Source organism: Apium graveolens, chromosome 10 (assembly GCF_009905375.1).
Source record: "Apium graveolens cultivar Ventura chromosome 10, ASM990537v1, whole genome shotgun sequence".
Lineage (NCBI taxonomy): Eukaryota > Viridiplantae > Streptophyta > Magnoliopsida > Apiales > Apiaceae > Apium > Apium graveolens.
Window position 1 is genome coordinate 140,271,564 of NC_133656.1, and position 72,089 is coordinate 140,343,652.

Genomic DNA, 72,089 nt, shown 5'->3' on the forward strand with positions numbered 1-72,089 from the left:
TTATGAATTGTAATAATGGCAAAGAAATGTAAATTTATTCAGAAACCTTTTTAAGGTGTATTGACATATAATTGTGGAATAAAAGGACTTGTGATTATTTTGGATATTCATCTCTGAGACTATAACGTGTGGTGTGTGTGTTTATTGTGGGGTCACAGTACAGGGTAGTTGAGTAATTATTAAGATTGGGTGTTATTAAGGGAAATGGAACTCGTGACAACCCGGATCCCCGACCCCGGATTTGGGGGTGTTACATAGAACAACCAGTGCGAATTTTGGATCGAAAAGAAAGGACGCTTAGAAATAAAGTTGTACCTCTAGTTAGAGTGTTGTGGAGAAATCCACTAGTCGAGGAATCGACTTGGGAATTAGAAAGCGAAATGAAAGAAAAGTATCCCCATCTATTTGCTTAGATTAGATTTTGGGGACAGAATCCTTTAAGGAGGGTAGATTGTAACAACCGAGAATTTTGCGTCGTAATTAAGAAAGTAAAGTATGTGTTATGTGATGAGATTATGTGATTAAGCGGTGATTATTTGTCTTATCTGTATACTAGAGTTAAGGAGCGTGGATAAAAATGTTCCAATTTAAAGAGTCAGCTTAGAAGTTAAGCTGTGTTGTCGGGCCGTCAGGTAGAACGGAACCCGTTCCATTAAAGAGTTAAAGAATATATAAAAGGGGAATTATGTGTGACTGAATGAAATGAATGTGTCAGTAAAGTGTTTTGTCCTAAGTGACGTGTCAGTCGATAATGATAATGAGAAGCGTAATCGAAATGCTGAGCGTCGGGCCGTCAGGCTGAACGTGACCCGGTACGCGTAAAAGAGGATAAAGATTTAAGAGTGATATATTCTATGATCAGACCTGAGTCGTTATGTGACTATATGCGTGTGATTGCTTGACTGTGTGCATGATTATATGTTCTGTGTCAATTTTTGTTAATTTTAAAGGAATTATGTGATTTAAGTAAAGGTTTAACTAACCTTCGTGCATTTTTATAAAATCATCTGAGATGGATAAAAATATGGGATTTGTTCTGTTATCTTCGTAGAGGTCTTAGAGACTTTTTAAAAATGATAAGTGAATTTAATTGTTGATCTTTGCATTTTTAAATTGATTTTATGTGGAAAAGGTATTTATTAAAGCGAGTTTGTGAAATTCATATAAAATCAACCGCTCGCTCAAATTCTTATTATGAGTAATGGATAAAAAGCTAATTTCGAGGCCTACGCGTTAAAAATGTCATTTTCAATAATTCTTGACTTTTCGAGAGAGAAATATTTTTATTTTGAATTTCGTTGCAATTAATTAAAAAGAGAAAGAAAATGCAAACTAAAAAGGGAGTTATTAGATTACTATTTTGCCCTTAATCTTGGTGGAGTATAAATACTCCCTTCCTTCCTCATTTTCTTCTTCTTGCCGAACACTCACTCTTTTCTCTCTTCTTTTTCTCTTCTCTCTCTCTCTCGGACACTCTCTCTCTCGGCTCTCTCGGCTCTCTCCCCATCTCTTTTCTCTCTCTTGCATGCAATAACAAATACTCATCCAAATTCAAAGATATAACCATCTATAGCTTCCATTTTCGGTATACTTCTTAGATTTCACTTGCATGTAAGTGTTTGTATAAGTGTTTATGGTTCCATCTCTATGGTTATGTTCAAGGAAATATAATTTCTTGATATATGATCGTAAGAGTAGAATTCAAGTGATTTTATGGTTTAAAACTCAAGAGGAGACCCGTTATGGGCACTCTCAAGTTCGACCACCACCGGCCATGATCCAAAGGAGAGCCGGTGGGTTTTCCATGATGTGATTGTTGGATTTTAATGTTGCATGTTATGGTTTCTTGAAAGCTTGAAAAAGGGTTTTGTTTCTTTTATTGAAAATTGAGTATGTGATTGGTAAAATGATTTCCTTGATTGTAAAATGAATGTGTGCATGTGATTGTTGCTTAGAAAATCAAAATTGATAATTTGCATGTGAGTTTTTGCTTCGGCTTTATGCTAATAAAAAGGGAAATTGAATTTTGTGACTTGATCTTGGTATGATCTAAGCTTAATTAGTAGGAAATAGAGTTGCATGTTGATTTAAAAGAGGAGTTAGTGATGCATGTCAATGTTTGGTTCTTGGATTGTGAATTTTGAATGTTTGCCGAATGGAAAATGGGTTTAAAAGAGATTGATTTGTGATTAAGTGAATGCATGCATTGAATAATTTGATTAAGGTTGAGTCATTAGGTGATGTTTGGCTTTGTGCTTCGGAAATCTTGATGAAAATGAGTTAAATGACTAAGTTAAGGCTTAAAACAAGTTAAAAATGTGATATAGGACTTTGCATGTCAAGATTGATCTTTGTATGTGTGTTTTCTTGATAAACCCGAATGGGTTGAATCTTTAAAGTGGTTTGTTGTGAGTAGACTTGATTAAAGTAATGATGGATGGTGATTAGATTAATAAGGAATGAATTATTGTTGCATGCTATGTTTAGGTTCGAATTTTTGAGTTAATAAGAAAGTAAATTGAATTTGGTGAGATAATCTTGGTAAACACTAAGTTTGTATGATTTAAAAGCAATTGCATGATAGTTTTAAAGGAGATCAATGAGTGCATGCTAGTAATTAGTCTTTGAGTTGAAAATTATGTTCTTGCCGAATGAAAACAAGATAAAAAGGGGATAACTTGGTGATTAAGTGTATGCATGTTGATTTGATGGATTGATTAAGTTGAAATCACTAAGTAGTGCATGGTTTGGTGACTTAATGAATGTAATGATTTAATAGGGGATTAAAACAAGAAAGAAATGTGGTATATAACCTTGCATGTCAAAATCTATTTTTGCATGTTTGATTCTTGATTGTGATACGTGTTAAGGCCGAATAGGCCATAAGAAATAAAGGTCAAAACTTGATTGAAAGAATGATTGAGTGTTATATGTGAAAATCTTTGATTTTGGTTGATTGGATTGTTGTTTTGGTTTGAATTAAGGAATAAAAGAAAAGGGAATTAAGTCGATTGATATAAGTGATAGTATGCACGTAAATGTTTGGTTGTAAATGGGTCTAGTACTCGTAAAAGAGTCGTGTTAGTTTGATTTGAGAAATAGCCAAGGTCAAGCGAGTACGCTTTGATTGCTAGGTATATAAGGATATAAAAACTTTGAGAAAGGATTGTGCTATGTGCTATGTGCCGTGTGCTTATTTGTATAAGCTATATTCGTATGCTCGAGTCAAAGATATAATCGAGTTATCGTATAGAGAGATCGTTCCGGGAACGAGAGTTGGGAATCTAATTAAGATTTTTGGTTTTTATTGTAAATTCGGAACGTGAGGGCATTCGGGCTAGGAAAGGGAAAAGTATACTAGGTGGCAGTAGTTCAACCCTCAGGAAAGCAATTTCAGGCAAGTAACTCTGATTACTTGTGTAAATGATTATAAAGGAAATATTATTCATACCATGTAGAGTATGGAACTGTTAAAGTATAAAACCCTTGCTTTATGAAACCCTGATATTAATTTGATGTACCCTTTGTTCTTGATAACCTGTTATTGATAATCCTATTGATTTCACCCGTTGATAATCTGCCTTTCTGTTTAAGATTCCTATAATGCCATAAATCATATTGAACCTTTAAATTATCTTGGATAACTCTGTTAATGATACCCTGTTTCTCTTGATCGCCCTAATGATCCCTAAGTTATTTCTGATCCTTCAAATTTAGTGCCTTATTATCCTTGATACAGAATTCTTGAAAATTGTTCTTTGCGTATCTTTGATTCACTCCCTGAACTTTGTTTCTTTAAAATCTGAATTAAGAATGAGTTTCGACTTGAAAGAGTCCGAATGATTTCAAAGGCTTGGTAATGATAAAATGAATTTTAGAAAACCTATTGTTTTCCAACTCAAGGTTTTCCAAATGAATTCCTGATGGATTGGATTGAGACTTAAGAGGCTAGTGGGACTAGTCCAGTCATGGTAAGAGGCTAGTGGGACTAGTCCAATTTAAGGCTGAAATTATGCCGAATGGTACCTTAAAGACCGGAATGGAGGTCGATACGGGCTGATCACCCGTATATAATGAAATGGAAAGATAAGTGATCCAATCAAGGGTTCTAAATGATTATTTAAGAAAGGGAACTGAAACTTTTATTCAGTAAATTGATTTTTGGAAATGAAAATGGTTTATACTGTTTTGAAAAGAGTTAATTATGTTATTGTGGAGTTTAAAGCTCAGAACCCTATCCCTGAAATTGTTGATCATATGAATGATTCTATATCTTGCATACTGTTGCTTTCCTCTATCGAAAGATCTATTTTGATCCTATAATAAATTGTGATGAATGTCGGCTTTTGTCCTGTTTCGAGCTTTGTTTCCTTGAAAGCCCAACTATTCTTCGGATACCCTTTCCTTATCTCAAAGAAAACAAAAAAATAAATATATGGAAATCTGCCACCTAGATTAGCTAAAATAGAATGCCCTAGTTTGTTCAAAGTATATTGAGAATTGATATTGTAGAACTGCTATATAGTTACTTGCTGAGTTTTCTACTCACTTGTTTTGTCTTTATCTAACCATGGCAGTTAAGCAAGAAGATGGCCAGCCTTAGGCGCACTGCTCGTAAGAGCGTACCTGGCGGTCCCTACCGTATTGAGGGCTTCCAGTTGCCAGAGCAGGTAGTACAGGTTATGAGTGAGCTCGCGCCTAGAAAGTGGTGTTTAAAGATACAATGGGTTATCTGTCGGTTCCCAGCCGGAATCGATATTGATTATTTAATAATATTTTGGGTTTATAAGTTATATTCTGTGATTGGTAGTTGTAATCTTGTCTCATACTTTATCCTGTTGATCCTGTTAGTAGTTAATCGGGGTTTATGCATATTTAATTAGTAGATTAGAGGTGTGTGAGTCCTCATTTCCTAACCCCGAGATTGAGGTCGTCACAGAAGGCCCGACACATAATAGCGTCATTCACGAGTTGCAGCAGCAGTGCATTAGAGAACGTCCTAACATGATTTGCGGGATCTCCCGTGCCATCATAGGCTTTGATAGTTGGCATCTTGAACTTTCTTGAGATATGGGCATTCATTATCTCTTCAGTGAAGGGCGGAGTAGGATCATCAGGATCTCCAAGGGGAAGAAGATTGCTTGGATCAGTTCTTGGGACAACAGCCCTTCTCCGTACCGGACCATCCAGGTCTACGACAGGAGGAGGATTTCTCCCCCTAGGAGGTATCTGGGGTCTGGTGGCTGGTGCGCCTCCAAGTCGCGCCTCAGCCTTTGGATCTCAGCCTCATGAGCCCTGATTCTTTCCTGCACTTCTTGGGGATTCGCCCCTTGGGTGCTTTGAGGACGTTGGCCTCCATCAGCCATCGGCTCTTTGCCAGCACGCCTCCTTCTTGGGGCTACTTCATCGTCCGAAGATTTGGAGTCTCTCTCAGTGTATGGACCAGAAAATTCCCGATCCTCGGGGATAGGAGCCAAACCTCGTATGTAGGGGGTGATTGCCCTCGTGCTTCACTTCGCCCAGAATGTCCACTTCCTCCAACCTCGGGGTAAAGGGGCATCCCATAAGGGGGTTAGTAGTAACAACAGTTGAATATTCATACCCGATGGGTCAAGAATTCACAGGTACATGTACTTGTTGAACTTGAGGATTCGTACCTTGAATAGTCGGGGGAGTCGTCCCTTGTGGCTGAGGTTGAGTTGCCCCTATCTGGGCTTCCCCTTGAGTAGATGCATAAGTTGAGTGGGGAGGAATCTCCACGGTTGACGAAATCACCTGGGTTGTCCCCGATGGTGTTCCTTCCTCTAGAGCTCTAATTGTTCTCCGTGTTCTCGCCATGGTTGTTGTTGTGCTTTCCCACAGACGGTGCCAAATGTTATGGATTAAAAACTAATATATATAATTGCTGTATTTAGTACTAAGGAACGTGAGCTTCAAGGCTCGATTTGACTGCTCTTGTGTTTTGTGACTCAATCTGCCTTAACAAGATGCCTACGTACCTTGCTGATTGCCAAGGATCAAGTCAAAAAAGTAGTTCTGATTTGTGGGGTGAGGCCCCTTAGGCCAATCTACAAGGATTTATATCCCCACTAGGACTTATCTTAATAGCTGTTTTTCTCCCTTATTTATAAATTACGAAATTAATAAATAATCAGGGCTTTTGGGCCTTCTTTGTTCCATCAGGCCTGATCTGGTCCATCAGGCCTGATCAACGTGTTAACCTTTCAGGTCTGAATATCATACATCTTCTTATTGGGCTTCACAGCCCAATCTTGTATAATTAATGTAATATCAGGATTTATTTATCCCTATCATAGGGGAAGTGAGACTATCTAAAAAACTGATTCTTTATGATGTCCTATATATTGAAGAGTTCAATCATAATTTGCTTTCGGTTAGTAAATTAATTGAAACTAGAAAAATTAATGTGATGTTTGATACAAAGGCTTGAATCTTACATGACCGTTCAACTAAGGAGATAATTGGGAGAGGAAAAGAAGAGAATGGGCTTTATAGACTGGAAGTGGAAAGAGGAGAGGAGGATGAAGTTGAAGCTAAGAGATTTTGGAGACAGAGTAATAATGTAACTATGTGCAATGAAGCTGTAAAACTTAATATTTTACATGCCAGATTAGGACATAGCTTAGTATCCAAAATGAGACATATTGAATTCTGTAATTTATATGGTTTAAAGAATTTCTTTTGTGATGCATGCTGTGTTGGAAAGTTTCATAAACTTCCTTTTAAAGCTATTTATGCTATTGCAAGAATTATATTTGATCTTATTCACGTTGATTTATGGGGGCCGTATAAGGTTCCTATAATTACAGGAGAACAGTATTTTTTTACGATATTAGATGACTATAGCATAGCAACTTGGACACACATGTTATCTAGTAAAGAACAAGTAAAAGATATCCTCTTTATTTTTCTTAGTTATGTAGAAAATCATTTCATGGTCAAGGTTAAGATCTTAAGAAGTGATAATTGGACTGAAGTGGTGCAAACAGAATGTATAAAAGTATTTAATGAAAGAGGTATAGTTCATCAGATAATCATTGCAGGTGTGCTGCAACGGAACGAAAGAGTTGAAAGAAAGCACATACACTTAATAGAGACCGCAAGAACCTTAAGAATATACGCTGGATTACCAAGATACTTGTGGGGAGAATGCGTGAAGGCAGCAACACACTTGATTAATTTAATGCCTAGTGCAGTGATATGATGGGAAACACCTTATGAAAGGTTATTAAAGAAACATCTAGAGTATAAACATCTAAGAATTATAGGTTCTTTATGCTATAATTCTAATACAGATAGGAAGTTGGATAAGTTTGGAGAAAAGGGGGTAAGGTGCGTGATTGTCGGATATGCAGGTGAGCAGAAGGGATACAGAGTGTTTGATTTGGATAAAAGAAAAATATTTGTGACAAGAGATGTAGTTTTTTAGGAGGAAATATTTTCTTTCCTTATTTCAGATCAGAATAAGAAGGGAAAGAAGATGAATTTAGGAAATTTTAGTTGTGAAATAGAAGAAATAATTAGCAATCAAGATGATGATGAACTCCTATATAATGATCATGGTGTGAGTGAAGAACAAGAAGAAGCAATGCATGAAGAAGTTTTAGAAGGCAACTCAGATATTGTTATTAAATATATTGAGCAAGGGGATGAAATATTAATTGAAAATGAAAAAATACAGGAGCAGGTTGTTATTGAAATACCACCTGAATAACAAAATAAAGGAAGGAGGAGCACTAGAGTATCATTCATCCCAGACAAGTTCAAGGATTTTGTTTACAAAATCCCAGGAAAAGAAAGATCGTCAATGTTGGGCTTAGATTATACAGGACATGACTACATGGGCGGGCCCAATAATGAAGTAGGATGCAAGAAGAGAAATGGGCTTGGTACATAGAGAAAATGGAGACCCAACAAACTAGGTCAATAATATGTTGCATGAGGATAACTCATGAGAACGTATATTCAAAATGGGAGATAACGAAATGGATGGGTGGGAGGAGAAAAAGGAGGAGCAGTTGGTAGATGATGAGGATCAAAATAAGCCTATAAATTCAAGAAAAAAGAGAGAAGAAATACACAACAAAAATCACAAAAATAGTTTGGCGCCGTTTGTGGGAAACTTGCTAAAAACTTGAACGGATCAAAAAATGACAGCCGACGACATAATTCAACGAACGGAAGCCTCGCAAGGAGCTGACAATGGGAAACTGATAGCGACTATGAAGAAACTACAAGCCGACATGGAAAGTCTATGATTAGAAAATGAGAATTAAAAAAAGGAGTTAACCACGGCGAAGTCAACTAGCAGAGCCAAGAGCAGTAAGACCGCGAAGAGTGTAGCAAGACGACTGTTCGATGATGGAGAAGATGAAGACAATGAGGAAATCCCTCATACGAATGACGATGATGTAATCCTCATGGTTAAAGAGAGAAGAATCGTGGGAAAACAAACAAATGTGGAGAAAACATGCAATGAGGGGCACAGTGACCAAAGCCAAGACAACAAAAAGACAAAGCACCAAAAATCTCGATCACGCAACGGCATACCAGAATCTGTCAGGAAGGAGTTGCAAGAAATTAAGGATATGATACAAAGAATCCAAGGATTACCCAAACCGCTGGAAAAAGCTACACCCATGAGCTATGCTGACTCCCCTTTTATGGACGAGATAGCACAGGTTGAGATCCCCAAACGATTTATAATACCAATGATGAAGTCATATGATGGGTCGACGGATCCACTAGAGCATATTGCACAATATAAATAACAGATGTTTACCGTGCCAATCACCATGGATCTTAAGGAGCTATGCATGTGCAAAGGGTTTGACTGGACCTGCACTACCGTGGTTTGTGAACTTGTCCAATGGCAGCATAGGCACATTCACGAACTTGGTGGACGCCTTCAACCTGGAGTTTGCAAGCAGTCGACGCTTTGAGAAGACAACAAGTGATCTATACAAGATATGCCAAAAATACTGAGAACCTCTTATAGATAACTTGACAAGATTCAACAAAGAGAAGGTGAGCATCATAAATTGTGACACCCCCACGACCATAGAAGCCTTTAGAAGATGATTAGAAAGGGATTCGCCACTATATGACGAGTTGACGAAATATCCATGCAAAATAATGGATGACGTTCAGGCCAAAGCCTTGGCTCAAATGTGATTGGAAGAAGACAAACGAGGAGATGAATAGAAGTATTACCATCCAAATAGGAAGACCAACACTCAGAAGCAAAGAGACTACAAACCAGAATATAAACCATACACTCGAAGTTTATAAGATGACCATTATATCAACACATCGCAAGGAAGGAGTGATTGGAAAAAAGACCCCAACCTGCCACTTACGTACAACGGATATGGCTTTAGCATAACTCCAACAGTGATGGGCAAAAAATTTGAAAATCTAGGCAACACAATCAGATGGCCACCTAAGACCATGAAACCTAAATTTAACCCAGATTCGAGATTGTGGTGTGAATTCTATGCAGATTATTGGCATAAGATCAACGACTGCATAGCATTAAGAAGGAAAAATGAAGCATTAGTAAAGAAAGGTTATCTAACCGAGTACATGCCAACTCAAAAAAACAATCATGTAAGAAATGACAAAACGACATCAACACTGCCAACTCTCCCACTACATCATAATGTGATCAACTTTATAGAAGGGGGCTCAGAAATATGTGGAACCATATACTCTCAAGCTAAAAGGAGGGCTAGAGGAAACGGAGTTCAGGTTTCAAGAGCAGACGTCTTAATTGATGCAGGCTAAGTACTACAATTTGATGATTCAGACATGGAACATGTTAGAGCACCCCAACATTATATTCTGGTCATATCCTTGCCCATTGGAAATTGTCTCATCAAAAGAATACTCATAGACAATGGCAGCGCAGTGAATATCATGATGATTGACACCCTGAAGTAAATGGGACTGACGGAAGCTGACATTGAAAAAAGATTCACGACACTAGTAGGATTCAGTGGGGAGACGAAAATAACAATAGGAGAAATCCACTTACCCACGTATGTTGGAGGCATCAATTTACTACATAGGTTTTTAGTAATTGATGGTGGATCTACTTATAATATCATCCCGGGGAGAGCTTGGATTCATGACATGAAGGCAGTTCCGTCCACGTTACACCAAGTAGTCAAGTTCCCAACATCACGGGGATTATAAAAAATATGAGGGGACCAAAACATGGTGAAAGAATGCTACAAGACATGCTTGAAGCCCACAATACAACATACACAAAAAGAAGCTCATGATGTTCTGCTAAGTGGTCCGGAAAAGTTAACTGAGATAAACTTGATGAGGAAAGTCTTGGTAGGCGAGGATGTGTCACCACAGATTGAAGCCAACCTCATGGAAGTTAAACTTGATGAGGAAAGTCTTGGTAGACTGAGATCAATCCTGACATCATAACACATAAGTTAAATATAGATCCCAAACATGTCCCAGTACAACAGAAAAGATGGAAGTTTGCTCCTGAGAGGAACAAAATTATCAATGAAGAGGTCAATAGACTACTCGAAGCAGGAATGATACAAGAAGTAGACTTTCCTGAATGGCTTGCCAATGTTGTCATTGTGCAAAAGGAGAATGGAAAGTGGAGAGTATGTGTAGATTATACAGATTTGAACAAGGCCTGTCCAAGGGATCCGTATCCATTACCACACATTGACATTATGGTAGATTCAACAGTAGGACATGAACTGCTAACATTTCTGGATGCGTCAAGTGGATTCAACCAAATACAGATGGACCCCTTAGATGCTGAGAAGACAAGTTTCATAACTGAAAGAGGAATATATTGTTACCTAGCCATGCCTTTTGGTTTACGAAATGCAAGTGCAACATTCCAACGATTGGTTAACAAAATGTTCAAGGAGCAAATTGGGCACACGATGGAGGTGTACATAGACAACATGGTGGTAAAGTCAAAGAACGTAACAGATCATGTAAGAGATCTTGAAGAAGACTTTAACATATTACAAGCCTACAACATGAAACTAAACCCTTCAAAATGCAACTTTTCCGTATCCTCTGGAAAATTATTATTACACATGGTGACGAGAAGGGGCATAAAGGCCAGCCCAGAATAAGTTAAAGCCATCATGAATCTAACAAGTCCAACTACACTGAAGGATGTCCAAAAATTGACTGGGAGAGTAGTTGCACTCAATAGATTCATATCACGATCTTCTGACAGGTGAAGACTGTTCTATGACGTGTTAAGGAAGAATAAATGATTTGATTGGACAAAGAAACATGAAGCGGCACTTGACGAGTTGAAACAATATCTCACGTCATCGCCTTTATTGTCGAAACCTACTCTAGGTGAGATGCTCTACGTATATTTCTCAGTCACGGACCATGCTTTCAGTGGGGTCTTAGTTAGAGAAGAAGGAAGTGTGCAATTCCCAATCTACTACGTCATTAAAAGTTTACTTGATGCAGAAACAAGATATTTTACCCTCGAGAATTTAGTCCTAGAGCTAGCCATGACGTCGGTAAAACTATGTCACTACTTAGAGTTATACAAGGTGTGCGTCAGAACAAACTACCCCATGAAGACTGTCCAGAGCAAACCAGAACTGATAGGATGACTTTCCAAGTGGTCCATACGATTGAGCATGTACGACATTGTCTATGAGCCCAGGACGACCATCAAATCCCAATCCCTAGCTGATTTTGTGGCAGACTTCAGCCCAAATCTACTAAGCCAAACATGACAGGGACTTGTTCTAAAGTCGCCATAGGGGGACATCATGGTATACTCGATATGTTATAAATTCAAAGCCACAAACAATGAATTCGAGTATGAGGCATTGATAATTGGCTTAACTACTGTAATTGATCTCAAAATCATCAACATTTGTGTCTACTATGATTCACTCTTGATTGTTAACCATGTCAAGGGAATCTATGAGGCCGAAGATGAGAAGATGGACAAATATTTAGAGATTGTTAAGAATTTACAAGGAAGATTTGACGACTTCACCATTCAGCAAGCCCCAAGAGAATCGAATTCACAAGCTGACGTGTTAGCTGCCTTAGGAGCAGTATTTAGTCATCCGAACCTATCCTCAATACCAGTCATTCACATCCTAGACTCAGCAAAAATAAGATGGAAAAAAGAAAAAGAAGCCTTGAAAGTAGGAAATGTTGACACAAGTGAAAATTGGATGAAAAAATACGTAGACTATTTGACTCTCGACATTCAACCAGTCAACAACTATGAGGCATGATCATTTAGGATGAAGGCATCCAAATTCATCATCATTGATCACGTGTTGTTTAAGAAGTCTGTTACAAGACTACTGCAAAGATGCTTGAACAAAAATGAGGTTGAACATGTTCTACGCGACATACATGAAGGATATTGTGGAAATCATTCGGGAGGAAGAAGCCTGTCCTGCAAAGTTTTATGAATGGGATTTAATTGGCCAACGCTAAAACATGATGCAGTAGATTATGTCAAAAGGTGCGACGCATGCCAATGATACGCTCCATTTATACATGCACCTTCAGAGAAATTGCATCCAACACTCCCGTCTTGGCCATTCATGAGATGGGATATGGACATAGTGGGTAAAATGCCCCTAACTCCTAGACAAAAGGTCTACATGTTAGCTGTTACGAACTACTTCTCCAAATGGATAGAAGTAGAAGCATTCCGACATGTCAAGTCAAAAGCGGTTATCTCTTTTATCAAAAGGAACATAATTTGCAAATTTGGTGTCCCTGTAGAAATAGTTTGTGACAATGGCTCACAGTTCATAAGTGACGAAACAGAAGCCTTCTACCGTTAATGGAACATTAACTTGGTCAAATCAACACCCCACTATGCGCATGCAAATGGGCAAGCAGAATTGAGTAATAAAATAATCATCAACAACTTAAAGAAGGGACTTACATCGTGTAAGGGAAAGTGGGCTGAACAGCTTCCATGGGTCTTATGGTCAGATAGAACTACTCCAAAGACATCCACAGGGCAAACACCATATAGTTTAGTTTACGGAACTGAAGCCATCCTGCCTACAGAAGTCATGACGCCAACATCAAGGTATGGACTACTGACGGAAGATGCAAACGACAAAGAATGAGCACATATCTTAGACACGATAAATGAGCTACGTGATATGGCGAAGATAAGATTGGCATCCTACCAATAAAAAGTGGCTAACAACTACAAGAATGTGCATATCAAAATGTTTATAGTTGGAGACATGGTGTTGAGAAAGGCTTATCAAACACAATGGACACAAGTACAGGAAAATTCGCTGATTTCTGGGAAGGACCATATTTGATTGATGAAGTCGTGGGTAGGGGCGCATATCGTTTGTTAACATTAGATGGTGTACAAGTAGCAAGGAGCTGGAATGCATATAATCTCAAAAAATATCACATGTAACTCCCACAGGAATGCCATCTAGCATTTGAATATTAATAGTTGAGTAGTCGAATAAGTCATTAGGACGTGTAGTGATCTAGTTGCCAACGTAGGAGTTGAGTTTTCTTTGAAATTTCTTAAGTTTAATGTTCATTTTGAATACTGATTGATTTGAATGAACATATGTGGTGACACATTTTTAATTCTTACGTTTTAAACTTTGATACATGGTTAGCCAAGCAATTTTTCACATAATGAGAAGACAATAAACAGAAGGCTTAAACAGAGCCCAAAAATTTATGAAGGGGGCCGATCACCCCACTCTACAACAACATTGTATAATGGATACCACAAGATGACAATTCAAGCTGAATATCTTGAAGCTTACTTACATAACGAATATAGGCAAAAAACCTTAAAAATCACATTCAAATGAAAGATGCTTCAAGGAATATAATATTTCTTAGCAACTTCTTACAATGCATGCACCGACGAATTTCAATTATAAAAAACAAAAATAATAATAACATGACTCACAAGTCCAAGACGGAAACAAAGCATGAAGATACGACAAATAAAGAAACAACGAAGGTCTAGATTAAAATAGTCCAAAACATGAACATTTCCTCGCTTGAAAAGCGGAATAAGGAATTTAGCGCAGTCAAACAAAATAAAGAAGTTCAAAACACGATATAAGGAAATCCTAGAGAAATTAAGTACTCAAGGCCAACATGACAACATCAAATATCTCCTAGAGTAACACCATCTGCATATTTGGACATATCTTCCACATGATTTACGTCTTTTGGGGACTTGAGCTCTTGACCAACAAGAATTTCTACCTGGAAGGCATCATCAGGATAAGAGTCATTGTAGATCTTGAGAGTGTCAGCCACATCCCAGGATTTCCATTTACCGCGACTATACTCCAACATCATCTCAACGCGAGTATGCATGCTTTGTTGAGTAACAACTTTGGCAGCTTCATCACGCATCTCAGACTTTAGAGACTGGACCTTTATTGTAAAATCATCAAACTCATCTGTATTTCTTTAGCCATCTTTAGGTTTTCAGCAGCCCGCTCAAGCGCAGCACGAAACTTTTCAGAACAATCCTTGTGCTCCACTTCAATCTGACTAAGCCTTTTGAACTCATTTTCATAAAACTCGCGAACAACCATGGTATTTTGAAGAACCTACAAGACAACAATAAAAATAACACAATAAGATGAATCAAATGAAGACAAAGCAAAAAAAAGGAGAAAATCTTACATAAAAAGCATGTCCCGATGCCTTATCAAGAACACGACTTATTGTCTTAGCAGACTGGACTTCTAGAGTTTGAGGGAGTAACATGTCCCCAAGAAGGTGTCCAAATGAAGAGGCTTGGGCATCGACATCATATTTGTACGTGACAAGAGGCATGAAACAATCACCAAGAGTAGTAAAACTAGTAGGTTCAGTCCTAACCTTCTTAGAAAGAGTTCAAAATTGGGACTTAGCATGGTAGGGGTTTTAGACGACTCGGTTTCACTCGGCTTATCTTCACGAGCCCTTTTAAACAACTCTCTACTAGTAGTTAGCAATGGCTTGATCACGGGTGGTTTAAACACTATAACAAAAAAGAAAGGCTCAATGTATGTTAAGAGAATCGCAGTAAAATACACGGATAGAAATAGAAACATCAACAAACGAAGGATGGGGCGTATACCTTTGGCATAAATCCGCCCAGGACTCATTTCAATATCTTTTCCTCCATCATTGGGGCTCTCGCGTGACTTAGAAGACAAGCTTAAAATAGATGTTGCTGGATTAATAACTGGTTTGATCATAAGTCGACTCCTAGTTCGACTAACAGCGCTCTTTGGAATTGAAAGGAATATGTCCTAAGTCCAATCATGTATGAGGATTTAGGAATAACTTTTATGTAATCTGTTTTGATTTCGTTGATATTAATAAAAGACTTGTTTTGTTTTTATTACGGGCTTTATCTATTTAAGTGTTTAAATAAGATATACCATAGTTTAGAGTAAAGCTTTTTATGGATTATGATGAGATCATAATAGTGAGACCTAAAAAGATGATAACTCTAAACTTAAATAGTTCCTGGTCATAGGATTACTAACTGGTAATTAATAATCCGCAAAGATCGGTACATACTATGCTTGCTTCATTATGAAGGATGTCTGTTCTCATAGACATTTGTGTGGTGACACTATAGCTAGTATGTAGGTGCTTATTATAGAATAAGTTCACTGAACATGACTCGCACAGCTGAACAACTGATGGAGTTCACTCACGTGTCAGCAGTTGTTCACCTAGTGATAGTTGTACAAGTATCCTTAGACTTGAGGTCATCATAGTCATCTTGTGTACACTGAACTATGTTTTGGTTTAGTTCTTAGTCTCCAGGGACAATTATTAGGGCTCTTCTGGGTATAGGAATTTGTACACGAAGATAGTGTATGATCAATAAAGGATCTACCCCTTCCAGTGAAGGAAGTGAATGTTCAAGGCTGATCCACTTATGCTAGTTCAGGAATCTCTGGCCAGAGTAAATGAAATTAGAAAGGAGTTTCTAATTTGCATAGAACTACGCATAGAAAATGGTAAACAAAGTGATTGAATTAGATAGGCTTGACACGAGATCCATGCCTTCTATTTAATCGGGACATTGTAGGGTAGAAGGAGTTTATTGTACGGTAACTATTCACTGACAGGTTCTTGGTATTCTAAGCAGTAAATTCATATTATCCGGATAGTCGCGATATGTTGAGAAGCATCACTCACGATATAGAATAAATGTGATTAATTAATTAATCATATTTAATAAATTAGAGAATTTATATAAATAATGATAAAATAGTTTTATTATTATTTATTTCTACTACCGGCTTAATATTGAACCTACAAGGTCACACCATAAAAAGAGAATGATTTAATGGTGGAGGAATTAATTAATAATGGCTAATAATTATTTATTTATGAAATAAATAATTAATTGGAAAATTTAATAATTGATTAAATGAGATTTAATTGATTATAAATTAATTAAGAAAAGTTCTTAATATTATTAATTAAAGGATTTAATTTTTGGAAATTAAATCGAGAGAGAGAATTATTTCTAAAGTGTTTAGAAAAAGGATTAATGATTAAAAGGTGTTTTAATTATTAATGAGAATAATAAATGGGATAATAATAATAATATTTATGGGAAAATTTCAGTTGAAAATTTTGCCTATAAATACACTATTATAGACCCTATTTTATTCTAACCCACATCGAACCCGAAAACCCAAAAAGTTTGGAAAACTCAATTCTCTCCACCTCCTTCCTCCTCCTTAACATCGTTTTCTTGGTGGATACCGGTGGAGTGCTTCACACTTGAGGAGCAACTGCTAAGGATCTCTGATCGTTGTCTCCGAATTATTTTTAAAGGTTAGATTCGATCCCTCGAATTTTTATTCACGATTTATATGCTTTTATTTGGATTTTGTATGTGTAAAAGTGTTTTACCACGCCCCGCTGCGTTTAAAAATCCAGCAATGGTATCAGAGCATAGGTTGTATGCATATAGATCTGTGGTAAAAATTTCAGAATTTTATGTGCTTGTATGAATTAATTATGATTTTTACAAGTTATATCATGGATTATTTTTGTCTGATGAGAAATCGTTTCTCAGAATAATTTTGAATGTTGATCTGGGTTCTACAAGTGTTGTAGATCGTCTGGGTATTTTTTTCATAATTTTATGATGTATAGATTTTTTATTATGAATTTTTGAAGTTCTTGCAATTAAATTCGTAATTAAATAAATCATATATATATATATAATATAAAGTATGTATGTATATATCTGCTTGTCTGCTGTTTTTGTGTTGCTGCATGGAAAGAAAGGAGACAGCAAAGCACAGGTACAACTGTCAGTCAGGCGCACGGAATTTCGTGCGGGAGTGTCAGGCGGCTGTATAGAATAAATAAAAAAAATAGGGGTGTAACGCATTCCGGGAATGCGTTACACACCTGTGGCGCATTCACGGAATGCGTTACACCCTTTAATGGCTGAAAAGGGGTGTAACGCATCACCGGAATGCGTTACAGCCCTTCTGTTGATTTTAAAATTGATTTTCTGGGAGTTTCGTAACTCCGTTTTGGGCGTGCAATATACCGTTGGATTCGTTTTTTCAAGATGGATCTAATGGTGTGATCAATTTGAGTTTATATAAAAGTTTTGAACTGTTTATATTTCCATGAAGTGTTTTAAAGTTGTTTTTGACTGTTTTAATTGCTTTTAAATGCTTCATGTGATACATAGAGATGTATATTGCTTGTTCTAATGTGCTAGATGATGTAACATGCCTACCTTGATGTTTATTCATGTTGATATATGTGATATATGCTTAGTTTATCATGCGATGATAGATTTAGGTGAACTTGAATGAACATAAGGCGTTTGTTAGACAACCTAGTATAGTGAAATTGTTTCATAACCTTAATAACAATATTATGAATACAATCATGAGATTCTTGTGTTTATGAAACACGTAATTGAATATGAATTTTCGATATGAGAGAAAGGATGATTCTGTCAACAACAGATTTATATCTGTAAGAAAGGGTTATTAAGTGACGCCTCTTGACAATGTTCCACCCGATATGGGAATCATCTGATTATTGATTATTGATTTGAAATATTTAATTTAAAAGGAAGAATTTCTTTATAATATGATTATGATTGTAACGTAATATAATCCCTCTAAAATTAAATAATATCAAGTAGTAATTGGCCAATGACACAACGGGCTTGTGTCGGTCATAGCCTTCCAACATGATAGAAAAGTAGTTCTTATTTTTGAATCATTGTCGGTTCGTGCTACAGCCGAGGGCTTTGATTTCGAAATAAGAAATACTTGTCTATTACATAGAGATGTGTACATTGAATAAGAATCTAAAGGTCGGTAAGTGCTACAGCCGTGGGCCTTTGGGGACTGATTCAACTGTACGGAATGTTGGGTTAGACTTGACTTAGAATATTGAGTTTGTCGTGCTACAACCGAGACTCAATTATTCAAGAGGCTAAAGTTTGATTAGGGAATAACATGAGATGTAATTGACAAGAGTTGTCTGCCTATTGAACATTACATGGCGGTTCGTGCTACAGCCGGGGTCGTGTAATGGAATGTAGGATCCCTATTCCCACTAGCATTATGAATGCTTAATTTTTCACGTAGGGGATTGAATAAATTAGATAAACTAGTGGGAGCCACTTATGAATAAAGACCCGATTCATATAGTGTTTTGAAATGAAATCGAATATTTGCTAAGTGTTGTTATGTGTTTATCATTTACAGATTTACTTTGTACGTTATGACTTCTGCACTATCACTTAGGAGCATACTGGATGCTCACAAATTGACTGGTCCTAATTATGCTGACTGGCTTCGAAACTTGAGAATTGTTCTCAGGATTGAGAAGCTGGAATACGTGATTGACTCACCTAAGCCTACTGAACCTGCTAGTGATGCACATAATGATGAACATGTTGTGTATCGTAGGTGGATAGATGATGCAAATGTTGCTCAATACATCATGCTAGCTTCCATGAACATTGAGCTACAGAAGCAACATGAGCATATGGATGCTCACACTATCCTCATGCATCTACAAGAATTGTATGATGTGGCAGGGAGGACAGCTCGATATGAGATATCGAAGGAGTTGTTCGGTTGTAGGATGTCTGAGGGATCATCTGTGAATGACCATGTACTTAAGATGATCAATTTGATTGAACGTCTTGGACAACTTGGTTTTGCCATGGATGGGGAGCTGAGCCAAGACTTGGTCTTGCAATCGCTTCCGAGTTCGTTCTTGCAGTTTGTTGTGAACTTTCACATGAATAAGTTGGATGTCAGCCTGCCTGAACTCCACAACATGTTGAAGACTGCGGAATCAAATTTTCCCCCTAAGAAGAGTTCTGTTCTTCTAATTGGTGAAGGTTCCAATCCTAAGAAAAGGAAGAGGAACTCTTCCAAGAAGAAGAAAGTAGGTGAAGAAAAGCCGGTTCCACCAAAAGCTGAAGACCCCAAGAGGAAAGTTGTTTGCTTTCACTGTAACAAGGTGGGCACTGGAAGAGGAACTGCAAGGTTTACCTTGCAGAATTGAAGAAGAAGGGTAGTGAGACTACCGCTTCTGATTCAGGTATGTTCATGATAGAAGTGGATATGTCATTTCTACTTGGGTATTCGATACCGCCTGTGGTTCTCATATCTGCAATTTGTTGCAGGGACCAAGGAGAATTAGGACTCTTGAGGAAGAGGAGGTGATTCTACTGATGGGAAATGGAGCAAGAGTTGCTGCTGAAGATGTAGAATCATTTCATTTACATAGGCCTACGGGCAAGACTATTGTTTGAAATAATTGTTATTTTGTTCCCTCGATTGTGAGGAATATTATTCCCATGTTAGACTTGGTTGTATTTTCATTTATTATTGAGAATAATGAATGTTCTATTCTTAGAGATAATATTCTTTATGGACGTGGTACTTTAAATAATGGTCTGTATAAATGTGACATAATTTACTTCAGATTGAACAAACTAATAAAAGAAAAGGGATGATGAAAATCTCACTTTATAGTGTCGCTGCAGTCTCCATTTAGTAGACATGGAGAGAGGGCTGCAAATTTGCTAGGAATGGTACATACAGATGTATGTGGACCAATGTCTACGCATGCCATGGGTGGATTTTCATACTTCATTACTTTCATAGATGATAGATCTAGATGCGGATATGTGTTTAATGAAACACAAGTCTGAGGCCTTTGAAAAGTTCAAAGATTATAAGTATGAAGTGGAGAAACAACCAAACATAGTATTATAACTCTTCGATCAGATCGAGGTGGTGAATACTGTAATGGAGTGTTTCTAGATTATCTCAAAGTAAATGGTATAGTCTCCCAGTGGACTCCTCTAGATTGGTATCTGAAAGGAGAAATTGAACTTTGTTAGACATAGTTCAGTCCATGATGAGCTATGCAAATCTTCCAGTATTCCTATGGGGTTATGCATTGTAAACCTCAGCATATTTACTGAATATGGTGCCTTCCAAAATCTGTTCCTCAAACTTCGTATGAGATATGGAAAGAAAGGAAACCGAGTCTTAAACACGTTAAGATTTGGGGATGTCCAGCTTATGTCAAGAAAGTTGACCCAGATAAGCTGGAATATCGATCCTTAAAATGTAGTTTTGTGGGATATCCTAAAGAGACTTTAGGGTATTACTTTTACACCGATCATCGGGTGTTTGTCTCCAGACATGCTACCTTCTTGGAAAAGGAGTTTATCCTTGAAGGAAACAGTGGGAGCAAAATTGGACTTGATAAAGTTCAAAAAGCACAAACTACTACGGATCAAGTGGAAACACCTGTTCTGACTGAACAACCTTTTGTGGAACAGCCCATTCATAGGTCAGGGAGAGTGTCTCGCCAACCTGAGAGGTAATATGGCCTTGTCATTGAGAATGACAATGAGTTGTCGATCATTGATGATGACGACCCTGTGACCTATAATGAGGCTATGAGTAGTGTTGACTCAGAGAAATGGCATAGTGCCATGAAATCCAGAATGGAATCTATGTATATGGTATACAAAAGATAGATTATAGCAGATGACCAGGTGGAGACCTATAAGTCCAGGCTTGTGGTAAAAGAATTCAAACAAAGGCAATGGATTGACTTTGATGAAACTTTTTACCTGTAGCCCTGTTAAAATAAGTTCGGATTTTGCTTGCGAATGCTGCTTACTACGACTATGAAATTTGACAGATGGCCAGATGGTTTTCTTTCCAAAAGAAATGAAAACCTAGTGTGTAAGCTGCTGCGAACCATATGTGGTTTAAAGCAGGCTTCTCGAAAGATGGAACATTCGTTTTGATGAGACAATGAAAGAGTTTGATTTTATCAAAAACGTAGATGAACCATGCATCTACAAAAGGGTTAGTGGGAGCGCGGTAACATTTCTTGTATTGTATTGAATTAGAGTTGACACACATAACAACATAGCAGCCCCACTCACAAAGCTACTTTATGAAAGTCACTTTGATCGTCATAATGACAGGATGGGTATTAGATACCAGAGTGATTGGCTTTAGTACAAGTGGGAGATTGAAAGGAATATGTCCTAAGTCCAATCATGTATGAGGATTTAGGAATAACTTTTATGTAATCTGTTTTGATTTTATTGATATTAATAAAAGACTTGTTTTGTTTTTATTACGGGCTTTATCTATTTAAGTGTTTAAATAAGATATACCATAGTTTAGAGTAAAGCTTTTTATGGATTATGATGAGATCATAATAGTGAGACCTAAAAAGATGATAACTCTAAACTTAAATAGTTCCTGGTCATAGGATTACTAATTGGTAATTAATAATCCGCAAAGATCGGTACATACTATGCTTGCTTCATTATGAAGGATGTCTGTTCTCATAGACATTTGTGTGGTGACACTATAGCTAGTATGTAGGTGCTTATTATAGAATAATTTCACTGAACATGACTCGCACAGCTGAACAACTGATGGAGTTCACTCACGTGTCAGCAGTTGTTCACCTAGTGATAGTTGTACAAGTATCCTTAGACTTGAGGTCATCATAGTCATCTTGTGTACACTGAACTATGTTTTGGTTTAGTTCTTAGTCTCCAGGGACAATTATTAGGGCTCTTCTGGATATAGGAATTTGTACACGAAGATAGTGTATGATCAATAAAGGATCTACCCCTTCCAGTGAAGGAAGTGAATGTTCAAGGCTGATCCACTTATGCTAGTTCAGGAATCTCTGGCCAGAGTAAATGAAATTAGAAAGGAGTTTCTAATTTGCATAGAACTGCGCATAGAAAATGGTAAGCAAAGTGATTGAATTAGATAGGCTTGACACGAGATCCATGCCTTGTATTTAATCGGGACATTGTAGGGTAGAAGGAGTTTATTGTACGGTAACTATTCACTGACAGGTTCTTGGTATTCTAAGCAGTGAATTCATATTATCCGGATAGTCGCGATATGTTGAGAAGCATCACTCACGATGTAGAATAAATGTGATTAATTAATTAATCATATTTAAAAAATTAGAGAATTTATATAAATAATGATAAAATAGTTTTATTATTATTTATATCTACTACCGGCTTAATATTGAACCTACAGGGTCACACCATAAAAAGAGAATGATTTAATGGTGGAGGAATTAATTAATAATGGCTAATAATTATTTATTTATGAAATAAATAATTAATTGGCAAATTTAATAATTGATTAAATGAGATTTAATTGATTATAAATTAATTAAGAAAAGTTCTTAATATTAGTAATTAAAGGATTTAATTTTTGGAAATTAAATCGAGAGAGAGAATTATTTCTAAAGTGTTTAGAAAAAGGATTAATGATTAAAAGGTGTTTTAATTATTAATGAGAATAATAAATGGGATAATAATAATAATATTTATGGGAAAATTTCAGCTGAAAATTTTGCCTATAAATACACTATTATAGACCCTATTTTATTCTAACCCACATCGAACCCGAAAACCCAAAAAGTTTGGAAAACCCAATTCTCTCCACCTCCTTCCTCCTCCTTAACATCGTTTTCTTGGTGGATACCGGTGGAGTGCTTCACACTTGAGGAGCAACTGCTAAGGATCTCTGATCGTTGTCTCCGAATTATTTTTAAAGGTTAGATTCGATCCCTCGAATTTTTATTCACGATTTATATGCTTTTATTTGGATTTTGTATGTGTAAAAGTGTTTTGCCACGCCCCGCTGCGTTTAAAAATCCAGCAGGAATGACCTTATCACTATCATCAATTTCAACTTTTCCCTTAGACTTCTTCATCTTCAAAACAAAGTCATCAACATCTACAAGTCCCGCATTACGAATTGGCCTATGAAGGCAATTTGGCCACAATCTGTCAGCAATGGGCAGGGCAAGGATTTTTTCAACAATGAATTTTGTCTCAACATGCTTCTCGCCAAAGGTAAACTCGGGATCTGCATAAAGCAAATCCAACAGACTCATGAAAATGGAAAATAAAGCAATGCAAAGGCAAAAACAATATAATGCATGCAAATAAAAAAAATATCAAATCGCACGAACTATGAAATAAGGGAAGCAAAACAAAGATCAACAAGATGCTTTCGTTTGAGAATTAACGATATATGACAAATGATAAGATAGAATTAGAAACGAAAGATAGTAGATAGAGAGTTACCTTTGGTATTCCAATGCTCAAGGAGATAATCATCCTCTTCTCCCAATGAGGTCTTGTCGATAAAGAAATAGTCAAGCTTCCAGCCCCTGTCATTCACATTGTCATTATTCAAGACCAAGGGGTCTCCTTTCAAATCATTGGAGAAATAATAACGACATCCCCCATATTTCTTGAGACCATACAAATACTTGACAACATTAACATCGATCTTCAAGTTATGTTTGGTCTCGATAGCCTCCAAGTATGCAAGGGTCCTCCATGCAGATGGCATGAGCTGACCAGGCACAATCTCGAGGATAACAAGAACGTCAGCAACGAGCTTTGGGAACGGGAACACCATTCCAATTTCAAAGGGGTAATAATAAAAGCAGACCCAATTCTTCTTATACCAATCTGCGAGTTCATTTGAATTAGGCATCACGGCGACAACATCACGACGAAAGAGGAGTTTGGCCTCTTCAATCTTTTCCTTCTTCAAACTGCTCGGCTTCTTATCATGATATTCAAGTATCTCGGTAGGGATCCAATCGGATAAAGGAATGGTTAAATCATCTGTGTCAGCATTATGGGAAGAAGAGGGCTTGCTGTTTTTCTTAGCCATGGGAGAAGGTGTGCGAGATTGAGAAAATGAAGTAGGAAGAAGTAAAGATAAAGTGATGCTGGGAAGAAGATGTATAGAAAAATGAAAGGATGGATTGAGATTAAGAAATGTTGATAAATGAAAAGACTTATTTGATATGTATGGGAAAGTTAATAGTGCGGGAACTAATGAGGCTTTATGTTTGCTTCAAGAAAGAGAAGAAGCAACAAATGACTAAAAATAAAAAGGATGATTGAAAGATTTAACAAATTTTTGAATAAAATTTGTTAAATCAGGGGCTAATGTTGGGATTAGATTATACATGACATGACTACATGGACGGGCCCAATAATGAAGGAGGCTGCAAGAAGAGAAATGGGCTTGGCACATGGAGAAAACGGAAGCCCAACAGACTAGGTCAATAATATGTTGCATGAGGATAACTCATGAGAACAGATATTCAAACTGGGGAGATAACGAAATGGATGAGTGGGAAGAGAAAAAGGAGGAGCGGTTGGCAGATGATGAGGATCAAAATAAGCTTAAATTCAAGAAAAAAGAGAGAAGAAACACACAACATAAATCACAAAAATAGTCAAACATGAAAAAAAATTGGGCTGAATGAAATTGATACCAGTACTGATTCTGAAGAGTATATGTGTTCACTTAATAACGTTTTTAAAATAAAAGAACCATGTACCTATAGAGAGGCAAGTAAAGACTCAGAGTGGGTGGATGCTATGGATAAAGAGCAAAGAGCACTTGAAGAAAATGAAAGTTGAGAATTAACTTATTTACCAAGGGGGAAGAAAGCGATAACCAACAAATGGGTATTTAAGACTAAGTATAAGCGAAATGGTGAGGTTGACAGGTTGAAAGCAAAAGTTGTGGCAAGGGGAGATAAACAAATCGAAAGGAAAGATTATAAGGAGACCTTATCACCTGTGGCAAAATTCACCACCGTAAGAAGTCTTATAGCTCTCGCAAGCTCACGAGATTGGAATCTACACCAATTGGAAATCAACAATGCTTTTTTACATGGTTTCTTGGAGGAGGAGGTGTATATGATACCACCAGAAGGATACACAAAAGCTAAAACAGGACAAGTATGCAAACTAAAAAGGAGCATATATGAAATCAGACAGGCATCAAGAGAATGAAATCTGGAATTATCTAATTATTTAAAGAATTTTGGGATGACACAATCCAAAAGAGACTACTGCCTTTTTATTAAAGTTCAAAATGGGAAGACAATTGTGGTGGTGGTCTATGTAGATGATTTAATCATCACCGGTGATGATGAGAATTGTATAGCAGTGTTGAAACGGCAACTTGACAAAGCTTTCATCATCAAGGATTTGGGACTAATGAGGTACTTTCTGGGAATTGAGGTATCTAGACGTTTTCAAGGAATAATGTTAAAAAAAGAAAATATATTCATGATTTGGTGGAAGCTACAGGTTTGAATAACTATAAAGCAAGCAAATTTCCCGGACTTAGACTCTCTACTGATAGAGGAGGGCTGTTAAAAGATCCTGAACAATATGGAAGAATTATATGAAGATTGTTGTATCTGAATTTGACATGGCTAGACATTTCATATTTAGTACAACATCTTAGTCAATTTATGCAAACACCCAGAATACCGCATTTACAAGCTGTTTTACACGTGATCAGTTATTTAAAGGGAACTAGTGATTGGGGGTTATTTTATTCAGCCACTTCAGATTTGCACCTTACATGTTTTTGTGATGCAGATTGGGGAACATGTGCCTACAGTGGCCGCTCTATTACATGATATTGTACCTTCCTTGGTGAAAGCCTCATCTCATCTCATGGAAGACTAAGAAATAAAAGACTATTTCGAAGACATCTACAGAGTCTGAATACAGAAACATGTCACACACTGCTGGTGAATTGGTTTGGTTGGATGGAATTCTCAAAGATATGTTGGTTTCTATTCCTAAGCCCATTCCTTTATTTTTTGATAATAAAGCCGCTCATCACATAGCACAATATCCAGTATTTCACGAGAGAACTAAACATTTGAACCTGGATTGTCACTACGTTAGAGAATAACTTGAAGAAGGGTTCATTTCTACCATCTACATCAAATCTTCTCTGCTACTTGCGGATATTATGACAAGACCCTTGGGAGAAGGCGCGCACAGGTTTTTTTCGTTCAAGATAGGACTTGTTCCTGCTACCCCAGGTCCAACTTGAGGGGGGCTGTAGAAAATAGTTCAATTGTACTTCTGTAATGTAGTGTGGACTTCTAGTTGTTAGCCTTCTTTGTCTATTTACAGTGATGTTCTGTCATTTTTCATAACAGCCTTTAACCTTAATATGTGCTAGAAAGTAGGATGGTTCTTTGTCTCATTAGTTGACAAACACCAATGATAGAATTAAACAGTTCTGTATATATTTAGTTCATTTTGCAAGTTTTTCATAAGAGAAAAGGATCAATACAAAGAGAATCATTTTCTCTTAGAACTTTTATCTTGAGTAAATTTCTTCAAAAATGTTCCGGTCAGTTGCTGATTCTGACGTCGTTTAGGATTCTTTCATTCCTCCCGATCATGTATAAGCCGTTGGCGATGATGAATCACTTAAATCTCTTTATAATTTTATTAATGAATTGTTTCTACTTCTTACATTGGTTCCCGTTTACTTCCCACAAGGTTTGTTTACTTATCTTATTTTTTAATAGTTTTATTGACTGTTTGATTTCTTCCATTAATTATTATTTCTGAAATTTTGTTTTGAATTGATTAAAGGTGATGATGACAGCTGCGAATCAATTAAACAAAATTGATAATTTGTAGTTCATTAAAAGTTGATTCACAGTTATGTTATACATATAATGTCATGCTTTCCTACTCTTTCTAAATTGATATTAACCTTGCCGATTTCCAATTGCCATAAAGTGTCTTATTTATTAGACAAATGGACTGGAAAAAGATGGTTGAGTACACCTCCTGGAAAGCTCTCTGTTACATATCTCGACACAGGCTATTGGGATCCTAAGACACGGTGCAAAATCTTTTAAGTTTAAATTCTTTTTATATACTTTTATGGTGTTCATATATATGTAATGCTTTGTAATTGATCAAACATAAAACAAATTGTAGGATTCCCGTGCTTGGTCACGTGGTGTGGCTTAAAATTAAGGAGATGATAAGCACTTTTAAGTTGTCATCTAATACAACTTACACAGCTTATCTTATCTACTATTTACGTAAGAATAAGCTCTGATATGGATTTCACATACCCTTAGAGACTTCTGTTGGTATTACTGAGGAAGAAAGTATCAACCAATTTGTGTATTTAGACCCTAGAATTGCCAAGTCCGAATGCCAATATGTAAAACTCAGAGATGATAATTACTTTGAAGTTGAGTTGGGTGACTACTTCCACACTGATGGAGAGACCAGGGATCTAGAAATGACTGTTAGAGAAGTGAAAAGTGGAAAACCTAAATGTGGCATAGGTTTCTCTATGATTGAGCTCCGACCCAAGCTAGGTAAGTAAGAACTGCTTTAAGGAGTCGAGAACTTATATATGAGATAGCTAGTTTACATCATAACATAATTTTAAACTAAACAATATGAAGTTTATCTATATCTCTATTAATGGAATTAAGAATATATGATTTTTACATATTGAAGAAGAAGAAGAGATCACAGTGACCAATCTGGAACTATATCTTAACCAGTAAGTAAACAGTTTGAATAGAGGATACATATAGATTAACAAACTTGGACATGCTGTCTATTCACTAACTAACTTGCCACCTCAACATCCTTGACACATGTGGAGTTAACAGCCTCATCATTGTGTTGCTTAGCTGGAGCAAAATATCGTCCACGTACACTATAACCACCACGAATTGGGTACCATGCTTGAGAGTGAAAAGACTGTGATCACAGGTTGCTTGTAGAACATCAAATTCCAGTAGAGCTTCTTCCAGTTTCTTATTCCAGACACGAGAAGACTGCTTAAGTCCATATTTTTGGAATAATCTTAAACTTATTATTTCAGTATTGTCTTTATTTAACTGTTTGATTGTTTTATTTTAAAATAAACATTATAATCAGTCTGTTGTAATGCACAGGACTTGGTCATTTGGTTGTTTAGAGTTTTCACGAGTGTAGGAGTAGTGGAGTCAAAGTAGGAATGTAGTTGCTAGTTTTTAGCATCCATTCAATAGTAGTCAGCCTATATATAATTTGCATGTACTAGCTTTAATATATGGGATAAGATCCATCATTTGTTTTTCCCCGTTAACATATATACAAATATTGTGTTTGTGTTCAATTATTAGTTTTTAATTTCCTACACTTGGCATCAGAGCATAGATCTAAACGGCTTGTGATTTCAAATGACATCAAAAAAAATTCTCCATCTATATTGAATGAGGTATCAAGATGAAAGCTTGCTTGAGAGAGAAGTATGGGACAAAAAGAGAAGCAAGAACAAAAATTAGGGAGGAACATGAGCGGTGAAAAGAATGAGAAAGATATCATGGCACAAGTGGCCATAAAAGAAATTTTATTTTAGAAGTGTGGGTGATTATATGCACCAGGAGAGAAGTGCTCCAAAGTTTTTTTTGATGAGATGTACATCAAAATTGATGGTGGTGAGAAGTGCATCACATGTGAAGAGATGAAGAGAAGTGCTTAATAAGTTTAAGATTATAGGGGTGATTATTGGAATAATCTTAAACCTATTATTTAAGGATTGTCTTTATTTAATTGTTTGATTGTTTTATTTTAAGATAAAAATTGTAATCAGTCTGTTGTAATGTATTAGACTTGGTCATTTTGTTGTTTAGAGTTTTCAGGAGTGTGGGAGTAGTGGAGTCAAAGTAGGAATGTAGTTGCTGGTTTTTAGCATCCATTCAGTAGTAGTCAGCATATATATAATTTGCATGCACTAGATTTAATGTATGGGATAAGATCCATCATTTGTTTTCCCTGTTAACATATATACAAATATTGTGTCTGTGTTCAAATATTAGTTTTAATTCCAACACATATATAAACTTCCGCAATCGACATACCAATTCTACACCGGGAGGGAAATGAATACCAGAAGTAGATAAACATTTAAACCCGGGAGGTAATTTCATATAAATTTTTTCAGCTAAAACACCATGAAGAAATGCATTATTGACATCCATATGATGGATATGCCAATTATATTTGGCTGCCAAGGCTAGAACAACTCTAACTTTTGTCATTTTCACAACTGGAGCATATGTTTCAAAGTAATCTACTTTTGTGGTTAGAGTAAAACCTTTAGCCACCTTATACAACTTACATAGCTTATCTTATCTATTATTTATGTAAGAAGAAATTCTTCTATAGATTTCACGTACCCGTTGAGACTTCTGTTGGTATTACTGAGGAAGAAAGTATCAACCAATTTGTGTATTTGGATCCCGGAATCGCCAAGTCTGAATGCCAACATGTAAAGCTCAGAGATGATAATTACTTTGAAGTTGAGTTGGATGACTACTTCCACATTGATGGAGAGACCAGGGATCTGGGGATGACTGTTAGAGAAGTGAAAAGTGGAAAACCTAAATGTGGCATAGGTTTCTCTATGATTGAGGTCCTGTTATTCCCAAACAATCTAAACAAGAATTACAGAAGGAAGGTTGAACATAATTTTGGCTCCTTTTCAATTTTAAGAACTGTTCTTTTGTAAATATATATATCAGTGTTTGATTTAGCAATGGTGCAGAATGAAAGTAATATTGAAATCAAAGCACAAAGTAAATATATACAAGTATTTAAAAAATTTCTGGTGGATTAAACTTTTCCACCAGATATATATATATATATATATATATATATATATATATATATTAAGTAGAGAACTCTGTATTGCAAAGTATACACAGCTGCTCACAAGTTAAAAAATAAGAACTGAGAAATTCTTTACAGATTTTGCCTTACCTATTTCTCTGGTAAATTGCTTACTAACTTGGATACTTTTCAACTTGCTACCCTTGGTTTATATATCACCAAGTCACATGATAAAAAGACAAGATAATAAGACAAACTATTTCTAGTCTAATTACATGCTGCTACACTTCTCTTTCCAGTATCTTTGAATATCTTTTGTGTAGCATGGAAATGGAAATGCTTCTTTTGTTCTCTAAAACCTGAATTAGGCTACCACATTCCATTTGCATACAATCAATGCATGTGACTGTTAAGTCACTATCATTTGCTTTATTGAATCTGATCATCCATTGAAACTTTGGTACTTTGGTTGATCATCCGTTGAAACTCAGGTTGATCATCCGTTGAGACTTATGTTGATCATGCGTTGAAACTTTGTGAATCATCCGCTGAGACTGTCTTCTTGGCATTTGACTCCATTTCATTTATACAAGATTACAAGGCATCTGATATTTACAATCAACCATCCTATCTTGCATATCAATCTAGTAGACAACATGACTTAAACATTCTTTAACATTTAGATCACTAAGCCATTTAAGTATACAGAAATGTGCTTCTAATCTTATTGTACATAAGCTACTCTTTCAATGGATGTTGAATTGATCATCTGTTGAAAGCTACAATTTCACTTAACTAAAGTCTACTAAGTGTTTTGTTCAAGTTATCATCAAGTACACAACATATTCCTAACAATCTCCCCCAATTTATGTCTACCGGAATTGTAGCCATAAATTAAGAGAAACTTGATGATAACGAAACACTCTATGAATACAGAATGAGATAAAGTAGAATTAAAATTACAAGTGATGCAGATTATTAAAAATCTTATAAAGAAAGATTTATAGAGTGTCTTACAGATCATTTTCAAGGTGCTCTTCTAGACTGAGCAAATTTAGATCATTCCCTTGATGGCCTTGACTTTTTTCCCAATTTCACATCATTCTCTTCAATCTGATATTGGAGTTGTCCGAAAAATTCTGATTCATCCTCATTTGTCAGATCCGGCTTTTCTTGTATTTCCTTGAGAGTTTCATTGCTTGCAATCTTTAGCTGGTCTTCCAATATGAAGGATCTTTTATGTATTTTTCATCCTTGAACTCCATAATCCTGTATGGCCTCAAATGCACCCTATCTCTAGTGAAAGGAATTGTCAATACTCTTGGGAGTGCATTTGGTCCTCTCCAGCTATTCATTATCTCCTCAAACTTGTTTATTACCATTTTCTTGGCAACTATGTTGAATTCAAAAATTTTCTTGATTGCAGAGAAGATGGTTACTAGAGTGGAATAGCCTTCATTGAGAATTCTGTGAAGTGGCCATGTCATCTCTTTGCCACCCTTGTACCTGAAGACTAGTCTCTCTGGAAGGTGCTTGTAGGCATCAATAGATCTAACTTCTTCTAGCTCATCCAGATAGAGATTTATGTCAGAAAATTCTTTGATGTCACATATATAAAGTTGATCTCCTTTCTTGACATTAGGTTTGGGTATGGCCACTTGCTTGGATTTAAGCTTGACAGGCTTAACTATTTTGACTACTCTTTCTTTTGTCTTCCTTTGTTTGGAAAAGATTGGAAGATTTAGATCAGGAAGAGGCAAGCTGTCCCAATCTATAGGTTCATCCTTGGGAATCACAGGTTCACCATGAAAGGTGATGTTGGGATTAAACTTGAATTCAACCTCCTTCATTGTAGGTATGGCTGGTTGACTTGAAGTTGTAGATTTGACATGCATGTAGTCCTCCTTATCATCGTTGAAATATATCTTCCTCTTTGCATGGATCTTGTATCTAAACTTCCTCTTTGGTTGCTTTGGTTCTTCCTTCTTTCCTTCATCCAGATTTTTAATTGTCACAGAAGGCAATCTAACTTATGTGGATGCAGGCATCTTGACTAGGTTCTTGGCTTCTAAAGCAGCTTGCATTTGTTGTTTTTTAAGCCTCACCTTTTCTTCTTTCTTGGCCTCTGCAAACTTTGGATGTCCAGCCACTACACAGATTAGTTTACCATTCCTGTAGATCTTAGCAATTCTGTTCTTTGACACTATGTCTCTGGGATCTTTGGATAAGGAAATAGACCTTGCAAGCAGCTTCTTTTCATCTAGCCTAGGGGTTTCATAAGATAGGACCAATGGTTTTTTTGTCTGAATTCTTTAGATAATTCCTTTTTGGTTGAAAGATCACACTGGCCTTTGGAGACTTGATTGATGAGGGTTGACCCCTTTTTATGTTCCCTAGGCTCATTTCATTGGCTGAAATTTGTCTCAATTTGCAGAAGTGAGAAAAGACCTTGTCTTTCTTCTCAATTGGACCAAATTTTTTCTTGATATTTTCATCAAGCTTCCTCCATTCTGCATCTAGCTCTTGCTCAACTGCTGCAACATCAAGCTTTTTAGATTTCTCATTTGATTCCAACTTAGCAGCTGCTATTTTTATTAGATCAATTTTGTCCAAGACTGATGGTTTAGGGAAAGCAATTGTTAGCACAATTACTTTACTGACTTGAATGTTTAGCACTTTCTCCCCCTCACTTGTTGACACCCCTTGGCTAACCGAAACAATTGAGTCTATCTCCCCCTTTTTATTAGCATCAAGTTGAGTAGAGGAAGAAGTTCGTGCAGCCACCAGTTTCTGAAGTAGCTAAGTTTGTTGGGATTGATGTAGATAAATTTGAGTTATAAGTTTTGAGTCTTTTGTCCAAGGAGTCCATCTTGCTGGCTAGATCGGAATTTTTTCTTAGTTGTCTGTTGATGTCAATGAAGGTTGTGTTGGGAAACTTAGCATCCAGTCTCTCAGTAACATCCTTCTTGACTTGATCAATTTCTATCTTCAGCTCAGTGACATCCAGATTTTGTTTGAGAGATTGAATTTGATGTAGTTGGAGTGAGTTTAGGTGTGCTTTTAGAAGTCTCTTGTTGTTGACATTTATAGTAGTTTGAAGAGCTGTCTGAGTTTGTTGAATGATGTGAGACATAGTGGATTTGAAATGATGCTCATCACATGTTTTCGAAAACACCCAAGATGGCATGTTTGATCTTGAGCTAGGGCCTGCTTCTCCCCCTATATCTATGAACTCTTCTTCATCATCATCTTCATCCCTAAAAATATCCTCAGAACCACCAGTTCCATAATCAACATCATCATCAGCTGCGGGTGGCATGGCTGTGATGGCATCTTTAGCCCTTTGCATAGAAGCAGTAGTGTGCACCAAGTTGAGTATCTTCTCAGCCTCCTCATTGCCTTGTCCAGCCAAAATTTGATATGTTGGAACAGGATGAGTAAATGTCTCGGCATCTAAAGAGATAAAATCTAGCACAACTTGATATTCTTGCTGAAACAGTCTCTTTTTTTACATCACTGACATTCATTGACTCACTAGCAATGGTTTCCACCCTCCTCTCCCATGTACCTGCTTTTCTCTCATGTTCTATCTTTTCTTGCATCAAGGACTCCCCTTGGCTTCCCACCCTCACCTTCACCTACTAAGGTGGGACTCCACTCACTCACTTTTGCCAAGTTGGAAGAAATAGCTTGCAGAGTTTCACTCATTTCCTCTCCTTTTGCCTGAGAGCAACTCAACCTCTCACTCTGTTCACTCCCTTCCCTCAATCCTAAGAGTGACTGTATAACCACTAGATCATCTGTACTTGTAACTAAAGTTAAAATTTGGAGTGGTGTAGTGATATTCAACAGATAAGAAACATCCGTCGAAATAGTATTTGAAAGTTTCAACGGATGACTGTTGTTAAGCACATCCGTCGAGATACAGTCACTAGTAGACAGATGAAAAATATTCGTCGAGATAGTGGAAATGACAGAGTTTGGAGTAAAGACTACTATAGAATTTGTGGTGATTGATTTTAGATTTTGCACAACATTCTTAGTAGAATCAGAAAGAAAAAGGCAAGTGAGCCAACAAATCATCTAAAAGATGATGCTCACTTGCTGTAGTTTTTGGCTTCTCCATGAGAGTAAGAGATGGAGAATCAGGAATTGATATATGAATCATATCAATATCCAGAGAATTTATGGGTAAGTTTGGTGTGTTAGGTGCTTCTATAATTAAAGATTTTGGCTGTGAATCCGCATTTATTGGAGCCACGTCAACCTGACTTTGAGAAGGTGCATGTACTGAGTCTTTGACTACAGTAGGCACAGTGTGTGCACCCTGTGTATCCCCAATGAGTTTTGATTTCTTCTTTCTGATATAAGTTTGGGGTGAGCTTGTGTCCCTATACCTTCTGGCATGTGCTCTTGGCTGTGAGCTTTGTTTAATAGTTACATCCTTTTGGGAGGATGCAACTAGCAATGAGCTAATATCCTTATTAAGCACCACTGTTTATTGGGAAACTGTAGTGTGGCTAGGCTATGATGCACTCACCTCTCCATCCTTATCCTTAGGGCTTCTTTGATGTTCACCCTGTCCCTCACCAGCCTCACTTCCCTTCACACTCCCCTCTTGGCTATGTGTGGATTTTACAACTAGTTTCTATTGGGAGAAACTAGAGGGGGCTTTCTTTGATTTGAATTTGGAGATTTTTGGTTTTGTGGCTTGGGTAGGCATCTGTTCGGTCATAGTCACATATGCCATTGCCACAATTATTTGTAAAGAAGTGATAGATTGAGAAGTGGTTACCTCACTTACCTGAGGCTGTTCCATGATTTGCATGTACACAAGGGGAACATCCTTGTGGTGATTTGACCTGTTAAGATCAACAATAACTTTTCTCTCTTGGACCCAATAATCTAGCTTGTTTGTTGGGTTCTCAATTGAGAGATTCTCAGAAACAAAATTAGCTAGCATCATAAAGAATCTAGCATAATAAATATTCTTAGAACTCTTCTTAATATCCCCTAATTTACTTCCTAACTCATACATAACAAAAGTGCTAAAGTTAAAGTATTTATCACTAAGAAGCATGTAAAGCATGTGAATAAGTGAGTAAGTTACAGCATCAAAATTGCTAATTTTGCCAAGAAACACTTTGATAAATTAGTCACATAGAAAACTCCATTCTTTTCTAAGACTCATTCTCCTAACATCACCTAATTTAGTAGCATCAAGAGCATAGCCCATAGAAACTAGCATATTACTTACATTAGTGTCTGTGTGTGAAGCAAGTGTGTTATTTCAGGCAATTTGAAGCATTTCTCAACAGCATCACATTTAATCCAATGTTCAGTACCGTTGAGAATGAAGGTAATCGTTTTGTCCTTAGAGTTGAACACTGCTGTAGTCCAAATTTCCTCGACAACTTCACAGTAGATGGTTGGGGACTCAAGCATGGCATAACTCAATTTGTAGTTCAGTATGAAGTTCATCATCTTGTGATGATCTTCAGATGCCGGAATTTCCTTGTTCACCAGAGCTACAAAGTTGTTCTTTTCATAGATAAACCCAGTTGAGGACATGATTTTGACTACGGCATTTCTGTGATTGGAGTTAGTAGCAGAAAGAGAGTATTTGCTTTGAAGAGGAAGAGAGATAGAGAAATTACTCGAGTATGATAAAAGTGAAAAGTAGAAATGAAATTAGCTTTTATACTTACTCAGAGATAAATTGTCTAAAAATAAAAAGTAAATAAAGTAACCAATCAAATTAGCCCAAAATAGTCGTTTTAAAAATAAAGAAAACTGTCAAAATTCTAAGATTATCCGCTGAAATATACATACAGACTGTAAGTAAATTTGACGGATGATGCTTAAAATTAACGGCTTAGATTGAGTGTAATTCGACGGATAATGAAAAATATGCCCAGAGTAATTATTGATATTTCTACGGATAATGAAATTCAACGGATGTTCATTTTGAACGGATAATAAACATTCGTCGAGATATAAATTTTGACTTAGCCAAAATTTTATCTTTGATAGGAAATATCAACTTTTTTTGAGGCTACATTTCAATATGATTAGACATCAATATTCATTAAGAGTAATTAAGCATACCTAACTCACTTACCGACCTAGTGAAGCTGGATTCATCAAGTGGCTTGGTAAAGATGTCAGCAAGTTGCTTCTCATTTGGAACAAAATAAAGTTCCACAATACCATTCATAACATGCTCTCTAATAAAGTGGTACTTGATGTCAATGTGCTTGGTCCTTGAATGTTGTACTGGATTTTTAATAATTGCAATGGCACCTCTGTTGTCACAGAAAATAGGAATCCTATTCACCTGTAGGCCATAGTCCAACGGTTGATTTTTCATCCATAAAATTTGAGCACAACAACTATCAGCAGCAATATATTCAGCTTCAGCTGTAAAAGTAGAAACTAAATTTTGCTTTTTACTGAACCAGGATACTAGCTTATTTCCTAGAAATTGACAGGTTCCTTTTATACTTTTTCTGTCAATTTTACAACCTGCATAATCTGCATCTGAATAACCAGTTAGATCAAAACCAGAATCTCTAGGATACCAAATGCCAAGTTTTGGTGTTCCTTTGAGATATCTGAAAATTCTCTTAATAGCTATTAAATGAGATTCTCTAGGATCAGCCTGAAATCTAGCACAAAGATATGTAGCAAACATTATATATGGCCTACTGGCTGTTAAATATAAAAGTGAGCCAACCATGCCTCTATAACTTGAAATATCCACAGACTTTTTAGTAGTGTTTAATTCAAGTTTAGTTGCAGTAGCCATGGGAGTTTTTGCAGATGTGCAATCCATTAAGTCAAACTTCTTCAAAAGATCATAAATGTATTTGGTTTGACTAATGAATATTCCATCACTAACTTGCGTAACTCTTAAACCAAGAAAGTAAGTTAGTTCTCCCATCATGCTCATTTCATATTTACTTTGCATTAGTTTGGAAAACTTTTTACAAAGTTTTCATCTGTAGAACCAAATATAATATCATTTACATAAATTTAAACAAGTATACTAGAGCCATTAACATTTCTAAAGAAAAGATTTTTGTCAACAGTACCTCTTGTGAAGTGATTTTCTAAAAGAAACTTTGACAAAGTATCATACCAGGTTCTAGGTGTTTGCTTCAATCCATAAAGTGCTTTCAAAAGATAGTAGACATATTCTGGAAAATTTGGGTCTTCAAAACCAGGTTGCTGACTGACATAGACTTCCTCCTCCAAATCTCCATTTAGAAAAGCACTTTTAACATCCATTTGATAGACTTTGAAATTGGCATGGGCTACATAGGCTAAGAAGATTCTGATGGCTTCAAGTTTAGAAATAGGAACAAAGGTTTCATCAAAATCAATTCCTTCTTGTTGACAGTAGCCCTTAGCAACTAATCTAGCTTTGTTCCTGACTAATATGCCATTTTCATCCATCTTGTTTATGAATATCCACTTTGTGTCAATAGGATTCTTTCCTTTAGGCTTGGGTACCAGCTTCCATAATTTATTTCTTTTAAATTGGTTTAGCTCCTCTTGCATAGCTAAAACCCAATCAGGATTCAACAAAGCTTCCTATACCTTTTTAGGCTCTTTCTGTGATAGAAAGCTGCTATATAGACATTCCTCTTGAGTTACTTTTCTTGTTTGCACTCTTGAAGATGCATAACCAATGATCAGTTCAAATGGGTGATCACTAGTCCATTTTTTCTGTTGAGGTAGATTAGCTCTAGATGAAGAGGCCTCATTGTTGTCTTGATGTGTGATAGAGTTTTGATTAGAAGAACTCCCCCTGAGTTTGTGGATCTTTGACTTGTAGTTGGGGTCCTTTCTAATTGTGATCTGTATTGTCCCTCAATTTCTATTGATGGTTCAACGGATGTTGAGGTTTGCCTTTCAACGGATGATGTAGTATGTCTTTCAACGGATGATGCACTTGATCTTTCAACGGATGTTGAGTTTTGTGCTTCATTGATTGTAGACTTTTCTGCATTATCCTTAGATATTTGTTCTTGATCACTTTCATCATCACTCTCTTCACAAATCATCTCAACATTGTCAAATTTGAGGCTTTCATAGAAATCTCCATCTTGCAGTCCTTCAATCTTTTTTTCATCAAACAAAACATGTACAGATTCCATAACAGTGTTGGTTTTAAGATTGTAGACTCTATATGCTTTTCCAACTGCATATCCAACAAAAATGCCTTCATCTGCTTTGGTATCAAACTTCCCATGCTGATCAATTTGATTACTTAGGATATTGCATTTACAGCCAAAGATATGAAGGAAGTTCAGTGTTGGCTTCTTGTTCTTGAATAATTGGTAGGGTGTCATGCATTTTGCTTGATTAACCAAAGAGATATTCTGAGTGTAGCATGCGGTATTTACAGCTTCAGCCTAAAAATATGTTAGTAACATTGATTCTTCTAGCATTATCCTTGTAGCTTCAATAAGAGATTTGTTTTTCCTTTCCACCACACCATTTTGTTGTGGGGTTCTTGCTGCTGAGAATTCATGCATGATCTCATACTCTTCGTAAAATGATCTCATCATAGAATTCTTGAACTCGGTTTCATTGTCACTCCTGATTCTTCTTACTTTGAAATCATGATGATTGTTGACTTTTCTTATGTGATTGATGATGATTTCACTAGCTTCATCTTTGGATTTTAGAAAATATATCCAAGATAACTTTGAGAAATCATCCACAATTACTAGGCAGTATCTTTTCCTTGATATAAACAATATATTGACTAGTCTAAATAAATCCATGTGCATTAATTGCAAAGGTTCTTCAATTGTTGAGTCAAGCTTCTTTCTGAATGATGCCTTGATTTGTTTTCCTTTCTGACATGCATCACATAGTCCATCCTTTGAGAATTCTACTTGAGGAATACCTTTTACCAAGTCTTTCCTGACTAGCTTATTCATAGTCTTGAAGTTAAGATGGGACAGCTTCTTGTGTCATAGCCAACTTTCATCTTGACTTGCCTTTCTAAATAGACAAGTGATAGATTCAACATTTGATGAGTTGAAATCAGCTAAGTACACATTCCCTTTTCTCACTCCAGTGAGAACCACTTTGTTATTTCTCTTGTTGGTCACAACACAGGCTTCAGAATTAAATGTTACTGAGTTGCCCTTGTCACAAAGCTGGCTGATACAAATTATGCTTGAGTCCATCCACTAGGGCAACTTCTTCAATGATGACATTATTCTTTGAAATCAAGCCATATCCCATAGTATAACCCTTGTTGTCATCTCCAAAAGTGATACTTGGGCCACCTCTTTCCTTGAACTCAGTGAGCAGGGTGGAATCTCCAGTCATGTGCCTTGAGCACCCACTATCCAAATACCAAAGTTTCTTTATGTTTCCCTGCACACAACAAAATCAAATAAAGTTGATTTTGGTACCCAAGTTTTCTTAGGTCCTGTTTTGTTAGCCTTTTTCTTAGGTTTCTTAGGCTTGTCCTCATTTGACTTAGGCATTTGGAGATCATCCTCAGTCAATTTAGTAGAGTCCTTAAAACCATTTCTCATTGCAGAATTATCATGCACAGGCTGATTAACATGGAAAGGCATATTCTGTGCAAACATGTTATTCCAATATGGCATGCTAAATGACATTTGTGGCATACTAAATGTAGCATAGTAAGGATTTTGAGCAAATGGCATATTAGCAAACTGTGCATTCAAATTATGTGCAGGCATAACATTAACAGGAATTGTAGGCATGCTGGGAAATGAAGGTGGTACGGATATGGGAGCAGGCATAGCAAGTTTGTAATTAACAGACAAGTGATCAACACTACCACACTTAACACAGATTTTTCTTGGTGCATATTTATCAGGTGTGTAGTTATGTTTGTTAATTCCTAATTTTCCATTTCTATTATTTTTCCTTTTAGATTCTGCTTTTACTTCAATTTTCTTCAATCTGTCATTCAATTGCTTGAGAGACAGATGCCCTAGAATGACTCTCTTGTTCTTGTTGACTTGACTTGTTTCTCCTGGAACAAAGTTCTTAGAAACTGATCTATATTTCTCATTTAGTTTAGCTAGCTTAGCTTTGCTAATAGGCTTTTTCTCACTCGATGGATGATCCTTTAGATCTTTCGACGGATGACATTCATCATTCGTTGAATCCACATCTGTAGAAAGTCCTTCTATCAAATTAGAATCTAGTTTCTCCTTGCTCTTTTTCCAAGCTTCATCATAGAAGGTATCTATACCTTGAACTTTAGTAATTTGGGCATGGACATCTCTAGATGATTTACATGCCTTAATTACTTCATGTTCTCGTTCAAGCTGCTTTCTTAAAATCTCCTCTTTCTTTAAGGATTCAGTTAGTTCATCTTTAGCAATCTTGCATTCTATCTTTAATTTTTCAAACTCAACAAATTGAGTCTCTAGCACATTGTTTCTCTCACTCAAAAACAAATTGTTCCCTTTAAGAATGGTATTTTCTTTAGTGAGAGACTTGAGTGTAACACGCAGATGGTGTAATTCAGTGGACATGTCATTTATGGCATCATTACACTCAACTTTAGATAAATGTGCTAGGTTAGTGGTAATTACCTGAATGCTGGATGAACTAACTTCTGTTTTATCTGATTTGGCCATAACTGAGTGCTAGATTGACATAGCTTGTATCTTCATCATCTTCTAATCCATCTGCAGCCCAGTCATTTTCTTGAGTGATGAAAGCCCTTTCCTTTTATTTGAGCAACTCAAAATATTTCTGTTTATAATCAACAGGCTCAAACTTCTTTTTACCAGAATCAGACTTTCTGCATTCATTAGCAAAATGACATGCCAAGCCACACTCGAAATATTTGAATTTGGACTTATCAACCATGTTTCTATTGACTTGGCTGCTCCAAAATTCTTCTTGAATTTGAGCTTGGCAAATCTCCTGGATAGAAAAGCAAGATGCTCATCTATGTCATCCATGTCATCTTTACTAAGATTGCTTTCATGTTCAGCTACTAGCCCTTTTCCCTTTCCTTCATAAACTTTATGGTTTGATGCAGATTCAACAGCTTTAACCTTTGTCTCCTTCTCCTTTTCTTGCTCAGCAACCAATGTAATGGATCCTCCCTTCTTTCTTCCTTTCTCCAGCTTCTCATCTTGCTCTATTTCAAGCTCATAAGTCTTTAGAATCCCATACAGTCTATCCAAGGTGAATTTCTTGTAATTTTGAGAATTTCTCAATGAGACTGTCATAGGCTTCCATTCCTTTGGCAGAGATCTAAGGAATTTGAGGTTTGAATCTTTTGTTTGATAGATCCTTCCATGCAGTTTTAGAGTGTTAGGTCACACACACTGTAGAAGGGGATTGAATACAGTGTTTACTACAATCAAATCAAATTAAAGAACACACGTAACATAACACAAATTTTATTCAACACAATAAACTCTGTTACAATATGGAATTGTCCTCTCTCAGTGATGAACAAATTATCACGAGAGCTGCTAGGGTTATAATGAATAATAATTTTGATAATGATAACACGTATAGTGTAAACCCCATGTATGTGTTTATATACTACACAGTTACAAGATAATGTTCTAATTGATATCGAATATAATTCTACTTCCTAAAATATGTCAATCAGTTATCTTTTCTTCCAAGTATTATATTCTTCATAGAATTCCTTCTTCATGCATATTTCTTCTTGCGTTTGTCTTGATCTTCTTTCCTTTCAATCAGCCGCCTGTCTTATCTGAAAGTCTCCTTAAGTCCTGATGTTATCTCCTGATAAATATCTCCTGATAACTTAAGTTCTGATATCTTAAGTCCTGACTTCAGTATAAGTACTGATTTCCAGTTAAGTACTGATTTGTCCTGTTAGTTAAGAACTGAAAACTAAACACAAATCATATTAGACATGACATCACAAATATATCTAACAATCTCCCCTAACTTGTAAATTAGCATAATATACAAGTTTAACAGATATTTGATGATGTCAAAAATATTAAGTACAAATGCATGAGAATTTTGACTAGATAACTACAACTTACAGCCCTTATAGTTTACTATCTTTAAGATCTGATGTAGATCTTTGACTTGGCTTCAATTTTTGATCTCTTTGATGTCAGGAGTTGTTCTGAGATAGTTCTTCAACAAACATCTCTCAGCATATTCAAGTTCACTGACCATCCTCCTTTTAGCATTTTTCAATTCAGTTGTATCTTCACCAGTTTGAAAAATAGCTGCTCTGAGATCATTTATCTTAGCTTTCCTTATGTCCTGATAAGTCTGATCAGATATGCCTTGTCAGACTCTAGATTGAATTCCAGAGCCTTATAACCCAGAAAGGTAGTTATGATCTTAGCAGTGTTAGGCTTCATGTCAACAATATCACCTTTGTGATCTCTGTACTTGGGACAATATGGGCTGTCAGACTTTACAGAGTAAAGCTTCTTCTGTCTTTGAATTTGTGACTTTAAATAACCTGCAGCACCATCTATTAATCTATTTTTCACTTGAAGTAGGAATAGAACATGTTCTAGTTCTTCAAAATACTTCAATGGAATAGCATTTTTCCTAATCTGGAATACCCTACCATCTGTCATAAAATATAACATGATGTGTTCTTTCAAAACAGAATGGTAAACCATTTGTACAGATTCAAGTTGATTCAATCTTTCAGGAGTTGCTCTTACTCCTGGTTTACTTAAGGAAGTTGGATTATTTGTAGTGTTGTGTACTCTTCTTTCATCAGAACTACCCAATCCAGATTTATCTCTTGCTTCCTTTCCTGTAACAACTCTTGCTTCAAAAACACTTGTTGTAGTCTTCAAAGGTTGAGTCTGTTGAGCTTTGGTGAATCCTGGTAGGAGTATCTTTGAAGGTTTAACATGAGCAATGTTAGAGGTTTCTTTTCTTTAACTTCTGATATCAAGTCAACTTGAGCTATGTTAGAGGTTGCTTGCTTCACTGTCATATCAGAGTTTACTAAGTCTTGACTCTGAACAACATGAGCCATGTCAGAGGTTGTTTGAGAAATCTTCTTTTACAACAGAGTAAGACTAGCATCTTCATCATCAATTATTTCTTCATCCATGACTGGCATATAAACCTTTACAGGTTCATCAACTTTTTATTTGCCCTTGGACCTTGAATCTATTTCCACTTGTGATTTGGCTTTGGTTGCCTCAGAATTTGTTCTTTCCTTTATCACAACACCCTTAGGCTTTGGAAATTTATTTTCAACAACAGAAGATTTATATTTTGTCTTGACACTTTCTGCTTTGAGTCTAGCTTCTTCTTCCTTTAGACTCTCAAAGTCCATTCCTGGATTTTCTTTAAGAAATAATTCCTTTGAAATTTCTTCATCAAGTTCCAGATGTTCACCAGAACTTATCCTTTTACCAGTATCAGAACTTATTCTTCTCCCAGTATCAGAACTTGTTCCTTGACTTGTAATTCTAGCTTTACTTAATGAAAATCCTTTGCCTTGAATTTGACCTCTACCCTTATCAGAGTTTCCCTGGTCATCATTTCCATCATCCTTTCCCTTCAGTGTCTGAATAGATTTGCATTTGGACTTAATCACTTTCTCCCCCATTTTGGAATCAGCAGGTAAAAGAAGAGAGACAAGCAATTCCATTGAGGATTGGATCGCATTGAGTTGAGTTTGCTGAGAAGCTTGATTCTTTAGAATTTCATCAATCTGAGTTTGTTGCTTCTCCTGAGTTTTCTCAATATAGGCAATCCCATCAAAGGCTGGCTTGAAAAATCTGTTCTTTTTAAGTTTCACATTCATATCTTACTGGATCAAGGTTTCTTGAATTTTGTTCACCTTGGCATGAGTTGTTGAGTGTAGACCTTGAAGGTGCCTAGTACTCAATGCAGTAACTCTCAGATGTGCCTTAAAATCATCATTTATCAGCATTTCATCAGCTTTTGCCAGATGCTCAGCAAGAATCTTTTCAGAAGGAACAAAACTAACTATGAACCATTCCTTAGTCCACTCTTTTCCTGTAGGAGTTTCACTCCAAGGTACTGGTGCTTCCCCTCTAACAAACTTCTTGACTAAATCCGCTTTATTAATTGTTTGGTGAGGTGCATGTCCTGATGGACCAGCTGCATCAGCATCTAAATTAGTAGTAGCCTCACTAGTAGTTTTAGCATTATCAGCATCAGAACTTATAGATCCAGATGTATCAGCATCCTCTGAGAGAATAGCAGTATGTGAGGCAATCGAGGTTTCAACATCATCCTCTAAATTCTGATCTGCGGCTAAGTTCTGATAAGCAGTCAAATCTTGATGCCCACCTAAATTCTAATTTTCATCATCCAGATTCTTAATTGGTGTAGTTGGAATATCTTCATTGAAATCAGCATCTTGAATTGGTGTTGTTGGTGGAGTGAATTGAGTTGCTGGAGCTTCCAAGTACAGAACCTCATGTACAATCAAGTTATGAATATCAATTTTAGCACTTGTACATAGGTCTTCAGTATGTACTTGTTCAATTATAGGTGACACATGAGGTGAAGGCACTCTGTCTTGAGCAGTTTCTGGTTGTGCAGAAGGAAGTGATTTAATAACAATTGGTTCTGTTGGGATCAGAGATTCCTGACCCCCTTCCTTAGCTGCTTCCTCATCTTCTGAATCTGACTCAACTGTGTCCCTGTGAGCTCTTTGCTTTTTCATTTTCTTCAAGGGTGGAGACACTGTAGGAGCTTTATCATCAGGATTTAACTTTCTAAGCCTTTTGAGAGGCCTAGAACTCCCAGTTACAGTATCTTTCTGAGAAGAGATCTTCTCAGCTTCTACAACAACAGGTTCTGATGTTTGAACCTGTTCCTCAGTATCTGATTCATCTCTCAGAATAATTCTCCTTCTCTTCAGTTGAGATTGAGGTACTATATTAGTCCTCTTGGGTTTGGAAGATGAAGGCTTCACCGTAGGTGTTGAGGGTTGAGGTTGAGAAGTTTGAGGTGTTTGTGTAGAGGTGGTAGGTGCTGATGGTTGAGGTTCTGATGGTTGGACATCAGGATATAGTTCAGTGTATTTAACTGGATCAAAGGTTATTAAGGCTTTTTTGACAGATAAAAGAACTTGAAGGGGTCTTAACACAGCCTTCTTATTATCAATAGATAATAAGTCATTAAAAGCTCTTTTAGCTTGTCTGAATGATGGAATTAATTCACTAGCTGATTGGGGCTTATCATCACAACAAAAACTATAAATAAGCTAACATAATCTAGCAAAGTAAACAGTATTTCTATCTTCTGTCATTCTATCCCCAATGAAACCTAAGACAACACTTGCATAATCAAAATCAGTTTGGTTAATGAGAGCATACCCGATTTGTTGGCTGAATATGGGGATTGCATCGAAATTAGAAAATTTGTTTGCAAAAGCCTTGGTTATGCAGTCAAAAAAGAAACTCCATTCCCTCCTTATGTAAGATCTCTTCAACTGACCCAGCTTTGCCAATGTCCTCTCATACCCCAGACTGGCCATCATGTTTTGAAGAACTGGCTCCTCAACAGTAGAATAAACACAGTTCTCGGGCAGCTGCAGTGCTTGTCGAACCGTGGCCAATGTCACGACATGCTCATCCTCCCCTGATGAAAAAATAATACTTGGGGACCCTTGAGCACCACCATCATCATATACTCTGCTTCTCCAGAACTCCAGCACTTGAGTATCAGAGACTGCATCAGGTTTAGTAAGACTGTACCCAATATCAGAACTAGTAAGAAAGTCCTGAATGAAGTGAAGTTCTGATGGGGCATCTGACTTGCTAAGAATAGTGGAGAAGTTATTAGGAACAAACTTAGCTCTATCAAAAATTACTACTTTTGGTGCCATCTCTGTAAGAAATTAAGTGAGTAAGAGAATGTTTGCAAAGTGTTTGTGAAAGTCCTGAGAGAAAAACAACTTCAGAAAATAAGAGAGAGAGAGAGAGAGAGATAGATAGAGAGAAAGTAAAAGAGATTTAGAATAAAAAAGTAAATAAAAGATTAGAAAATCTTTTATCTCTCATATATATACTTTCTCTACTCAACAGCTGTATGTTTGAAGCATGGGATACACTTTACACCTGGCACCATGTGAACAGTTAGTAAACGGTTAGAGCAAGAGTTAATGGGCACGAAAAATAAGCAAAAATTACTGTGCACGTGCATTTTTTCAGGACATACACGTTAACTACTAACCCATAATGATTATGAGTGATTTATCTCACTTAAACCAATATTCTGTAAAAATATGATCGTTCAAGTAATGACCAAAAATGAATCAAGTAAATAAATATTGCCACGTCAGCATCAGAACTTGATTATTATCAGAATTTAAAAGTCATCAGAATATGGCTTCTTAACTCGAAAAGTGAATGTTTATTCCTGTAATTCTTCACATAAATACTGATATGGGTTCAACAGAACTTAATCATCAGAACTTCCATCAAAACATGTCCTCGGAATTTATGCAACTGACACTTAAACTGTTCATCTAAAACAACATTTATCACCACAGTAATTTTCATCATTCATATGGAGTGTATGTGTGTGCATTAAGCTAAATATCAGATAAAGAGTAAAGTCTGATTCACTTCAGTACATCTTAGAAATAAGGCATAACTAAGAACGTTGCTCAAAATCTGTCATTATTCTGAAGTCTACTATAGAATGAGTTCATGCATGAGTCCACCTCAACTGTTTTGTGCTCATTTTATGCATCTTTTGAAATTCCATTTTACAGTGGCTTCTCAGTGTAAGTGAGTCACGACTGCTTAGCAGAATTTATGTTGTTATCAGAGTATTTCTCCAGTAATCATAGAGTGTGAATAGTCACCAAGAAATTTTTTTGCTTTTCTAATGCAAATTACTTAATACCAGCAATGCACTTGGGTCTTCCCTTCCACATTTTTACTCTAGATCTCAAAGGAGTACCTGATTTTTATTTCTTTTCTTTTTCTTTTGATAAGTGAGGCTTATCAGCACTTAGTACATCCATCAGATTTACTAACATCAGAACTTAACAGATAAGAAGCACCATTCTAGTTTTTGACTTAGTAACAAGATACACAAAGTAAACTTAACTAAGCTCAATATTAGAATTTGCTTGTGTTAAAAGATTTCCACATAAACAATTACTTCATAAATGGGATCTTTAGTATAATAAAGACTACTAAGTCAGCATCTAGCACAGTTATCCTCATTGGATTAAATAGTCACAGAAATATTCATATCACTATCAGAGTTTAGAAATTCACATCAGACAACAATCAGCACTTAAGCAAATTTCAATTTAAGCACATAATATATGAAGATAGTAATATCTGTAAATACTGATCATAAAATCTGATGTATCAGAACATAAACTAAACAAATTTAGAGAAAGAACCTGAAACCATTCCAAGTTCATTTACCAATCTTGTAAAAGTAGCTTCACATAGTGGTTTTGTGAAGATATCTGCTAGTTCTTGATCTGTTGGAACAAAATGCAATTCCACTGTACCTTCATCCACATGTTCCCTTATGAAGTGGTACCTAATGCTGATGTGCTTTGTCATTGAGTGTTGAACTGGATTACCTGTCATAGCAATAGCACTTTGATTAGCACAGTAAATAGGGATTTTAGAAAATTCTAACCCATAATCCAGTAATTGATTCTTCATCCAAAAAATCTATGCACAACAGCTTCCTGCAGCAATGTATTCTGCTTCTGCAGTTGATGTGGAAATTGACTTATGTTTCTTGCTAAACCAAGAAACCAATCTGCCTAAAAGAATTTGGCAGCTTCCACTTTCTTTAGTTCTAGTTCTGACACTTGCATCAGGATTTCCAATAATTAAGTCAGGTGTATGTGCTTTATTCCACTTCTTGCAGATGGAAGGTTATCTCTAGAACTGGATGCTCCCCCATGATCCATGCTGTCTCCATCAAAATTTTCTGATGCTCCCCCTGAAATTATGCTCTCTGAGTTGGATCCTTCAGAATTTGAGTTTCCACAAATATCAGTACATGAGTTTCCAGAATTATCAGAACTTGGCCCATCAGAACTTGATGAATCAGAACTTGAAGAGCCTGTTGTAGATTCTGATGCTTCTTGAGATGTGGTTGGATCTTCAGTATGCCCCCTGCACAGGTGCATTTTCCTTTGGCGTGGTCACCACAGTTTCAATAACATCAGACTTTAATCCATCAGAGTTTGTAGTATCAGGATTTAGACTGTCAGGATTTAGACTATCAGGATTTACAGAATCAGAATTTAAAACTTCATTTTCGAATCTCAGCTGATCATGATCATTGAAATCTTCAAATCCAGTAATCTTCTTATCATCAAAAGAGACATTGATAGATTCCATGACAACCCTTGTTCTTAAATTGTAGACTCTGAAGGCTTTTATAGAAAGTGGATATCCAACAAAAATTCCTTCATCAGCTTTTAGATCAAATTTGGATAGCTGTTCAGGATGAATCTTAAGAACAAAACACTTACATCCAAATACATGAAAATACTTCAGATTTGGTTTCTTTTTCTTCACCATCTCATATGGTGTTTTTCCATGTTTGTTGATAAGTGTAGCATTCTGAGTAAAACAAGCAGTCTGCACAGCTTCAGCCCAAAAGTAGGTTGGTAACTTTGCTTCATCAAGCATAGTTCGTGCAGCTTCAATAAGAGTTCTATTCTTTCTTTCAACAACTCCATTTTGTTGTGGAGTTCCAGGAGCAGAAAATTCCCGCTTTATTCCATGGTTTTTGCAGAACTCTTCCACAATCAAATTCTTGAACTCAGTGCCATTATCACTCTTTATGATTTTCACAGAGTCTTTGACCAATTTATCCAGTTGTTTGACATGATCAATCAAGATAGATGTAGTTTCACTTTTTTTGTGCAAGAAATACACTCATGTGTATCTGGTGAACTCATCCACTATGACCATAACATATTTCTTCTTTGCAATAGACATGACATTCACTGGACCATATAGATCAACATGTAGTAGGTGATAAGGCTCAAGAATTGATGATTCAGTCTTGCTCTTGAAAGAAAATTTTCTTTGTTTTGCCTTCTGACATGAATCACAAAGGTCATCAGGAGCAAATACTGATTTTGGCAGTCCTCTCACAAGATCTTTCTTGACTAGTTCATTTATATTGTTGAAATTTAAATGAGAGAGTTTCTTGTGCCAATTCCAGCTTTCTTCAATTGATGCTCTACTTAACAGACAGATTGCAGAACCATCGGTACTTGTTAAAAGCTTGGATTCATAAATGTTACCTTGCTTGTATCCTTTCAGAACAACTTTGCCTGTAGATTTGCTTACAACTTCACAGTGTTCTTCAGAGAAATCCATATGATAACCTCTGTCACAGATTTGACTCACACTCAGTAGATTGTGTTTAAGTCCTGAGACCAGAGCGACTTTTTCAATGATGACATTCCCAAGATTGATATTGCCATATCCCAGAGTTTTTCCAATATTGCCATCTCCATAAGAAACACCTGGGCCAGCTTTCTCCATAAAGTCTGATAGCAGGGCTTTATTTCCAGTCATATGTCCTGAACATCCACTGTCTAGAACTAGGATGTTTTTCCAGTTGCCCTACAATCACAAAGACCACTAATGATTAGTTTTAAGGACCCAGACTTGCTTGGATCCTTTGACCTATTAAGTTTGTTAACATTTGCAGCGGATTTAACATCAGAGTTTATGTTAACATTTTTCTTATCAGCATTTACAGTATCAGACTTTGCATCAGAACTTACACTAGAAGGAATAATGCTAACTTTCTTTAAATAAGGTTTTATTTGATAATAATCATAGTACAAACTATGATATTCCTTACAAGTATAAATGGAATGCCATAAACTACCACAATGAAAACAAGGATTTTATGGCCTATATCTAACAGACTGACTCTTAACTCCTGACTTTGAAAGTAAGGAATTTATGTTCTTATTCTTCCTGCAAAAAGAAGCCAGATGGTTAGAATTTCCACAGTTATAACATTTCTTTCTAGGAGCATTAGGAACAGGCTTAAAATCATTACTTTTATTCACACCTTCCTTTCCATTCCTATTTTTCCTAGGTGGCTTTACCTTGTTTACATTCTTAACATCTTTCAGCTTATGCTTAAGCTGCTTCTTTGTCATTAAGCCTATGTTAACTTCAGTTGGCTTATCCTGTTTTGGTTTGTCAGAAGTTAATTTCTCTTTAACTTCTGGTTTATCAATATTAGACTTTACAGCTACAAACTTAACAGGATTTACCTTGGGCTTTTGTTTAACAACTATAGGCTCAATTTCTATAGCTCCCTTATCATTCTTATCATCTCCATAACCTAAGCCCTCTTTCCAATTTCCACTACTCAACAAAATCTGAGTTGTTCTGCCAGAGTTAGTCCAAGTCCGATAATCTCTCTTTCCTTTTCTAACTCAGTTTTTAGAGATTCATTCATTTTAAGTACTTCATCCCTAACATAAAAGGCATCATCTCTATCTTTCTGAGTTTGATGGAACATGACTAACTCTTTTTCTAAATAATCATTCCTCTTTTTATAAGCAAGATTTTCAGAAGTTAATCTTTCACATGTTAAAGTTTGATCTCTATAACTAATGAACATGGTTTTAAGATATCTTCTCAACTCAGTAATATCATCAGTATGAAAGGCATAAGTAGTTTGAGGTACCTTTAACTCAGCAGCATCAGAACTGCTATCAGCATTTGCCATTAAGGCATAGTTCACCTTACTTTCAGAATCTGAAGTGTATGTCCAGCTTTCCTTCTTTGTGACAAGAGCCTTGCCTTTGTCACTCTTCACTTTCTTGCAATCAGGAGATATGTGGCCTTTCTCACTACAGTTGTAGCATTTGACATTTGAGTAATCTCCTCTGTCAGACTTTCCTCCTTTGCCTTCAGATTTTATGAAACTCTTCTTATCAGAACTTGCACCTTTCCTGGAAAATTTCTTTCCCTTTCTGAATTTCCTGTATGCAATCCTTGTGATTCCTTTCACCATAAGAGCACACAGCTTCATCATCTCTTCATCGGGATCCATCTCAAGTAAGCTTTCAGTTTCTGAGTCATCATCACTATCAGAACTTGATGACTCGATATCAGATTTTGTGATGAGAGCTTTTCCCTTGCCTTTTCTTGAGGCAGCTACTTTGGGGACATCCTCCTCAGCCTTAAGAGCAACTGTCCTTGACTTCCTTCTGTTCCCCTTGCTTCTTTGTTCCATCTCAAGTTCATGAGTCTTGAGCATCCCATAAATTTCATCAAGAGTTGTTTCATCAAGAACATAGTTGTCTCTTATAGTGGTGGCCTTCAAATCCCAACTTTCAAGAAGAGCTAACAGGAATTTAAGATTTAAATCATCAAGTTATATTCCTTGTCCACCAGTGACAGATCATTCAAGAGTTTGACAAATCTGTCATATAATCCAGTTAATGACTCATCAGGTTTTGAGTCAAAGTGCTCATACTCTTGAGTGAGTATAGTCCTCCTGTTCTTCTTAATTGAATCAGTTCCCTGACATCTTCCAAAGCATCCCATATCTCCTTTACAGTCTTGCAGTTGATTACCCTGTTTGACATGATATTATTAATGGCATTATGCACCAAATGTCGTACCTTTGCATCCTTAGCAATAGATGAGATATCTTCAGCTGTATATTCACTTTTCTCCTATGGTATTGTCTGTGCTGGCTGATCTGCAACTGTAACAGAGAGCTTGGTTGGCTTGTGTAGTCCTTCATTGATTCTATCAAGGTATTCTGGATCTGTAGCCTCCGGAAACATAGACATCCTCACCTTCCATATGGGATATTCAGATGGTTTCAGTATGGGAACTCTAATAGTCTCATATCGATTATAGATTTGAGTCTTTGGAGGTTCTTCAGTTTTGGTGGGCTTGGTTGGAGTTTGTTCTTCTTCAGACATGATTGTTTTTGGATCTTAAACTGTTTGTGTGTTAACAGATCTGCTCTGATACCACTTGTTAGGTCACACACACTGTAGAAGGGGGTTGAATACAGTGTTTACTACAATCAAATCGAATTACAGAACACACGTAGCAGAATACAGATTTTATTCAACACAATAAACTCTGTTACAATATGGAATTGTCCTCTCTCAGTGATGAACAAATTATCACGAGAGCTTCTAGGGTTACAATGAATAATAATTTCGATAATGATAACACGTATAGTATAAACCCTATGTCTGTGTTTATATACTACACAATTACAAGATAATGTTCTAATTGATATCGAATATAATTCTGCTTCCTAAAATATATCAATCAGTTATCTTTTCTTCCAAGTATTCTATTCTTCATAGAATTCCTTCTTCATGCATATTTCTTCTTGCATTTGTCTTGATTTTCTTTCCTTTCAATCAGCCACCTGTCTTATCTGAAAGTCTCCTTAAGTCCTGATATTATCTCCTGATAAATATCTCCTGATAACTTAAGTTCTGATAACTTAAGTTCTGATATCTTAAGTCCTGACTTCAGTATAAGTACTAATTTGTAGTTAAGTACTGATTTGTCATGTTAGTTAAGAACGGAAAACTAAACACAAATCATATTAGACATGACATCACAAATATATCTAACATAGAGCATTCAGTAATTTTTGAAATCTACTGAAAATGTCAGTGAGTGACTCACTTTCTTCATTATGGAAATGCTCATATTACTGAATCAAGAGTTGCATTTTGTTTTCCCTTACCTGCTCAGTTCCATCACATATAACTTGAATTTTGTCCTAGACATCCTTAGCAGTTTTGCAGTTTATGATGTTGTCAAACATGTCACAATCAACACAATGTTCATGGCCTTTTTATCCTTGTGAACTTGTTCAATATCAGGATCAGACCATTCTGCTCTAGGCTTTGGGATAGATGGTTCATTTCCTGTAGCAGCTCTCATAGGGACATGTTGAACTTTCTCAATGCAGTCCACATATGCTTCATCTTGAGATAGGAGATGGAGGTGCATCTTCACCTTCCAATGGTGATAGTTGTCTTTGTCCAGAAATGGAATTTTTACTCCAACATCTTTTCTGCTCATTTTGTTAGTTGTTGTGATCTTTAAACTCTTTGTTCTTCAAGAACTTGCTATGATACCAATTGTTATTCCCAAACAATCTAAACAAGAATTATAGAAGGGGCGGTTCAATAAAATTCTGGCTCCTTTTCAATTTTAAGAACTGTTCTTCTGTAAATATATATATATATATATCAGTGTTTGATTTAGCAATGGTACGGAATGAAAGTAATATTGAAATCAAAGCACAAAGTAAATAAATACAAGTATTTAAAAACTTTCTAGTGGATTGAACTTTTCCACCAGATATATATATATATATATATATATATATTAAGTAGAGAACTATGTGTTACAAAGTGTACACAGCTGCTCACAAGTTGAAAAACAAGAACTGAGAAATTATTTACAGATTTTGCCTTATCTATTTCTCTGGTGAATTGCTTACTAACTTGGATACTTTTCAACTTGCTACCCTTGGTTTATATATCACCAAGTTATATGATAAAAAGACAAGATAATAAGACAAACTATTTCTAGTCTAATTACATGCTGCTACACTTCTCCTTCCAGCATCTTTGAATATCTTCTGTTTAGCATGGAAATGGAAATGCTTCTTTTGTTCTCTAAAACCTGAATTAGGCTGCCACATTCCATTTGCATACAATCAACGCTTGTGACTGTTAAGTCACTATCAACTGCTCTTTTGAATCTGATCATCCGTTGAAACTTTGTGTTAGGAATATGTGTATTAGTTTGATGATAAGTTAAACAAAACACTTAAGTAGAAATCTAGTGTTTGTAGCCTCAACAGATAAGACCATCTTGGCTATCCGTTGAAGGAGTAGCTTTACTTAGCAATAAGTTTAGTACTGTAGCACATTTCATTCTCTGGATTCAAGTTGTAACTCTTAGATGTTGTAGGAAATTATCAGTCATGTTGACTACTAGTGGATATGCAAATAGGAGGGCTAATTGTAAATATTTCATGCCTTGTAATTTTGTATAAGTGAAGAAGTATCAACTGATATTGAAGACCTTCAACGGATAAGAAACAAAGCTTCAACGGATGTCTCTAATGCTTCAACGGATAATATCCATCAACGGATAAGTGCTTCAACGGATAAAGACTTCAACTGATAATGCATCAACGGATAAAAGCTTCAACGGATAAAGCCTCAACGGATAAGGCATCAACGGATGAAAGCTTCAACGGATGCTTAGTTCATTAGCAGTTGATAGTGACAATTCACAAGCTGACAGAGGCACATGGGTTGACAGAGACAAACTGGAATGTGGAAGCCTCTAGGAGGAATCAAAAAAATGCAGCATTTCCATTCTGATGCAAACAAGGAAGTATTCAAAGATCTACAGCCAAGCCTAAATTACATTTGATAGATAAATGAAGAAGAAACATGTGAAGAATCTTTTTAATTGTATTTTACAGTTTTTTCTTCACTTATAAACTTGGTGATATATAAACCAAGTAGCAGCTAGTAAATGGTGTGGAATTTTCCTGAGCTGTTTAGAAATATCCAGAGAGAAAATCATCTAGTTTGTACTAGGAAGCAGCTGTGATTTAATTCTTTGAATCACAGATTTTCTGAAATAACACATCTCTGGTGGAACAACAAATCGACCAGAAAAGTTTTTAAGTTCTTTGTGTTCTTTACATTTGTGTTTGAATATATATCTGTCTGTATTAGCTTCAAGCAATTCACACACTTGTTCTCAAAAACACTTAGCCTTAGAAACTGCTCAAAACTTGAAAAAGTTTTAAGATTTACATTCAACCCCCTTCTGTAAATCTCATTGTTAGTCCACTAGGAATAACAATTGGTATCAGAGCAAGCTCTTAACATACAAAGAGTTTAAAGATCTATTCTGCTAACATCATGAGTAAGAAGGATATTGGTGTAAAGATTCTAATCCTGGAAAGAGATAACTATCATCACTAGAAGGTGAAGATGCATTTATATCTTCTCTCTCAAGATGAAAGCTACATCAACTGCATTGAAAATGGTCCTCACATCCCACACAAGGTGGCCACAGCTACTACTGCAACAGTTGCTGTTGGACAGTCTATTCCCAAGCCAAAGGCAGAATGGACTGTTGAAGATATTGAAGAAGTCCACAAGTACAAGAAAGCCATGAACATTCTGTTTAATGGCCTGGATCAAGATATGTTTGACAATGTCATCAACAGCCAAACTGCTAAGGAAATTTGGGATACTGTGCAGCTTATCTGTGAAGGCACTGAGCAAGTTAGAGAAAACAAAATGCAGCTTCTCATTCAACAGTATGAATATTTTCACTTTGAAGAAGGAGAATCATTGAATGATACCTTCAACAGATTTCAGAAATTATTGAATGGATTGAAGCTGTATGGGAGAATTTACCAAGTCAAGGACTCCAACTTAAAATTTCTAAGGTCTCTACCAAAGGAATGGAAGCCTATGACTATTTCTCTAAGAAATTCTCAAGATTATAAGGACTTCACACTTGAAAGATTATATGGAATTTTGAAGACTTATGAACTTGAGATGGAGCAAGATGAGCTGTTGGAAAAGGGAAAGAGAAAAGGAGGATCAGTTGCACTTGTAGCTGACAGTGAAAAAGTTGAAGCCAGGAATGAGGAAAAGACAATGCCAAGTCTCAAAATTGGCACAAGCAAATCAGAATCAAGCAAGGGTAAAGAGCAAGTAGCTGAGGATGAAGACAATTCCAGTCAGGATGACTCTGATGATATTGATGAACATCTGGCTTTTCTGTCCAGGAGGTTTGCAAAGATGAAGTTCAGGAAAAATACAAAATTCACTAAGCCAAACAAAAACATGGTGGACAAATCCAAGTTCAAATGTTATAACTGTGGCATGAGTGGACACTTTGCAAGTGAGTGTAGGAAGCCAACCTCTGATAAAAACAAATTTGAGCAAGTTGATTACAAAAAGAAGTATTTTGATTTGCTCAAACAAAAGGAAAGAGCTTTTCTCACTCAAGATGATTGGGCAGCAGATGGGGTCAATGAAGATGATGATGTGGAATATGTCAACCTAGCCCTGATGGCTAATTTTGATGAAAATGAAACTAGTTCATCAAGCAACCAGGGAAAAAGAAGGAATCTATGGTACTTGGACAGTGGATGTTCAAGACACATGACAGGAGATTTCACCCTGCTCACAGAGTTTAAGGAAAGAGCTGGCCCTAGCATAACCTTTGGAGATGACAACAAAGGATTCACTATGGGATATGGCTTGATTTTAAAAGAAAATGTCATCATTGATGAAGTTGCATTGGTTGATGGTCTCAAACACAACTTATTGAGCATCAGTCAACTATGTGACAGAGGGAATACTGTTTCCTTCAATTCTGAAGCCTGCATTGTCAATTTCAAGGAAAAGATATTGCCTCTGTCAATGTATTTGAGACCAGTCAATGTATTGTCAATTTCAAGGAAAAGATATTGCCTAGTGATTGTTGATGATTTCTCTAAATTTTCATGGGTCTATTTTCTTGGATCAAAGGATGAAGCTAGTGAAATCATTATCAATCATATCAAGCAAGTCAACAATCATCCTGATTTCAAAGTAAGGAATATTAGGAGTGACAATGGAACTGAGTTCAAGAATTCAACCATGAAGTTGTTCTGTGAAGAAAATAGGATCATGCATGAGTTCTCAGCTCCAAGGACTCCACAATAAAATGGTGTGGTGGAAAGGAAGAACAGATCACTAATTGAAGCTGCAAGGACAATGCTTGAAGAGTCAAAACTCCCAACTTACTTTTGGGCTGAGGCTGTTAACTGTGCATGTTACACTCAGAATATTTCTCTAATCAATCAGGCAAAAGGCATGACTCCCTATCAATTATTCAAGAGAAGAAAACCAACTTTAAACTTTCTGCATGTCTTTGGTTGCAAATGTTACATCTTAAGGAATCAATCTGATCACATAGGAAAGTTTGATGCAAAGGCTGATGAAGGAATATTTGTTGGTTATTCTGCTGGAAAATCATATAGGGTCTACAATCTAAGAACCAACATTGTCATGGAATCTGTGCATGTTGTGTTTGATGATAAAAAGATTGATAGACTAACAGATGAGGGACATCATGAAGGACTCAAATTTGACAACATTGAGATATATTGTGATGATAGTGAAGATGAGAATGATGAAGAAGGTATCTCAAGAAGAATTCAGAATCTGCCTTTGGATAATGCACAGAATGCTGCATCCGTTGAAAGTCATAATTCAGCTTCCGTTGAAAGAAGCAATGCAGCATCCGTTGAAAGACAAAGTGCATCATCCGTTGAAGTTCATAATGAAGCATCCGTTGATCACAGTCTGTCAATGGATAATCAATTCACTTCATCAGTTGATAGAGCTCCCAATTCCTTTCAAAGGATCAGCAACTCAGGGGGAGTTTCAACCAATCAACATTCTATCTCACATCATGACAATACTGAGGCAACCTCATCTAGAGCTAATCTACCACCTCAAAGGAAATGGACCAAGAATCACCCTTTTGAACTGATCATTGGTGATGCTACATCTAAAGTGCAAACTAGAAGGGCTACTCAAGATGAATGTATGTATAGTAGCTTTCTATCACAGGAGGAACCTAAGAGAGTGGAAGAAGCTCTATTGGATCCAGATTGGATTTTAGCAATGCAAGAGGAGCTAAACCAATTTGAGAGGAACAAAGTATGGAAGCTGGTACCCAAGCCAAAGAACAAGAGTTCTATTGATACAAAATGGGTATTCAGAAACAAGATGGATGAAAATGGCATTGTCATAAGGAATAAAGCCAGATTGGTTGCTAAAGGCTATTCTCAACAAGAAGGAATAGATTTTGATGAAACATTTGCTCCAGTTGCCAGACTTGAGGCCATCAGAATCTTTCTAGCCTATGCAGCTCATGCCAATTTCAAAGTCTATCAAATGGATGTCAAGAGTGCATTTCTAAATGGGGAATTGGAGAAAGAAGTTTATGTAAGCCAACCTCCAGGATTTGAAGATCCAAACTTTCCAGACTATGTGTATTATCTGTTGAAAGCACTCTATGGACTAAAGCAAGCACCTAGAGCCTGGTATGAGACTTTGTCAAAATTCCTTCTAGATAATCACTTCACAAGAGGTATTGTTGACAAAATTCTCTTCTTTAGAAATGTTAATGGCTCTAAAATACTTGTTCAAATTTATGTAGATGATATTATATTTGGATCTACAGATGATAAGCTTTGTAAAAAGTTTGCTAAGTTAATGCAAAGTAAATATGAAATGAGCATGATGGGAGAGCTAACTTATTTTCTTGGTTTACAAGTTAAACAAGTTAGTGATGGAATTTTCATTAGTCAAACTAAATACATTTATGATCTTTTAAAGAAGTTTGACTTAATGGATTGTTCATCTGCAAAAACTCCCATGGCCACTGCCACCAATCTTGAATTAAACAAGGCTGAAAAGTCTGTGGATATTTCAAGTTATAGAGGCATGGTTGGCTCACTTTTATATTTAACTGCTAGTAGACCTGATATAATGTTTTCTACATGTCTCTGTGCTAGATTTCAAGCTGACCCTAAAGAATCTCACTTAGTGGCTATTAAAAGAATCTTCAGATATCTTAAAGGGACTCCAAATCTAGGAATTTGGTACCCTAGAGAGTCTGGTTTTGATCTAATTGGCTACTCAGATGCAGATTATGCAGACTGTAAAATAGACAGGAAAAGCATAACTAGCACCTGTCAATTTCTAGGGAACAAGCTTGTGTCATGGTTCAGCAAGAAGCAAAATTCTGTTTCTACATCAACAGCTGAAGCTGAGTACATTGCTGCTGGTAATTGCTGTGCATAGATACTATAGATGAGGAATCAACTATTTGACTATGGTTTGACTGTTGACAAAATTCCAATATTCTGTGACAACACAAGTGCCATTGCCATTACTGAAAATCCAGTGTAGCACTCAAGAACCAAGCACATTGATATCAAGTACCACTTCATTAGGGAACATGTGATGAAAGGTACAGTGGAACTTTATTTTGTTCCAAGTGAAAAGCAGATTGCAGACATATTTACCAAGCCACTTGATGAATCAACATTCACAAGATTAGTAAGTGAGCTAGGTATGCTTAATTATTCATAAATTTATATCCTCTATATAATCTGCATTGAAGCCTGAAATGAATTTGCTGCAAGAACAAAGTTGGCTTTAAGAAAGACCTATCCTATCAACGGATATTCCCTATCCGTTGAAAGCCAAAATTGTTCTATCAACGGATGTTTATTATCCGTTGAAAGACAAATACATTTCTGGTAATTTTATCCCTCAACGGATAAAATAGTGTTGGTCATCAACGGATAACTATTTACCTTATCAGTTGAAGTGTCACATCAGTTACTTTCAGTAAGTCACAGCCGTTGATTTCTTTACTTAACCGTTGATACAGATATACACTGTTGTATGTATTTGTTTTAAAGGCAGTTTAGAATTTCTACAGTTTTATTTATTCTTGAACGACTGTAATTTACTTAAAAGTATCATTTTATTTACGTTTTAATTCAAGAAAGTATAAAAGCCCATCGAACTCTTATTTTCACTTTACGCTTTCTTGCAATTTTCATTCTCCTTCTCTCCCAAAATTCTCAAGTTTTTCTCTACAACCTCTACTCACAACAATGGCACCAGTAGTCAAAATTATGTCTCAAACAGGATTTGTTTATGAAAAGAATAATTTCGCAGCCTTGGTTGAAAAGAATGAAGCCCATTCTGATTATCACAAGATGATGGACTTCATCAAAAACTGCAAACTGAGCTATGCAATGCTGGAAGCCCCAACCATCTACTGTGAGGTGATTGAGGAGATTTGGACAACTGCAGAGTTCAACTCCACAGATATGACTATTGCCTTCTCTCTCAAAGGTAAGGATTATTGCATTAACTGTGATGATATACAGTCTTGCTTTAAGTTGCCTGAGAATAATGCCATAACACCATACACTGATAGAGATGTATCTGCTATATTAGATTTCATAGGCTATGCTTTTGATTCTGCTAGTTTAGGTAGCATTAGAAGGAAAGGCCTTAGGAAAGAATGGAGTTTTCTTGGAGATGCCTTTATTAAGGTTTTCTCTGGGAAGATTAGCAATTTTGATGCCATAACTTCATCTCTTGTTAATATGCTCTATATGCTAGTTTCCGATAGGTACTTTAATTTTAGCAACTGTGTCATGCTAGAATTAGGTTCCAGATTAGGTAACAAAGCTAATAGACCACATAACATCTACTATGCTAGATTCTTTATGTTATTGGCTAACCATGTTGCTGAAGGTTTGGTCATATCAAATGAGAATAATAAACTCAAATGTTGGGCACAAGAGAAAAGGGTCCTTGCAGACCTTTTGAGAATGAACCTCAACAGCCAGGTGCCATTGGTATATTTTCCAATCATGAATGCACCACAGGTAAGTGAGGTAAACACTTCTATAATTCCTACTATTTCCAACCCCACTGTTTCTTTGTCTTCCAGTGTGGCAATGGAATCTGTGTCTTTGTCCAGACAGGTTCCTACCAAAGCCACCAAAACTAAAGTTTCAAAACTCAAGTCAAAGAAACCTACCTCTGTTGTTTCTCAAAAGACAACAGTTGTAACAACTACCATAAACCCTGAAGGGAGTGAACAGGGTGTGAGTGGTGAGGGGAGGGGTGAACATCAAGAAACCACCCAGGATAAGGTGGGAGAGGTGAGTGGTACCCAAGCCAGCCAAGCCACAGTCTCTCAAAAGACTGTGGTGGTTCAAAAGGAGTCTAACACATCCCTAGTTGCATCCTCCCAAAAGGATGTAACTATTGAAAATAGTCCCCAACCAGGGACACATAACAAAAGGGGGAGGGACACTGAAGCCACACATTCACCAATTAAAGCCTTTTCAAGGAAGAAAAAGGCCAAGACCCTAGTTTCCACACGAGGGGCACACACAGCACAAATACATCCACCTGTATCTGAGCCTTCTCAAATTCAGCTTGATGTGATTCCAGCAAATGTGGAGTCACAGCCCCATTCTCTCATAATAGAAACACACTAATCATCAAACTCTCCATCACCCTCTCTGGATGTGGATATGATATTCACATCAATTCCTGATTCTCCCTCATTAAAACTCAGGGAGGAGCCCCACTCAAAACCTGATGATCATCATCTTTTAGATGATTTGTTGGATCATCAGCCAATTCTTTCAGATATGGTTGAAGAATCTGTGTCACCTCACTTAAAATCAATTTACATAGATTCAACAATTATGTCACTTTCTATATCTACATCTTTTCCTTCTTCAACGGATATCTCTCATCCGTTGACAAGTGGTTGTTCTTCAACGGATAAGCTTAACAGCAGTTATCCGTTGATACCATCAGTTTCCACTTTAACGGATACTCCCTATCCGTTGATGGTCTCTACACACTTAACAAAAACAATTCCAACTGTAGAGGACATGGCTACTGTACAATCACTTTTAGGTTTGAGGGAAGGGAGTGATCTTTTGAGTGAGAGGCTGGGTTGCTCCCAGGCAAAAGGAGAGGTTGAGAGTCACCATATGCATGCTATTTCTTCCAGCATGGCAAAAGTGAGTGAGGGGAGTGCCACCTTAGAAGGTGAGGGTGAGGGTGTGAGGGTGTGTGTGAGCCAGGGGGAGCCCCTGATGCAAGAAAATAGAGAAAATGAGAGAAAGGCAGGTACAGAAGCTATAAGGGTGGATCCAGCCATTGCTAGTGAGTCAATGAAAGTGGATGATGCAGAAAAGGAAAGACAATTTCAGCAACATTAAAAAGCTGTAAATGATAACATTTCCTTGGATGCTGACACTTTTACTCATCCTGTTTCAGCCTATCAATTATTGGCTGCTCAGGGCAATGTGGAGGCAGAACAGACTTTAAACATTGTACACACTTCAGAATCTCTTCTCAGAGACAAAGCTGCTGTTAACAGGCTGCCTTCTCAAGCTGGTGAGCCATCTGAAGAATTTGGAGTAAATTCTAATGATGATGACTCTGATTCTTTGGATGAGAGCATGAACTTAGGGGGAGTAGCAGGCCCAAGTTCTGTTCCAAATCTTCCTGAATGGGCATGGGCAAAAGCATCAACACCAGGAGAGTTTGGTGTCACTTTGGTCAGACAAGTCATGACAATTCAGAAGGCCCTTCAGGAGACTACAGATGCTGGTACCAAGGCAGTATTCAAGCTCATCTGGAATCTCTGCATATCTTGCAGTTGCAGCATTTCAAACAAAATCTAAGTGTGGATGAGCTCAAGCAGGACATTGCTGATCTGAAATCCTACAATGCTGAGAAGTTGGATTCAGTCATACCTTATGGTACTATACAAGATTTGTTGGGGAGACTAAGGAAATAATCTGATACTGACAAGAGGCTGGCCAGATTGGAAACCAGAGTTCAGATCATTGAAGACTCTATGGTTACTATTCTTCAGAATCAACAAACTCAAACAAATCTACTCATGCAGCTGGCAAAAGCACAAGGCTTGACTCCTACCCTTGATGATAACAAAAAGGGGGAGAATAAAGGGGAAGGGGAAGGAGAGCCATCAACAACAGTTCAAATTTCTCAAGTGCTAGTTCCTGCCATCACCACTTCTCCAATTATTCAAATCAAAGGAAAGCTTGATGGAATTGATGTAATCCAGATAGCAGCAACTGAATTGCAAGTCAAAGAGCAAAGGAAGAAGATTGATGAAAAGATGCAACAAATATTTGGTTCTACAACTTCTCAATCACAATCTGTGAAGCACAGCACAAAAGTGGAATCAATTATTGTGGAGCTCAAGCCAGTAGGGAGGAATAAGGTTGGAGAGACTTCTTCCAAGAATCTGAAACCTATGGTTCTCAAGCCCAATAACAGATCCAATAAGGACTCTACAAAGAATCCTCTAAGCCTTGCTCAGATGAAAGGAGTGGATTTTTCTCTTCCAAAGCCTGATGAAGACAAGCTTTTGGGTAGAAGTATCACAAAGCTCAAAGAGACCATGGATGTGGCTGTAAGGAGGAACATGGCTATTATCTTCAGAGAGGGAAAGAGCATATTTGTGATGCAAGGACATCCCAAATTCTCAATAGCCAAGAGGGAAGAAACCAGAAGGTTGAAGGAAGAAGCCAAACAACTAAAGGCTGACAAAAGAGCACAAGCAAAGCTTGAAAAATAGCTAAAGTCAAGTCAGGCTGAAGAACAGAAAGAAATTGAAGACAAAAGTGAAGATGAAGCTATGGGGGACATGGTTGATACTGATATGGAGGAAAGAAGTAAGGAAAGAGAAGAATGGCAGAAAGGGAACAGAAAGAAGGCCAATGCAAAGAGAAAGATGGTAGATAAGACTGAAGAAACCCAATCAAAATCCAAACCACTACCCTCTATTTCTGAACCCATTGTGCCTGACCCCTTCATGAACATTCATTGTGAAACAATCATTCCCAAGGAGGAACCAATTGATTGGGACACCATCAAATTGCCTACCTTCCTAACCTCTTCTCCACCATCAAAGAAGCAGAAAAGAAGAATCAAATCAACACCCTCTAAAGCCTCAATCAAATTCACACAGAAGCCTAAGCCTAAGCCTCAAGCCTCTAAGGATGATTATGTTCACATCTGTGACATAAAAGAATTTTCAGACATTGAACTCTATCTGGATGAGCTGGAGGAAGTAAGGGGAATAGATGCCTATAGACAACTACCAGAGAGACTAGTGTTCAAATACAAAGGAAGTGGGGAAAGAACTTGGCCTCTTTACAGGATTCTGAATGAAGGCTACTCTACCTTGATTGGAGTCTACTCAGCAATACAAAGGGATTCTGGCTTTACCAGGACTGCCAAGACTGAGATTCTCAACAAGATTGCCAACATAAGGAAAACTTGGAGGGAGCCCAATGTCTTGCCTAGAACATTACTCATTCAAGAAAGAGGAATTACAATTCACAAATCACCTCATTGGTTGATGGAGTTCAGAGACAACAAAGGAGTCAGAAGATTTTTCAGAATTGAAGATCAGCTCAAGATTGCCAGTAATGAAACTCTCAAGGATATGCAATCTAAGTTGGACATCAATGAAGAAGATGAAGCTGAATTCTACAGACAACTTCACCTTCAAATAGAGGAGAATGACAGGAGGCTAGGAAAGAAAACAAGGAATCAAAGGAAAAGAAACTAATCTGCTCAGGCTAAAGGAGCACCCTTGAAAATAATGTAATTCTTCAATTCCATCTCAGCATACACATTTTTGCAGCACTTTTGAATTTCTGCTTTATTACAGCTTATATATTTGTCAAGTGTTTTGTTATCATCAAGCTAAACCCAAATTTATGCCTATAGTTCTAGTAGACATAAATAGGGGGAGATTGTTAGGAATATGTGTATTAGTTTGATGATAAGTTAAAAAAAACACTTAAGTAGAAATCTAGTGTTTGTAGCCTCAACGGATAAGACCATCTTGGCTATCCGTTGAAGGAGTAGCTTTACTTAGCAATAAGTTTAGTATTGTAGCACATTTCATTCTCTGGATTCAAGTTGTAACTCTTAGATGTTATAGGAAATTATCAGTCATGTTGACTACTAGTGGATATGCAAATAGGAGGGCTAATTGTAAATATTTCATGCCTTGTAATTTGTATAAGTGAAGAAGTATCAAATGATATTGCAGACCTTCAACGGATAAGAAACAAAGCTTCAACGGATGTCTCTAATGCTTCAACGGATAATATCCATCAACGGATAAGTGCTTCAACGGATAAAGACTTCAACTGATAATGCATCAACGGATAAAAGCTTCAACGGATAAAGCCTCAACGGATAAGGCATCAATGGATGAAAGCTTCAACGGATGCTTAGTTCATTAGCAGTTGATAGTGACAATTCACAAGCTGACAAAGGCACATGGGTTGACAGAGATAAACTGGAATGTGAAAGCCTCTAGGAGGAATCAAGAAAATACAGCATTTCCATTCTGATGCAAACAAGGAAGTATTCAAAGATCTACAGCCAAGCCTAAATTGCATTTGATAGAGAAATGAAGAAGAAACATGTGAAGAATCTTTTTAATTATATTTTACAGTTTTGTCTTCACTTGTAAACTTGGTGATATATAAACCAAGTAGCAGCTAGTAATTAGTGTGGAATTTTCCTGAGCTGTTTAGAAATATCCAGAGAGATAATCATCTAGTTTGTACTAGGAAGCAGCTGTGATTTAATTCTTTGAATCACAGATTTTCTGAAATAACACATCTCTGGTAGAACAACAAATCCACCAGAAAAGTTTTTAAGTTCTTTGTGTTCTTTACATTTTTGTTTGAATATATATCTGTCTGTATTAGCTTCAAGCAATTCACACACTTGTTCTCAAAAACACTTAGCCTTAGAAACTGCTCAAAACTTGAAAAAGTTTTGAGATTTACATTCAACCCCCTTCTGTAAATCTCATTGTTAGTCCACTAGGAATAACACTTTGGTACTTTGGTTGATCATCCGTTGAAACTCAGGTTGATCATCCGTTGAGACTTATGTTGATCATCCGTTGAAACTTTGTGAATCATCCGTTGAGACTGTCTTCTTGGCATTTGACTCCATTACATTTATACAAGATTAAAAGGCATTTGATATTTACAATTAACCATCCTATCTTGCATATCAATCTAGTAGACAACATGACTCAAACATTCTTCAACATCTAGATCACTAAGCCATATAAGTATGCAGAAATGTGCTACTAATCTTATTGTACATAAGCTACTCTTTCAACGGATGTTGAATTGATCATCCGTTGAAAGCTACAATTTAACTTAACTAAAGTCTACTAAATTTTTTGTTCAAGTTATCATCAAGTACACAACATATTCCTAACAGCTCCGACCGAAGTTAAGTAAGTAATAACTGCTTTAAGGAGTCGAGAACTTATATATGAAATAGCTAGTTTACATCATGACACAATTATAAACTGAACAATACGAAGTTTATCTCTATCTCCATTAATGGAATTAAGAACACATGATGTTTAAATATTAAAGAAAAAGAAGAAGAAGAAGAAGAAGAAGAAGAAGAAGAAGAAGAAGAAGAAGAAGAAGAAGAAGAAGAAGAGATTGCAGTGACCAATCTAGAACTGTATCTTAACTGGTAAGTAAACAAAATGAATAAAGGGTACATATAGATTAAAAAACTTGGACATGTTGTCTATTCACTAACTAACTTTCCACCTCAGCATCCTTGACACCTGTGGAGTTAATAGCCTCATCATTGTGTTGCTTAGCTGGAGCAAAATATCATCCACGTACACTATAACCACCACGAATTGGGTACCATGCTTGAGAGTGAAAAGACTGTGATCACAGGCTGCTTGTAGAAAACCAAATTCCAGTAGAGCTTCTTCCAGTTTCTTATTCCAGGAACGAGGAGCCTGCTTAAGTCCATATTATTGGAATAATCTTAAACCTATTATTTAAGTATTATCTTTATTTAATTGTTTGTTTGTTTTGTTTTAAAATACACATTTTAAACAGTCCGTTGTAATGCATAAGACTTGGTTATTTGATTGTTTAGAGTTTTCAGGAGTGTGGGAGTAGTGGAGTCAAAGTACGAATTTAATTGCTGGTTTTTAGCATCCATTCAGTAGTAGTCAGCCTATATATAATTTGCATGTACTAGCTTTAATGTATGGGATAAGATCCATCATTTGTTTTCCCCCATTAACATATATACAAATATTGTGTCTGTGTTCAAATATTAGTTTTTAATTCCTACACTTGGCATCAGAGCATAGAACTAAAGGGCCTGTGATTTTAAATGGCATCAAAAAATTTCTCCATCTATATTGAATTAGGTATCAAGATGAAAGCCTTCTTGAGAGAGAAGTATGGCAACAAAGAGAAGTAGGAAAAAAATCAAGGAGGAACATGAGCGGTGAAAAGAATGAGAAAGATATCATGGCACAAGTAGCCATGAAAGAAATTTTATTTTAAAAGTGTGGGTGATTATGTGCACCAGGAGAGAAGTGCTCCAAAGTTTTTTTTTGATGAGATGTGCATCAAAATTGATGGTGGTGAGAAGTGCATCACAGATGAAGAGAAGTTCTTAGTAAGTTTAAGATTATGGGGGTGATTGTTGGAATAATCTTAAACCTATTATTTAAGTATTGTCTTTATTTAATTGTTTGATTGTTTTGTTTTAAAATAAATATTGTAATCAGTCCGTTGTAATGCATATGACTTGGTCATTTGGTTGTTTAGAGTTGTCAGGAGTGTGGGAGTAGTGGAGTCAAAGTAGGAATGTAGTTGCTGGATTTTAGCATCCATTTTGTAGTAGTCAGCCTATATATAATTTGCATGTATTAGATTTAATGTATGGGATCCATCATTTGTTTTTCCCCGTTAACGTATATACAAATATTGTGTCTGTGTTCAAATATTAGTTTTTAATTCCTATACTTGGCATCAAAGCATAGATCTAAAGGGCCTGTGATTTCAAATGGCATCAAAAAATGTCTCCATCAATATTGAATGAGGTATCAAGATGAAAGCCTGCTTGAGAGAGAAGTATGGGAAAAAAAGAGAAGCAAGAACAAAAATCAAGGAGGAACAAGAGCAGTAAAAAGAATGAGAAAGATATCATGGCACAAGTGGACATGAAAGAAATTTTATTTTAGAAGTGTGGGTGATTATGTGCACCAAGAGAGAATTGCTCCAAAGTTTTTTTTGATAAGATGTGCATCAAAATTGATGGTGGTGAGAAGTTATTTAAGTATTGTCTTTATTAAATTGTTTGATTGTTTTGTTTTAAAATAAACATTGTTATCAGTCCGTTGTAATGCATAGGACTTGGTCATTTGGTTGTTTATAGGATTTGGTCATTTTGTTGTTTAGAGTTTTCAGGAGTGTGGGAGTAGTAGAGTCAAAGTAGGAATGTAATTGCTGGTTTTTAGCATCCATTCAGTAGTAGTCGGCCGGTATATAATTTGCATGTACTAGCTGATAATCCCAAATCACCCCGAGGCCTTCTCCTTGTCGAGCCCGGACTCAGACTCCTTTTGGACGGGAGTGGCGGCGGCGTGCGGTGTAGCTGTAGGGTGGGAACCTACAAAACAGAACCGGAGGGGGGTGGCGTCCCCGCGGCACCTCCGGCGTGAGAATGAGAAAGGGTTTTAAGGAGAAGAGGGGCAAAACGGGAATTATGCAAGTATATTTATGGTGTGTACGTGTGTGTATGTAAGTATAGGTGAGAGAGAGAGGGTATGTGTGATTGTAACCTGTAACCCACCTTCTGTCCTACCTTTTATAGGCCTTCTATTAAGGTTTAGGGGTTTGTACCTTTTAATCTGGACCGTAGGTTTGCCTTTTGGACTGTAGGGCATCTGGACGCCTGGGATGCATCAGAGTACTCCCAGATGCGGACCGTAGGAACGTTCTGGATCCCGGGTACCTGGACGGTGGTGATGTTGTCACGTGTCCTGGGCCCTTCCAGGTTAAAGCTGAGTACTTCCTGGGCTCTTGCTATTGGGCCCTGGTGTAATATCCGGGATATATCGTGTATTTATTTTTGCTATTAAATAATTATTATATGTGTTCAATATCTATTATGTGAATTAATTATTAAGTGTTATCTGTGTTTGGATATTTAAAAATAATATTAATTGAGTATTTTAATTTTTACATGTCCAAAATAAAATATAAATAATTGTCATATCTTTCTAATTATTTTTATGTTGATTTATGGATTTATAAGGATCATATGAAATTTATAAAATCTTTTTCCGAGTATTTAAAATCTATTTTATAAAAACGGGAACCAACCGACGTCATCCGTTGTTACGTTTTTGGAACCCGAAACTCTTCCGCGAACTCCTTCCAAACCTAATTGTAATATTTCGAGCATATTCCATGTTTCGACTTTTTCGATCCGGCGTACGGTTTGTTCTGCGCGGGTCCCGGTGCAACATTTGCGATGCAATATTCATTATGGTAAATTAATAAAACCCGTATTTTCGATAAACGGGAGCTTTTTATTAAACTATCCCAATTATCACCTCGTAGAACGTGTAACCAGGCGCTGAGACCAAGACCGCAGTACAAATTGTATTGGTTTGGATAATTATCCTGAAAACCGATACCGTTTGGATCAGTTTTTATAAATAAACGTACCGTTTTATATCCGGAATGATCCAACGGGATACTAATTTTATGTAATTATAAATAGCCTTTTCCCGTATTTTATTTCCTAGCAAAATCATTTGCAGATAGTTAATTTTATAATTTTCAGAGAAAAACCCTAATTTCATAAACTGTTCTAAGAATCAAACAGCAAAACGAAGGCGTTACCGATCTCTGTTTTCAAAGCTCGAGTACTCAATCCAAAGGATTTGAAGTGTTTTATCATATTCTGAGCTTCGTTTTACTGCAGAAATCAAGGTTTATTTTCTATATTTTTATTATTTTCGGATTAATTTTATTAAAAATATAAATTTTTGTTCGGATGATTGTTTGTATGATTTGATGATTGCATGTTATAGAGCTTGTTTTCCTGATGATTTTGATATATTATACGTCTGATTTGGAGTTCAATAACATGTTCAAATTTGAGTTTGATTTTCGAATTTTAAAATTAGGGTTTATAACCCGTATGAATTTTCTTAATTGAAATTTGGGGGTTTCTTATTCTGGAATATATAGATGTTGTGGTATAGTGGATTGTGTTCTCTGTGAAATTTGCAATCCATTCGTATAAGTTTCATGAATCAACAAGGTCTGTAGAGAAGGGAGTTGTGTTTTGAATATTTTCGAAGTTCGCCGGAAACTGGCAAACTTCACGGCCAAATTCCGGCCAACTCAAGGATTGTTAGGTTGTTTTGATTGCATGATTGTGTTTCTGGTAGTTTGTAGATGTGATCTGGAGCTCGTAGTAAGGTGAGGAGGCCGGAATCGTGTTCTCCGGCAACCCCTGCATTTTCCGGCGACGGGGGTGTAAAATTGCAGTTTGATACCTGAACTTTTGGGGACGATGCAGTTTGGTCCCTGAAGTTTCCAGACTTTGCAAATTTAGGATTCCTGTTTTAAAAATGTTTAAAAATCATGTTTCCTATTTATTTTTATTATAAAAAATTCATTTTTAATTTCTGAAAATTCTAAAAATTATTATTTTAATTCCGAAAATTATTTTTAATTCAAAAATAAATCTGAATTAATTAGTTAATTAATTTCAGTTAATTTTTAATTGATTAATTGGTCAATTAATTCAAAAATTAATTGATTTAGTTAATTATTAATTGATTTTAATTAATTATTTAATTAGATTTAATTATTTAAAATGATTTAAAAATTCCGAAAAATAGTTTCGAGCTTTAAAATATTATTCTAAATTATTTTCAAGGCTCGATAATTATTATAAAATTGTTTCGGAGCCAGAATTGGCCAACCGAACCCTATTTGTTACCCCGAAATTGATCCAACGGCCCGTTTTAATTCCGAAAAATGTTTTAAAAATCATTTCAAATACCAGAAAGCCTATTTATGACCCGAAATGTCTTTATAAATGATATGTCATTGATTATGTGACGTGTTATGTGTTATATGTGACATGTTGGTTGACTGTCGGTCTATATATATTCGATGTTTACTGTTTCTTGCGTAACTTTCAGTCCGTTAATCGGATTTGGGTGAAACGAAGGGTAGATAAGAGTATGTGTTGAATAGAATCCTATGAGTTGAATATTGATAGATGCTTATGATATGTGAGCTGAAGAAGCAAGGCGTAGGAAAGGGAAACAGGTAGTTGAGGAGTAAGATGGTTGAGATTGAAAGCGAGTGCAGTGTAATAAGCTAATACCAGGCAAGTGTTCTGAACTTTCTCGAGATATTGTCGTGATTGATATTCCTGTTTTATATTGCAAGTGCTTTGGAGTACTGAACCCTAAACCTTGATTCTAGTTATTGATCTTGAGTCGTAACCTGATTCTTTCTAGACCATTGATTGTTGTATACCCAAACACGAACCTCAAGTATACGATACTACTCCACAAATACATACAAACTAAATATTAAACACTGAACCAGATTGCTTACACATTCAAATCTTTGTAAATTACGCTTTGAAAGACCAAATCCTTAAACCCTGAAACATTGATTCATTGTTAGCCAATTCTTTCATTACCTGGCATCCAAACTTTGAAAATACTTTTTTGATCCTTATGCAGATTAAAACCATTTCATTATGGAACATCAAATATTGTTAATGATTCTGGTTATTGTTTATTATTGTTCATTCTGTTATTATGTTAGAATTGGATTGTTTTTATAAAATTGTGGACCAGATTTGTGGTCAGCCCATATAATGGTCAAGTTAGGCCAATGTGTGCCTTGGATCCAGTAGTTAGAGCAGTGTTGTGTGCTTTGCTCGGGGTTAGTGTGTGACTGATCAGCAGCCTAACCTTGGTTTTTAATATGAAAATATAATATCCAATTCTAAATCATAATCCATTGTTCACTTGATATCATAACCATGTTCACCTGATGATCATTATTCTCAGTTTTATCATTGTGACTTGCTGAGCTAGTTAGCTCATTTGTGCGATATTGTTTCTGTTCTTTTCCAGTTAAAAAGGAACCGGTTGGTACAGAGGATCCCCAGTCCAGCGCGAGAGCTAGGGGTTCAGGTTGATTGAGCTGAGCTTGTAGGCTTCTTTTGGAATAATTAAGTCTGTAAAAGTTGTAATAATGTTTAATACTCAGTTTTGAGTTTGGAATAGTTGGGATTTAAACGTTTGTAATATAATAGTGTGTTTGGCTTGTGTACATACTTTAACCTGTTGCGGTCCGTGGTGGTTGGTAAGTAGGGTCACTGCATATTATCATTATATTTATTATTGTTATTAGCAGGTTATAAATAAGGTGTGTGGACCCCAAACTTCTGACCCGG

The 72,089-nt window shown here is 36.4% G+C and overlaps 1 long non-coding RNA gene across 1 annotated transcript; it reads left to right on the plus strand.

Moving 5' to 3' along the window:
* Positions 1 to 24,257: 24,257 nt before the first annotated feature.
* On the plus strand, positions 24,258 to 27,343 carry LOC141693202 (uncharacterized). The gene is made up of 2 exons (XR_012563039.1): positions 24,258 to 25,650; positions 26,036 to 27,343. It is a non-coding gene; the product is annotated as an uncharacterized LOC141693202 (long non-coding RNA).
* Positions 27,344 to 72,089: the final 44,746 nt, after the last annotated feature.